The sequence below is a fragment of the Helianthus annuus genome, chromosome 10 (assembly GCF_002127325.2).
Source record: "Helianthus annuus cultivar XRQ/B chromosome 10, HanXRQr2.0-SUNRISE, whole genome shotgun sequence".
Lineage (NCBI taxonomy): Eukaryota > Viridiplantae > Streptophyta > Magnoliopsida > Asterales > Asteraceae > Helianthus > Helianthus annuus.
In genome coordinates, this window is record NC_035442.2 from 10,709,382 (window position 1) to 10,781,470 (window position 72,089).

The window sequence follows — 72,089 nt, forward strand, 5'->3', positions numbered from 1 at the left end:
CAGGCTTACGAAATGAAATCAAACTAAGGAAAGTAGTGAATAGGATAGGTGCTATCTCTTCTTGTTAAAAATACCAAGGCTAAGTGACTGCAGCACTGAACCCTTTAAGGTATAAAAAACATAAAGATGACACAAACCCAACAAAGACAATACCATAAAGATAAAAAAATAATTCAAGAAGCAATGCAACAACATAAGTAAAAAGGTTGCACACAACCCAAATCTCAAAAATACAAACCAAGACATCAAGTCATAAAACTAAAGTAGTAACCGGAAGCCTTGAAGGCTTCAAGCTACAAACATTCAAACAGCCAGAAGCCTCGAAGGCTTGAAGCTAACCAAGCTGCCTTACTAAAACAGGCACCAACACAAGAAATCATGACACAAGGCAAGTAGTAGAAAGTTGGTAACATAAGAAAAGAAGCCTTAAAAGGCTTCCAAGCATCCAAACAAGTTAAAACAAGCCTTAATGGCTGTAAACCTAAGAATTGTTCAAATGGCCACCAAGGCCAAACCACAACCACAAAACAAGAACCTTAAGGGTTCCTGCAAAACCTAAAATTGTTTAAAGTAACATACAAACCATTAAATTGTTTAGTAGTGCTAAGAAAGCTACGAATATTGTTCAAGCATCAACAGGAGGCTTAGAAGCCCCGGAACCATCACCCTTAACCTTCTTGGCCTTCTTTGACTTCTTAGCCTTTGGCCCACCATCACTCCCAACAGCTGAACCTTGGAGGCTTGCTTCCTTAGACACATCGGCATCATCTGAAAAAGTCTCATCACTATCTCCTGAACGAGAACGTTTCTTGGACAGGGAATCAAACACTTCAGCACAAACTTTTTCATTAAGCCCAACCGGCTTCAGTTCCTGTAAGACAGAAACAGGTTTACTAAAGCAATTTGCAACTTGACTTACATATGGGTAAGTCAACCTCTCCATCTGCTGGACAGATGCCTTAAACACTTCGAAAGCATCAGGACGGAAAAAGGGAGATTGCTCCAAGACCAGGCCAGACTCGTGAAGTTTAAAACCTGCAATTAGGCCTTGATGCTTCCCCAAATTCAGCAGCTTTGTATAAACCTCTCTAAGGGCAGAGTTGAACTCATTAGAATGAAGGAGGTAGGTAACAACCTTGTAAAAGCCTTGCTCAATGAGTCACTGGTTATCACCAGTGGCTTGAGCAACTGAAGCCTTCAGACCTTCTTTCTCTTCATCAAAGGCCTTCTGTTGAACAATCAAGGCCTCCCTATCAGCTTTCAACATCAACCGGTCAGCTTCGAAACTTTTCTTGAGATCATTTATCTCAATCTCGTGCCTCCTTGTCAATTCACCTACCTTCTTGACCAAGCTTCCTCCTTCTTTGAAAAACCATCAATTTCCTTCTTCAACGCAGCCATTGAAGACTTTATCTTTTCCTTCTTCTTAGAAAACTCCTCATACTCCTGCATTCCCTTCTGAAAACGGGTAACACCCTCGGCAACCAAAGCAGAAAGGTTACAGGAACTCAACATCAACCTCGATATAAAGTCGTCACTTTCCATTTCAGATATGGCACCACAAACGCCAGGAGGAGCAATGTAACACCCCGTGTTACCAAATGTCAAAGTCAAGATTGGCACCTTTGACCGTAGTTAGTCTATCTTGTGTTTATGTTTACGTTAGTTGTCTTATGTGGAGTAATTAATTACGAACGAATTAATCAAATTTTATTTATCAACGCAAACCGCTTTACGACTGTGAATAATAGGAAGTAACAATGCGATAAAGTCAATTAATCAATAATCGAGCTAATCTAATCATCATCGAACTCGAGACTCGAATTACGTGTGTGTGCGCCTTAAGTGTTACTTGTGCGTGTCTACTTTATGTTGTGTGTGATAATCAATCGAAACTCGACTCGAAATCGAATCATGATAATTGGTGGGGAAGAGATAGCGCGAGAGATAGATGATTGTATGTTAGATATAGTGGTTGGGATTAAAAGTAATTTGAATAGGAAACTCTATCATATCCGCATCGTCCTCAATCGAAATCGAAATATTAAAAATCGCCGTACTGAACACTCGAATCAGGCAGCTGAACGATCAGGCTCTCAGCCGATCGAACAGCCCAGCCGATCGGACTGCTGTCCGATCGAGATGCCTAGCCGATCGGCCAACCCTTTCCTCTTTTGGCAGCCTATAAATCCCCCTGTCATTGTCATACTTTCTACTTTTGGAAACCTCTGACCGACCAGCTCGTGCTCCCTTCTTTTTCTCAGATTTCGTCCGATTTCGGTAAGATTTCATCCTAAGTCTTGTACTTTCTTGATCTACACGCACTCCTACACCTTTCTATCTTTCGAATCTTGATTTCTAACCATGAAATCATCAAGATTCAAGTGTTCTAGGATGATGTCATCATGGTGTTCTTGAAGAACTTCATGTTTTGGCTTCAATCCATCAAGAATAACTTGGATCTAGCCGATTTCCACATAAACAAACAAGGATCTTTCATAGATCTAAACATTTACACGGTGAAAAAGGATTGAAAGATGGTTTTCCAACTTTCTTTCAACTCTTTTACACTCAATGCCTTCAAAACTAATAGAAACGGGACTTGTGCCGACTCACAAATCATTCCGGTGGTTGCATGACTCAAGATCTGGTAACTATCCATGAGGTTCACCGATTTCGGGTTAAACGTTAAACCCTGTTCCGAACAGTTCACCGGCCGGATTTGGGTGATTCCTGTCCGATCAGGAGGAACAAGTAAGAACGAGGGTTCTATGGTTCAACTTGTGGTCAAAACACCTCGATATAACGACAACAATCAGAACAGCCAAGTGTTAGACGAACAGGCTGATCAGGTCAGGATGCTGACCGATCGGACTGCCGTCCGAACGGACAGTCAGTCGATCGACCTGGCTAGCCGATTAGCTAGCACATGGTCCCACACTTGAACAATTCATTGAAGTCTAGTATTGAACGAACTGCTGTTCGATCGGACTACCGTCCGATTGGATTACTCTTCGGATCATGAGATACTATACTTCAACACTTAGTCGATTTTCAACGAGTTCAATGCACTAGAAGTGCCACCCGATCGAACAGTCGTCCGATCAGGTGACACCCTGCTAAGAACTTGGCTGCTGAAGTACCTAACTGATCGGTTAGCCGGCTGATCGAACAACCGTCCGATCGACCGATCTGAAAGGTAAAGATACTTCAATGTTTTCAAATGCTACAACGAAAACTTCAAAAGTCAAACCATCATACACAAACACATCTTACTCAAAGGAAGGAACAATCCACTCGAACAGCCATCCGATCGGCCTACCGACCGACCGGACAGGCTGTCCGAACGGAATGCCAATCCGAACGGTCAAGCCGTTCGATCGAATAAGCGTCAGATCGACCAGTTGTCCGACCCTCCAACACCTGTTTTCCGTTTTACACGTTGCTTATCGTTATGCTATCGAACTATTCAGGCTAACCCTACTCTCAAGTGCTCCCTTCAATCCATCAATCACTGTGAGTATACTCGATCCCTTTTTGCTTTCAGCACTTTTGGGTGTTACATACGTTACTTATTCTAAATCACAATCGAACACACTACTCAATTACTTTAAACGCTAACCGTTACCGCATGTATTACGTGACTAAATGAATGCTTGTTGTTATGTTTACACGTGGAATGTTGTCTGCCTGCCTTAACGACGATAGTACTATAGTTTGGACTCAGCACCCGTTCACACGGGGGTTGCTAAGGACAATTACTTGCATGGATTACGGTGATAATCATGTATTGCGAACTGCCTCGGGCAGTCACCCGCAGTCATTGGTATCGATAGATCCATGTCGATAATTAGCATGCTTCGTTTTCCTCTGTGTACGTGCTGGTTATGCGTAAACTATTTCGAACTCTATTATGCTATTATTAAACTTGTATGCTCACCTTTACATTTTATGTATTGACTTTTATTTTAACGTATGTGACAGGTGTTTAAGATGCTTACCTGCTAGGTAGGCGAAGCTAGAATAAGAGTCTAGAGCATAGTTGTCTGTAGATCTTGCAGCCTGAGTCTCTAGACATAGATAAACAATATTTATATTTAAATCTGAGTTGTCGGAATAGAATATTTGACTAGATGTTATCTGTAATAATTTGTTTGCTATTCGAGGTACGGTATGGGACGTATTATATAAATTGAATGGAAATGATAGTTGTTATGGGAACTTCTGGACAATCTGTTTCGCTCAGTGCCATGCCCCGATGATTCCGCCATCGGTTGGGGTGTGACAAGCAAAGTGAGCTAACACATTAGCACAAACATTCGAATCCTTGAAGCTATCACCAACCTTCACAGTCTAATCAGGAACATAAACTTCATCCTCGCTCAACCCTTCAACGTCTCTGCTTGATGAACCTTGAACAAGAGTAGTCACAACCTTCTTGGCCGAGGCCTTCTTCTTATCATGAACAACGAGCTTTTTCTCCTTTTCAACATCAACATCTTGACCCTCAGAAACCTTAACATCATCACTTAATTCCACCGGATCAGAAGAAGTAGATTGAGGTGCAATCTTTAACAAACGATGAGCAGAACGACGGGTTGAAGCCTTGGGAACAGCAGGCTTAGTAAAACCCTTAACGTTAGAAACACTAACATATCCATCATCTTCAAATCTTTGTTCTACCCCCCGGGCAATAGCATCATCCCCTTCAGCGGCTCGAGCATCCGTAAAGACAACATCAGATGTGTCATCACTTTTAATGAAGTCTAAAGCAGACATAACTGCAAAACATTTTAAAACAAAAACATATAAGCTACCAAATAAGGATATCCCAAAAAGGCAAAACAAGGAAAATGCATACCCTGGCTATCCCTCATAAGAACCGGATCCCGATTAGCCTTATCCCACAATTTGCTAACACCCAACAAAACTAGCAAATAAGAGTCTAGAGCATAGTTGTCTGTAGATCTTGCAGCCTGTGTCTCTAGACATAGATAATCAATATTTATATTTAAATCTGAGTTGTCGGAACAGGATATTTGACTAGATGTTATCTATAATAATTTGTTTGCTATTCGAGGTACGGTATGGGACGTATTATATAAATTGAATGGTAATGATAGTTGTTATGGGAACTTCTGGACAATCTGTTTCGCTCAGTGCCATGCCCTGATGATTCCGCCATCGGTTAGGGTGTGACAGATTGGTATCAGAGCCATAACTATAGGGAATTAGGCTAGACTCGACCTAGTCTGGGTCGAAGTCTTAGAGACCTAGACTATAGTTAGGAACCAACAGACCAAGCTTATGTGCTATATATCCTGCTAATTCTCATCATCACGGCACTCGAATTTTCAATAATGAAAAGGCGATTTAGTCAAGACTAGGTGTGAAAACCGCAAACTCTCGACTAAATTGTTGGATCAATGTTGTTTTTATCAACTTATCAATAATCTCTTCATTATGCTTTTTCAATAACGAATGCTTGTTCAACGGGAGATTATACCAAATCAGGAGTGAAATCCATATTCTGATGAATAATCTCCTCAATTTTACTAGAACAAGGAAGAAGTTGCTAAGCTAGGGGTGAAACCCTAACCTTGACAACTTGTTCCGACTTTTATTTATCTCACCAAGGCCTCGACGGACTCCAACGACCTGAACTCACGAGTATGACCTAGGAAATACGTGCTGAATGCCCAAGAATCGAGGCGAAAACACGATCCCGAAAGTCGAAATGTGACGACAAGTCTATTGAGAATAGTCGAATCGCTTTGGGTAGTCGATGTCTAATAGCCGCAGACAATCTATTTCCCGATTTTTGTGTGTTTCGATTCTAAGCCCACAATTGCTGACTCTGATAATTTGTCGATTTTATGCGTGTTATGTGTATTTATCTGTTTACATGTTTAAAATTTTGGAAAATTATTCGATTTTGCTATCACTTCGATCAACACACACGACTCGCATTGCTCTTCTATCTCAAAACGGTAACAAGTCGCTACAATCTAGACGACATTATGATACGATATACGCTTATACTATACTCGACATGCCATACGATTATACTATACTACTCGATATGCTATACTATTCGATATATTATACGCAATCGACGCGCGAGCTTTGAATGATAGGTTTCTGTATTCTGACTGCATCTGTGATTAAATATGTATGTGCTTCTGTGTTTGTATGTCTCTGTGCTCTACGTGCCTACGTGTTTATGTGCTTCTGTGACTACGTGAATCTGCGGTTATGTGCTTATGTGTTCATGTGATACGTGTTTCGACGTGTTCCTGATCTTTAGTAAGTAGTAGACGTGTGAGGTGAGATTCGATTTTGATGTGTCTGAGACCTACGACGATGTCTGTTGCAGACCATGTCGTCATTCGGACACCGAACCCCACTTACCCGCCAAGAAAAGAGAGACAGACGTCTTGTTGCTATCATCGCCAAACAAGTAGCTTAGGCTGTGAGCGATGTCTATGAAAACGTCAGCAAATCTTTCGAGGAGTCGAGAACTGAAGCTCCCAAAGATGCTACCAAGATTGTTTTCAGCTTTAAACAGTTCAAGGTATGCGGACAAAAGGAATTCACCGGAGAAGATGGCCCAACAGCTATGTTTCAATGGTTTGATTCCATCGAAGTCACTCTGCGCCAAAGCGGCTGTCCAGAAAATCTCCGTACCCTAAACGCAACCGGCGTCTTCCAGTCCCGAGCTCTAGACTGGTGGACGGCCGAGCGAAACAAACGCGGGAATGATGCAGCTTATGAGCAGACATGGAAAGAGCTGAAAGCCATTATGATGGACGAATTCTGCCCTCCCCATGAACGCCAAAAGCTGGAGGACGAGTTTTGCAACATTAAGCAGAAGGATGGAGATAACGCAGCCCTAACTGCTCGCTTTAAACAACTCAACATCATTTGTCCCGATCAAGTCAAGACGTCAGACATGGCCATCAAGAAGTACATTCGAGCTCTACCCGATTGTGTTACCGATTTTGTTCACGCCGCGAAGACATCATCAATTGAAAAGACTTACTTGCTTGCCGCAGAGATCAACGACAAGCGAGTAAAAGCTGGTTTCTAGGATAAGCCCTCCAAGTCTCTGCATCAAGCCACCACTGCATTGACCGCCAAAACCGCCACTGCTCAACCATCAAAGTCATCACGCCGCAGGAAGAAGCACAACAACAACAGCAGCTCCAGAAACAAGAACTGTGCTGTCACTACCACTGCTGCTCCTCTGCAAGCCGTACTGGCCCAGCAGCAGTCTCATTATCGACCAGCACCAGTTACTTAAGCGCCGCCAGCAAAGCGTGCTTACACAGGTCCCCACCCGCTCTGCCCGACATGCTCATATCATCATCCGGTGGGTCTCGCCAGTCGATTCTGCGCTCATTGCAATTTATACGGCCATTTTACTGCCAATTATCGCTATGGTCCTCGTCAAGCCCCAGTTCAAGCCACTGCTCATCAAGCTCTACTCCCAGCCCCGCAAGGCCAACAAGCGGCTCAGGCACCCGCGATCAATGCTCGAGTCTGCTTTGCATGTGGTGACCCTAACCACTTCGCAAACATATGCCCGAACAGGGTGGTGAAGCAAGAGCCCCAGCAGCAGCAGCAGCAGCAGCCTCAGCAGCAGCAACAAGCAGCACGTGCAAGAACCTTCAACATCAATGCCCGCAAAGCCCAGGCTGACAACAACGTGGTTAATGGTACGTTCCTTGTGAACGGTATTTATGCATCGTGTTTGTTTAATACTGGAGCCGATAACTGCTTTGTGTCGTTTGAATTCGAGAAGCTCCTTAGTCGTAAGCGCTCTTATCTCCCCTCGTCATTCGAAGTTGAAGTCGCTACTGGAAGAACTGTCGCCGTTAATTCTGTTCTTCGTGATTGTACTCTCGAGTTCAACAATCACATTTTTCCAATCGACCTCATTCCGATGCAGCTCGGAAGTTTTGACGTCATAGTAGGCATGGACTTTCTTCGCGAAAACCATGCTGAAGTTGTGTGCTTCGACAAGATGATTCGATTCTCGCTCGCGAATGGTGACTTATTGTGCATCTATGGCGAAACTGCTTCGAAAGGTCTCAAGCTCATGTCGTGTGTCCAAGCTAGCAAGTATCTCCGTAAGGAATACCGAGCTTTCTTGGCCAACATTGCAGTAGCGGAGAAGGAAAAGAAAGAAATGGTGGTAGACTAGGTACCTGTTGTTTGTGAATTCCCTCACGTGTTTCCTGATGATCTCCCAGGACTCCCGCCAAGTCGTGATATCGACTTCCGTATCGACCTCATTCCTGGAGCTAACCCCATAGCCAAAGCCCCTTATCGACTCGCGCCATCCGAAATGCGGGAACTCTCAAACCAACTCCTGTAATTACTTGAAAAAGGTTTTATTCGCCCGAGCACCTCTCCTTGGGGTGCACCAGTCCTTTTTGTCAAAAAGAAGGATGGATCGTTCAGGATGTGTATCGACTATCAGGAATTGAATAAGTTAACCATCAAGAACCGTTACCCCCTGCCCCGCATCGACGATTTGTTTGATCAACTGCAAGGTGTTACGTGTTTCTCGAAGATCGATCTACGCTCAGGCTATCACAAGCTACGCATCCAGGAAGAAGATATACCCAAAACCGCTTTTCACACTCGTTACGGCCACTATGAGTTCGTTGTTATGCCTTTTGGTTTAACCAACGCACCCGCGGTTTTCATGGATCTGATGAATCGCGTGTGTAAGCCTTATATCGACCGTTGCGTTATCGTGTTCATCGACGATGTCTTGATCTATTCCAGATCGAAAGCCGAACACGCGCGATATCTACGTTTGGTTCTCGAGTTACTTCAGGGGAACCGACTCTATTCCAAGTTCTCCAAGTGCGAATTCTGGTTAGAAGAAGTTCAGTTTCTAGGTCACATCGTGAATAGTCAAGGTATCCATGTCGATCCTGCGAAGATTGAAGCAGTTAAGAGTTGGATTACGCCAAAGAACCCGTCTGAAGTCTGTTCTTTTCTCGGATTAGCGGGCTATTATCGACGATTTATCGAAGGATTCTCCAAGATTGTTGTACCGCTTACCGCTCTCACTCATAAAGACAGATCTTTTGTTTGGGGAACTGAACAAGAGTCTTCTTTCCAAACCCTCAAGTACAAGCTTTGCAATGCTCCTGTCTCACATTGCCCGATGGGAACGACGGTTTCATTGTCTACTGTGATGCTTCCAACCTTGGTCTTGGTTGTGTTCTCATGCAACGAGACAAGGTTATAGCTTACGCTTCTCGACAACTCAAAATCCACGAGAAGAACTATACAACCCATGATCTCGAGCTAGGCGCGATTGTTTTTGCATTAAAGATTTGGCGACACTACCTGTATGGTACCAAGTGTACGATCTTCACCGATCACAGGAGTTTACAACACATCTTTGATCAGAGAGAACTCAATATGCGTCAACGCCGATGGGTGGAACTCCTCAACGATTACGACTGTGAGATTCGTTATCACCCAGGCAAGGCAAATGTTGTTGCCGACGCACTCAGCAGACAAAGCTATTTGGTCAGTATTCGTAATACCCAAGCCCAACACGATCTCGAAACCCTCGTCCGCGAAGCCCAACATGCTTGCTTTAATGAACGCACCTTGAAGAAGGGAAGAATCTATCACGATGGAGCTCAGCTTGTGAGCAAATCGAATGGGATCTTCTATTTTCTGGACCGGATTTGGATCCCTAAGCGGACCGAATTGCGAAAGATTTTAATGGACAAAGCCCACAAATCTCGGTATTCTATTCATCCCGGTGCCGATAAAATGTACCAGGATCTTCGCTACAAGTACTGGTGGCCGGGTATGAAAAGGGATATCGCTCTCTATGTCGGAAAATGCTTGACTTGTGCAAGGGTCAAGGCTGAACATCAAAGGCCCTCTGGCTTACTCGAACAACCGCCAATCCCTATATGGAAGTGGGAGAGTATAGCTGATGTGTGTAAAATGAAACATATAAATTACATCAAATGAGGCATAAAACTAACCCTTTTTAAGTACTAATGTTGGAAAAAGTGTGCTTTTGTCTTCCTTTTGTATTTTCAGGGTTAAAAGAGCTTAAATGAACAAAAGAAGCAAAATGTAGCCAAATCCAACATAAATACAAAGAAAAGGAAGAAACGTGGCATGCCCGACTCCTCGACAGCATCTCCCAAAGCAAAAACAAGAAGAAAGCTGAGCATGGGGCTGTGCCCAGCTGAGCATGGGGCTGTGCCCAGCTGAACACGGGGCTGTGTCCAGCGGACACGGGGCGTGTCCAGCTCAAAACGGGGCCGTGCTCAGCGAGCACGGGGCCGTGTCCAGGATGGTCAGCCCTGGCAGAAAAGACAAAAGTGATAGAAGCTTCTGTTGCCCACCACGGGGCCGTGCCCAGTGAACACGGGGGCGTAGTCAGAGTGCTGCAGGTGCATTTATTGTAATTGCGAATTACAATTAATGAAGAGAGAGAGTGTCAGACGGGCACGGGGCCGTGTCCAGCGGACACGGGGCCGTGCCCAGGCTTCTGTTCAGCCTGTAAATAGGAGTGCTTGGCTTCATTTCAACTCATCCCTTGGCACACCACCTCTCTCACACTTCATCCACCACCCACCACCACCATAACACCATCATCCACCACCATCATCCATTGTCCATCGTAGAGTGTGTGAGTCGTCTCGGGATCCAAGATTGATCGTAAGAGTTCTTGACAATCAAGGCCATGTTTGCCTAAGTCTCTTACATCACTTGGTGAAGACAAGTGTTTAGTATAATACTTTTTATTTTTAATCTTTTGCACTTTTTATTTGGTTTTGTATTAATGACTTTAATAACTAGTTACTTATGTTGAAGGTGATCTTTCCTTATCGTTTGTCCGTGGTGTCTTGGCATTATTTTACTGTCTATATAAAATAAAAGATTTTCACCATTCATATCTCCACGGTCTATATGGAGGTATGTTGGCTACCTGGTCGGGGGTTAAGGGAACGGTTTGGTAAGGGTCTTGCCCTTGTTCAGCGTTTAGAGGTCCTGCTTGGGACCTGGGTCAATTTTAGTAGGATCTCCTTCAATGCCCATAGGTATTGGATGGCGGGGATCCAAACTCTTTGACCCCCTCATAAGTTAACTACTATTAATACTATAACCCGGCTATTTAGGACTGTATCCCTGCTGACTCAGACTACTTAGCCGAGGGTAACGTCACCGCCAAAAGCGGGGCCTACCACAATTTGCAGTAATAACTTAATTCATTATCTTTCAATAATCCGACCCTTTAGGATTGTATCCTTGCTGACTCAAACTACTGGGTTGAGGGTAACGTCGCCTTCAAAAGAGGGGCCTACTACAATAACTAAGATAATCTCTTAAACAAGTGCAAAAGTGCGAAAATAATCAAAGGTTATACTAATACACGTGTCGGATCCAAGTGATTCATCTTGTCTATCTGTTTTTATTTTATTTTATTTTTCAGCATTTAGTTAGTTTTTATTTTTCTTAGTTTAAAACACTTTTCTCACTTTTTGATTTGATTAGACGTTGAGGATAAACCGGTATTAAAAGCTCTTGTGTCCTTGGACGACCTCGGTATCTTACCAACACTATACTACGTCCACGATGGGTGCACTTGCCCATATGTGTGTTTAGTGTTAGTAAATATCGTGTTTTATAAATTTAAAACTTGGTTAAAAGTGTAAAAAGGGGCTTAAATATACATCAAAAATATATACACACCGACACACATCAAGTTTTTGGCGCCGTTGCCGGGGACACAAGGATTTTAAGAAAGCTTAAAATCGACGGCCTAATCAGTTTTTCAAAACCTTTTTAAAACGCGCGCACATTTTTCTGCATTTTAGTTTAGTTTTGCATTTACAGTAGCCTGAACACGGGGCCGTGCTCGCTGAACACGCCCCCGTGCTGCATATTTTTAGTTAAATACCCAGATACAGAGTCTGACCACGGGGCCGTGCTCGCTGAACACGCCCCCGTGCTCAACGTGACCAGCAAATTTAATTAAAACGCCCAGATACAGTCCCTGAACACGGGGCCGTGTTCACTCAACACGGGGCCGTGTCCAGCTTCTGTTTCCGTATTTATTTTTGTTTTCTGGTCCCGAGACTCAGTTGTGATCAGTTGAGTGATTCTTATGGATCAATACTCAAGAGGTTACAACTACACCTGTGATGAGGATGATTATAGGGGTAATTATTGCACTAATTGTCGTAACGCACGCTCGGTTCAATATAATACTTCATATCAATCATCCAATTCATACAACCATTATGAGGAGCCCAGGTACGAGCCATCAACTTCATACACATCCTATGAAGACCAAAGGTATGAACCTCCTTCCTCATACTCATATTTTGATGAACCAAGGTATGAGCCTTCATACTCATACTTTGAAGATTCAACATATGAGCCACCATCTTCATACTCTTATTATGAGGAACCATGGCGTGAACAACCCACCTCATATGAGTACTATGAAGAACAAAGTTTCGACCCTTATCCATCATATACTTACAATAAAGAACAATGGTGTGAACCATCTACTTCATATGAGTATTATGAGGAACCAAGGATCGAACAACCGGATTCAAGCTTTGAGGATCCAAATTCTTTTTCTCTCACTGAAGTAACTAATAGGATATTGGAACAACTTAAAACTATCGAACGTTATATAAAAGAATCTCGCGCAAGGGAAGAGGAATCCCGCGCAAGAGAAGATCTAAAAAATGATAATAACGTAGAGATAGTTGAAAATGTAAAAATGGAAGAACAAGAAAGTGAAAAACCGACACATGAGTTAAACAACGAAAATGGTGAGTCCGATAATGTTAAAATTCAAGAAGAGTCTAATTTTGAAGAAATTAATCTCTTGTCACCTACTTTCGAAAATCATTGTTTAGTAACCCCTCATGCTAAGTTTTTAAAAGAGTTAAACACTAGTGCTAAAATCAAAGACTTAGTAAGTGTTAAGTTAACTAATGATCAAACCTCGCTAATAAAAGAAGATCCTTTTGAAATTAACATTACACCGGTTCCATGTTTCTTTCAAAATTCCTTTATTAGTAATATCACCATTGATAAAGATCTTTGTGTTAACATAATGCCTAACTACATTTTTGAAAAATTAAGTGTTAGTGATTTTACTCCATTTCAAATTCCCATTTTTCTATCCGATCGAAAAGTAATAGAATCAATCGGTGTAGTTGAAGATGTTTTGGTTCAAACAAATCAATTGGTAATCCCAACCGACTTCGTCATCCTTGATGACGCCCCCTTAGTCTTGGGAAAACCTTTTGTACAAACTCATAAAGCTTTGAAAAACCGGAAATTCAACAATCTACCTCTTCAACTAGGGGCATTCAAAAGGAGCATAGATCTTGAGCGCTCAATGAAATATCCTTTTGGCAATAATGACCCCCTAATTGAAGATGAGCCTGAACCACCCGATAAGGAGGGTCTAGCCAAGGACCCTTATAAACGTGGCGCACCACGGAGGCATTCCGCGGAACTATCCTTAGTTTTAGATTAGTTTAACTTTTATGCTTTCTAGTTTAGTTTTAATTTGCAGGAATAAAACACACTCGGGATGGTGAAGGATACTAAGGGAAGCTTGAACCAACACCCCATGCGCAAAAACAGAGCCTTTCGACAATTTTTCTTCATTACTGCAAGTTCAGCACGGGGCCGTGCTCACCCAACACGCCCCCGTGCCCAAAAATCTGCAGAAATGCCCAGTTCAGGTACCTGGACACGGGGCCGTGCTCACTGAACACGCCCCCGTGCCCAGCCTTCTGTTTACTTTTGGTACTGGCAGTCTGGACATGGGGCCGTGTTCAGCCAACACCACCCCGTGTTCAGCTACCCAGTACCATAAAATCTTGTTTTTAACCCACTTTTACACATTTTAATCAACCGAAAAACTTATTTTTGGGACACATTGAGGACAATGTGTAATTTAAGTGTGGGGGGATGCTAAAACCTTGAATTTTGCAAGTCCTAATAACAAGCCTTACACAAAACTCTATTGGAACCGCTAATCACCCCAAATTTTTTCAAAAACTTTTCATTTTTTTTACTTGTCTTGGTTTAATTTGGGAATAACTAGTTCTAAAAAGGTTATATTTTTATAAATTTACAACCAATAGCGTCGTGATAAAAAGAACCAAATAAGAAGATTATGAAACGGCATGACAATCTTAGTTAAAATTTGATTATATATACGTGATCACATAAAAACCCATTCCCACAAAAGTGAGTTTTGAGCCTTTATTGAGCATACAAATATACATCTTTAAACTAAATGCTCATTTTTCGTTTCTTGTGTGAATAGCCGCTTGGTTCTTACGACTCTAGAACTTGCCACGACGATACATTCCCGGTCCTTACCAACTTAAACCCGAGTAAGTAAATGATGGAGGCATTAGGACTAACCCCTTTTTATTTCTACACCATTAATTTTCCTTTTTTTTACCACCTACCAAAAAATCCCCCTAGTTAACCCCTTTGAGCCTAAACCTTTTCGTTTCTTTCCCCAAAACAAACACCCTTTACCCACCAAAACCTTTTTCATTTTAAACCCTTTATTTTAGTAACAAAGCTCGGTTTTCTTGTGACACAAAAAAAAAAGAAAAAAGAAAAAAAAAGAGATGAAGTTAGCAATAAACAAACAAGCTCATCAAAAGAAACCTTGTTTGAAAAATGCTTCATTAGAATAAAAAAAAGTGAAGAAAAAAAAAGAAGAAAAAAAAAACAAAGTGTTTTACGAAAACCGACGCTTTTTACGCTTTTCGCCCTATTACTAACCACTAACCCAACCACCCACCTTTAGCCCAAGCCTAACCCTTCACCCAAAAAGTCCTCTTGATATTTACAAAGGTATAAAGTTAAAAAGGAGGAGGATTGATTGCTTGGCAAGCTTATGGTAGGAATAAGTTCCATGCCGCTCTCGAGTGATTCACTAAAAATACACCTTCGGCCGAGTGTTGAGTGATCCCCCGTGAGGTATGTGAACTTGTATATAAATGAAATTTTAAAAAGGCATGTTATGCCCAAATAAGTAATTTCTCTTATGAAACGTTCTAAATAAATCACAACGAATAGGATTGTAAATAGTATAAAAATAAAACCTAATAAAGATCTTGGATTCCCGACACTCAAGACAAGCCCAAAACCTTCTCTTCTACCCATTCCATTTGGGAGTGTAAGCCACATATTAAAGAGTTTTGCTTGAGGACAAGCAAAGATTCAAGTGTGGGGGTATTTGATGTGTGTAAAATGCAACATATAAATTACATCAAATGAGGCATAAAACTAACCCTTTTTAAGTACTAATGTTGGAAAAAGTGTGCTTTTGTCTTCCTTTTGTATTTTCAGGGTTAAAAGAGCTTAAATGAACAAAAGAAGCAAAATGTAGCCAAATCCAACATAAATACAAAGAAAAGGAAGAAACGTGGCATGCCCGACTCCTCGACAGCATCTCCCAAAGCAAAAACAAGAAGAAAGCTGAGCATGGGGCTGTGCCCAGCTGAACACGGGGCTGTGTCCAGCGGACACGGGGCGTGTCCAGCTCAAAACGGGGCCGTGCTCAGCGAGCACGGGGCCGTGTCCAGGATGGTCAGCCCTGGCAGAAAAGACAAAAGTGATAGAAGCTTCTGTTGCCCACCACGGGGCCGTGCCCAGTGAACACGGGGGCGTGGTCAGAGTGCTGCAGGTGCATTTATTGTAATTGCGAATTACAATTAATGAAGAGAGAGAGTGTCAGACGGGCACGGGGCCGTGTCCAGCGGACACGGGGCCGTGCCCAGGCTTCTGTTCAGCCTGTAAATAGGAGTGCTTGGCTTCATTTCAACTCATCCCTTGGCACACCACCTCTCTCACACTTCATCCACCACCCACCACCACCATAACACCATCATCCACCACCATCATCCATTGTCCATCGTAGAGTGTGTGAGTCATCTCGGGATCCAAGATTGATCGTAAGAGTTCTTGACAATCAAGGCCATGTTTGCCTAAGTCTCTTACATCACTTGGTGAAGACAAGTGTTTAGTATAATACTTTTTATTTTTAATCTTTTGCACTTTTTATTTGGTTTTGTATTAATGACTTTAATAACTAGTTACTTATGTTGAAGGTGATCTTTCCTTATCGTTTGTCCGTGGTGTCTTGGCATTATTTTACTGTCTATATAAAATAAAAGATTTTCACCATTCATATCTCCACGGTCTATATGGAGGTATGTTGGCTACCTGGTCGGGGGTTAAGGGAACGGTTTGGTAAGGGTCTTGCCCTTGTTCAGCGTTTAGAGGTCCTGCTTGGGACCTGGGTCAATTTTAGTAGGATCTCCTTCAATGCCCATAGGTATTGGATGGCGGGGATCCAAACTCTTTGACCCCCTCATAAGTTAACTACTATTAATACTATAACCCGGCTATTTAGGACTGTATCCCTGCTGACTCAGACTACTTAGCCGAGGGTAACGTCACCGCCAAAAGAGGGGCCTACTACAATAACTAAGATAATCTCTTAAACAAGTGCAAAAGTGCGAAAATAATCAAAGGTTATACTAATACACGTGTCGGATCCAAGTGATTCATCTTGTCTATCTGTTTTTATTTTATTTTATTTTTCAGCATTTAGTTAGTTTTTATTTTTCTTAGTTTAAAACACTTTTCTCACTTTTTGATTTGATTAGACGTTGAGGATAAACCGGTATTAAAAGCTCTTGTGTCCTTGGACGACCTCGGTATCTTACCAACACTAGACTACGTCCACGATGGGTGCACTTGCCCATATGTGTGTTTAGTGTTAGTAAATATCGTGTTTTATAAATTTAAAACTTGGTTAAAAGTGTAAAAAGGGGCTTAAATATACATCAAAAATATATACACACCGACACACATCAATAGCTATGGATTTCATAACAAAGCTTCCGCCCACGTCATCAGGTCATGACAGCATTTGGGTTGTCGTTGATCGTTTGACCAAATCAGCTCACTTTTTGCCAATACGGGAAGACTACAAGGTAGAACGATTAGCCCGAATCTACACCGACGAGATCATTTGTAATCATGATACGCCTCGTGACATTATTTCTAACCGTGATGCACGGTTTACCTCGCGATTGTGGGAAACGTTTCAAGAAGCTCTTGGTACGTCGCTTAACTTAAGTACCGCATTCCATCCTCAAACCGATGGACAGACTGAAAGAACGATCCGTACTCTTGAAGACATGCTCCGTGCGTGTGTCATAGACTTCAGCGGTAATTGGAACACATATCTGCCGCTAGTCGAATTCTCCTATAACAACAGTTATCATACGAGCATCCAGATGGCACCATTCGAGGCTTTATATGGAAGAAGATGTCGATTGCCTATTGTATGGCACGAGATCGGTCACTCGCAATTAACCGGTCCTGAGCTGTTACAAGAGACGACTGACAAAGTCCTCCAAATTCGAGACAATTGTTGAAAGCTCGAAGTAGACAGAAAAGTTACGCCGATAGAAGATGCAAGCCCCTGGAATTTGACGTTGGCGACTACGTACTCCTAAAGGTATCACCTTGGAAGGGTGTGGTCAGATTCGGCAAGAAAGGGAAACTAGCGCCTCGATATGTTGGACCTTTTAAGATTCTGGAGAGGATCGGAAAAGTCTCCTACAGACTCGAACTACCGGAGGAACTTAGTAACGTCCACCCGACTTTCCATGTGTCAAACCTCCGAAAATGCCTGGCTGAGCATGATCTGGTTGTACCTCTCGATGACCTTCAAATAAACGAAACGCTACACTTCGTGGAGAAGCCTGTCAAAATCATGGATCGCCAAACCAAGCAACTCAGACGCTCGCGCATTCCTATTGTGAAAGTCCGATGAGAAGGCAAACGAGGCGCAGAGTTCACTTGGGAACTCGAAAGCGACATGAAGGCGAAGTACCCGCAGTTGTTTAAGTGAAAGTCTAGAGAGAGAAACTAGCAAAAGGTGATTCACGGTGTTGTGCAGCTTTCAGCCTAATTTCAGGACGAAATTCCCTAAACAGGGGAGGCTGTAACACCCCGTGTTACCAAAAGTCAAAGTCGATGTCTAGATTGGCTCCTTTGACCGTAGTTAGTCTATCTTGTGTTTATGTTTACGTTAGTTGTCTTATGTGGAATAATTAATTACGAACGAATTAATCAAAGTTTATTTATCAACGCGAACCGCTTTACGACTGTGAATAATAGGAAGTAACAATGCGATGAAGTCAATTAATCAATAATCGAGCTAATCTAATCATCATCGAACTCGAGACTCGAATTATGCGAATTTTGGTGTTAGTATACGTGTGTGTGTGCCTTAAGTGTTACTTGTGCGTGTCTACTTTATGTTGTGTGTGATAATCAATCGAAACTCGACTCGAAATCGAAACTCAATCGAAATTGAATCATGATAATTGGTGGGGAAGAGATAACACGAGAGATAGATGATTGTATGTTAGATATAGTGGTTGTGATTAAAAGTAATTTGAATAGGAAACTCTATCATATCCGCATCGTCCTCAATCGAAATCGAAATATCAAAAATCGTCGTACCGAACACTCGAATCAGGCAGCTGAACGATCAGGCTCTCAGCTGATCGAACAGCCCAGCCGATCGGACAGGCTGTCCGATCGGGATGCCTGGCCGATCGGCCAACCCTTTTCTCTTTTGGCAGCCTATAAATACTCCTGTCATTGTCATACTTTCTACTTTTGGAAACCTCTGACCGACCAGCTCGTGCTCCCTTCTTTTTCTCAGATTTCGTCTGATTTCGGTAAGATTTCATCCTAAGTCTTGTACTTTCTTGATCTACACGCACTCCTACACCTTTCTATCTTTCGAATCTTGATTTCTAACCGTGAAATCATCAAGATTCAAGTGTTCTAGGATGATGTCATCATGGTGTTCTTGAAGAACTTCATGTTTTGGCTTCAATCCATCAAGAATAACTTGGATCTAGCCGATTTCCACATAAACAAACAAGGATCTTTCATAGATCTAAACATTTACACGGTGAAAAAGGATTGAAAGATGGTTTTCCAACTTTCTTCAACTCTTTTACACTCAATGCCTTCAAAACTGATAGAAACGGGACTTGTGCCGACTCACAAATCATTCCGGTGGTTGCATGACTCAAATCTGGATTCTATCCATGAGGTTCACCGATTTCGGGTTAAACGTTAAACTCTGTTCTGAACAGTTCACCGGCCGAATTTGGGTGATTCCTGTCCGATCAGGAGGAACAAGTAAGAACGAGGGTTCTATGGTTCAACTTGTGGTCAAAACACCTCGATATAACGACAACAATCAGAACAGCCAAGTGTTAGACGAACAGGCTGATCAGGTCAAGATGCTGATCGATCGGACTGCTGTCCGAACAGACAGTCAGCCGATTGGACAGTCAGCCAATCGACCAGGCCAGCCGATTGGCTAGCACATGGTCCCACACTTGAACAATTCATTGAAGTCTAGTATTGAACGAACTGCTGTTCGATCGGGCTACCGTCCGATTGGATTACTCTTCGGATCATGAGATACTATACTTCAACACTTAGTCGATTTTGGGTGTTACATACGTTACTTATTCTTAATCACAATCGAACACACTACTCAATTACTTTAAACGCTAACCGTTACCGCATGTATTACGTGACTAAATGAATGCTTGTTGTTATTTTTACACGTGGAATGCTGTCTGCCTGCCTTAACGACGATAGTACTATAGTTTGGACTCAGCACCCGTTCACACGGGGGTTGTTAAGGACAATTACTTGCATGGATTACGGTGGTAATCATGTATTGCGAACTGCCTCGGGCAGTCAACCCGCAGTCATTGGTATCGATAGATCCATGTCGATAATTAACATGCTTCATTTTCCTCTGTGTACGTGCTAGTTATGCGTAAACTATTTCGAACTCTATTATGCTATTATCAAACTTGTATGCTCACCTTTACATTTTATGTATTGACTTTTATTTTAACATATGTGACAGGTGTTTAAGATGCTTACCTGCTAGGAAGGCAAAGCTAGAATAAGAGTCTAGAGCATAGTTGTCTGTAGATCTTGCTGAGTCTCTAGACATAGATAAACAATATTTATATTTAAATCTGAGTTGTCGGAACAGAATATTTGACTAGATGTTATCTGTAATAATTTGTTTGCTATTCGAGGTACGGTATGGGACGTATTATATAAATTGAATGGAAATGATAGTTGTTATGGGAACTTCTGGACAATCTGTTTCGCTCAGTGCCATGCCCCGATGATTCCGCCATCGGTTGGGGTGTGACAAGCAAAGTGAGCTAACACATTAGCACAAACATTCGAATCCTTGAAGCTATCACCAACCTTCACAGTCCAATCAGGAACATAAACTTCATCCTCGCTCAACCCTTCAACGTCTCTGCTTGATGAACCTTGAACAAGAGTAGTCACAACCTTCTTGGCCGAGGCCTTCTTCTTATCATGAACAACGTGCTTTTTCTCCTTTTCAACATCAACATCTTGACCCCAGAAACCTTAATATCATCACTTAATTCCACCGGATCAGAAGAAGTAGATTGAGGTGCACTCTTTAACAAACGACAAGCAGAACGACGGGTTGAAGTGATGTGCGTTAGGTGTAATATATTTTTAGATGTTTATTTAAGTCCTTTTTACACTTTTAGCCAAGTTTTAAATTTATAAAACACGATATTCACTAACACTAAACACACATATGGGCAAGTGCACCCATCGTGGACGTAGTATAGTGTTGGTAAGATACCGAGGTCGTCCAAGGACACAAGAGCTTTTAATACCGGTTTATCCTCAACGTCTAATCAAATCAAAAAGTTAGAAAATTGTTTTAAACTAAGAAAAATAAAAACTAACTAAATGCTGAAAAAGAAAATAAAATAAAAACAGATAGACAAGATGAATCACTTGGATCCGACACGTGTACTAGTATAACCTTTGATTATTTTCGCACTTTTGCACTTGTTTAAGAGATTATCTTAGTTATTGTAGTAGGCCCCTCTTTTGAAGGCGACGTTACCCTCAACCCAGTAGTTTGAGTCAGCAAGGATACAATCCTAAAGGGTCGGATTATTGAAAGATAATGAATTAAGTTATTAATGCAAATTATGGTAGGCCCCGCTTTTGGCGGTGACGTTACCCTCGGCTAAGTAGTCTGAGTCAGCAGGGATACAGTCCTAAATAGCCGGGTTATAGTATTAATAGTAGTTAGCTTATGAGGGGGTCAAAGAGTTTGGATCCCCGCCATCCAATACCTATGGGCATTGAAGGAGATCCTACTAAATTTGACCCAGGTCCCAAGCAGGACCTCTAAACGCTGAACAAGGGCAAGACCCTTACCAAACCGTTCCCTTAACCCCCGACCAGGTAGCCAACATACCTCCATATAGACCGTGGAGATATGAATGGTGAAAATCTTTTATTTTATATAGACAGTAAAATAACGCCAAGACACCACGGACAAACGATAAGGAAAGATCACCTTCAACATAAGTAACTAGTTATTAAAGTCATTAATACAAAACCAAATAAAAAGTGCAAAAGATTAAAAATAAAAAGTATTATACTAAACACTTGTCTTCACCAAGTGATGTAAGAGACTTAGGCAAACATGGCCTTGATTGTCAAGAACTCTTACGATCAATCTTGGATCCCGAGACGACTCACACACTCTACGATGGACAATGGATGATGGTGGTGGATGATGGTGTTATGGTGGTGATGGGTGGTGGATGAAGTGTGAGAGAGGTGGTGTGCCAAGGGATGAGTTGAAATGAAGCCAAACACTCCTATTTATAGGCTGAACAGAAGCCTGGGCACGGCCCCGTGTCCGCTGGACACGCCCCCGTGCCCGTCTGACACTCTCTCTCTTCATTAATTGTAATTCGCAATTACAATAAATGCACCTGCAGCACTCTGACCACGCCCCCGTGTCCACTGGGCACGGCCCCGTGGTGGGCAATAGAAGCTTCTACCACTTTGTCTTTTGTGCCAGGGCTGACCATCCTGGACACTGCCCCGTGCTCGCTGAGCACGGCCCCGTGTTGAGCTGGACACGCCCCGTGTCCGCTGGACACAGCCCCGTGTTCAGCTGGGCACAACCCCATGCTCAGCTGGGCACAGCCCCATGCTCAGCTTTCTTCTAGTTTTTGCTTTGGGAGATGCTGTCGAGGAGTCAGGCATGCCACGTTTCTTCCTTTTCTTTGTATTTATGTTGGATTTGGCTGCATTTTTGCTTCTTTTGTTCATTTAAGCTCTTTTAACCCTGAAAATACAAAAGGAAGACAAAAGCACACTTTTTCCAACATTAGTACTTAAAAAGGGTTAGTTTTATGCCTCATTTGATGTAATTTATATGTTGCATTTTACTCACATCAAATACCCCCACACTTGAATCTTTGCTTGTCCTCAAGCAAAACTCTTTAATACGTGGCTTACACTCCCAAATGGAATGGGTAGAAGAGAAGGTTTTGGGCTTGTCTTGAGTGTCGGGAATCCAAGATCTTTATTGGGTTTTATTTTTATACTATTTATAATCCTATTCGTTGTGATTTATTTAGAACGTTTCATAAGAGAAATTACTTATTTGGGCATAACATGCCTTTTTAAAATTTCATTTATATACAAGTTCACATACCTCACGGGGGATCACTAAACACTCGGCCGAAGGTGTATTTTTAGTGAATCACTCGAGAGCGGCATGGAACTTATTCCTACCATAAGCTTGCCAAGCAATCAATCCTCCTCCTTTTTAACTTTATACCTTTGTAAATATCAAGAGGACTTTTTGGGTGAAGGGTTAGGCTTGGGCTAAAGGTGGGTGGTTGGGTTAGTGGTTAGTAAAAGGGCGAAAAGCGTAAAAAGCGTCGGTTTTCGTAAAACACTTTGTTTTTTTTTTTTTCTCTTTTTTCTTCTTTTTTTTTTCTTCACTTTTTTTTATTCTAATGAAGCATTTTTCAAACAAGGTTTCTTTTGATGAGCTTGTTTGTTTATTGCTAACTTCATCTCTTTTTTTTTTTTTTTTTTTTTGTGTGTGTCATAAGAAAACCGAGCTTTGTTACTAAAATAAAGGGTTTAAAATGAAAAAGGTTTTGGTGGGTAAAGGGTGTTTGTTTTGGGGAAAGAAACGAAAAGGTTTAGGCTCAAAGGGGTTAACTAGAGGGATTTTTGGGTAGGTGGTAAAAAAAAAAGGAAAATTAATGGTGTAGAAATAAAAAGGGGTTAGTCCTAATGCCTCCATCATTTACTTACTCGGGTTTAAGTTGGTAAGGACCGGGAATGTATCGTCGTGGCAAGTTCTAGAGTCGTAAGAACCAAGCGGCTATTCACACAAGAAACGAAAAATGAGCATTTAGTTTAAAGATGTATATTTGTATGCTCAATAAAGGCTCAAAACTCACTTTTGTGGGAATGGGTTTTTTATGTGATCAAGTATATATAATCAAATTTTAACTAAGATTGTCATGCCGTTTCATAATCTTCTTATTTGGTTCTTTTTATCACGACGCTATCGGTTGTAAATTTAGAAAAATATAACCTTTTTAGAACTTGTTATTCCCAAATTAAACCAAGACAAGTAAAAAAAAATGAAAAGTTTTTGAAAAAAATTTGGGGTGATTAGCGGTTCCAATAGAGTTTTGTGTAAGGCTTGTTATTAGGACTTGCAAAATTCAAGGTTTTAGCACCCCCACACTTAAATTACACATTGTCCTCAATGTGTCCCAAAAATAAGTTTTTCGGTTGATTAAAATGTGTAAAAGTGGTTTAAAAACAAGATTTTATGGTACTGGGTAGCTGAACACGGGGTGGTGTTGGCTGAACACGGCCCCATGTCCAGACTGCCAGTACCAAAAGTAAAAAGAAGGCTGGGCACGGGGGCGTGTTCAGTGAGCACGGCCCCGTGCCCAGGTACCTGAACTGGGCATTTCTGCAGATTTTTGGGCACGGGGGCGTGTTGGGCGAGCACGGCCCCGTGCTGAACTTGCAGTAATGAAGAAAAATTGTCGAGAGGCTCTGTTTTTGCGCATGGGGTGTTGGTTCAAGCTTCCCTTAGCATCCTTCACCATCCCGAATGTGTTTTATTCCTGCAAATTAAAACTAAACTAGAAAGCATAAAAGTTAAACTAATCTAAAACTAAGGATAGTTCCGCGGAATGCCTCCGTGGTGCGCCACGTTTATAAGGGTCTTTGGCTAGACCCTCCTTATCGGGTGGTTCAGGCTCATCTTCAATTAGGGGGTCATTATTGCCAAAAGGATATTTCATTGAGCGCTCAAGATCTATGCTCCTTTTGAATGCCCCTAACTGAAGAGGTAGATTGTTGAATTTCCGGTTTTTCAAAGCTTTATGAGTTTGTACAAAAGGTTTTCCCAAGACTAAGGGGGCGTCATCAAGGATGACGAAGTCGGTTGGGATTACCATTTGATTTGTTTGAACCAAAACATCTTCAACTACACCGATTGATTTCATTACTTTTCGATTGGATAGAAAAATGGGTATTTGAAGTGGAGTAAAATCACTAACACTTAATTTTTCAAAAATGTAGTTAGGCATTATGTTAACACAAAGATCTTTATTAATGGTGATATTGCTAATAAATGAATTTTGAAAGAAACATGGAACCGGTGTAATGTTAATTTCAAAAGGGTCTTCTTTTATTAGCGAGGTTTGATCATTAGTTAACTTAACACTTACTAATTCTTTGATTTTTGCACTAGTGTTTAACTCTTTTAAAAACTTGGCATGAGGGGTTATTAAACAATGATTTTCGAAAGTAGGTGACAAGAGGTTAATTTCTTCAAAATTAGACTCTTCTTGAATTTTATCGGACTCACCATTTTCGTTGTTTAACTCATGTGTTGGTTTTTCACTTTCTTGTTCTTTCATTTTTACACTTTCAACTATCTCTACGTTATTATCATTTTTTAGCTCTTCTCTTGCACGGGATTCCTCTTCCCTTGCGCGAGATTCTTTTATGCAACGTTCGATAGTTTTAATGTGCTCTAATATCCTATTGGTCACTTTGGTGAGATTGAAAGAATTTGGATCCTCAAAGCTTGAATCCGGTTGTTCGATCCTTGGTTCCTCATAGTACTCATATGAAGTAGATGGTTCACACCATTGTTCTTCATTGTAAGTATATGATGGATAAGGGTCGAAACTTTGTTCTTCATAGTACTCATATGAGGTGGGTTGTTCACGCCATTGTTCCTCATAATAAGTGTATGAAGGTGGTGGCTCATATGTTGAATCTTCAAAGTATGAGTATGAAGGCTCATACCTTGGTTCATCAAAATATGAGTATGAGGGAGGAGGTTCATACCTTTGGTCTTCATAGGATGTGTATGAAGTTGATGGCTCGTACCTGGGCTCCTCATAATGGTTGTATGAATTGGATGGTTGATATGAGTTATTATATTGAACCGAGCGTGCGTTACGACAACTAGTACAATAATTACCCCTATTATCATCCTCATCATAGGTGTAGTTGTAACCTCTTGAGTATTGATCCATAAGAATCACTCAACAGACCACAACTGAGTCTCGGGACCAGAAAACAAAAATAAGACGGAAACAGAAGCTGGACACGGCCCCGTGTTGAATGAACACGGCCCCGTGTTCAGGGTCTGTATCTGGGCGTTTTAATTAAATTTACTGGTCACGTTGAGCACGGGGGCGTGTTCAGCGAGCACGGCCCCGTGTTCAGACTCTGTATCTGGGTATCTACTCTAAAATATGCAGCACGGGGGCGTGTTCAGTGAGCACGGCCCCGTGTTCAGGCTACTGTAAATGCAAACTAAACTAAAATGCAGAAAAATGTGCGCGCGTTTTGAAAAAGTTTTGAAAAACTGATTAGGCCATCGATTTTAAACTTTCTTAAAATCCTTGTGTCCCCGGCAACGGCGCCAAAAACTTGATGTGTGTCGGTGTGTATTATATTTTTAGATGTTTATTTAAGTCCTTTTTACACTTTTAGCCAAGTTTTAAATTTATAAAACACGATATTCACTAACACTAAACACACATATGGGCAAGTGCACCCATCGTGGACGTAGTATAGTGTTGGTAAGATACCGAGGTCGTCCAAGGACACAAGAGCTTTTAATACCGGTTTATCCTCAACGTCTAATCAAATCAAAAAGTTAGAAAATTGTTTTAAACTAAGAAAAATAAAAACTAACTAAATGCTGAAAAAGAAAATAAAATAAAAACAGATAGACAAGATGAATCACTTGGATCCGACACGTGTATTAGTATAACCTTTGATTATTTTCGCACTTTTGCACTTGTTTAAGAGATTATCTTAGTTATTGTAGTAGGCCCCTCTTTTGAAGGCGACGTTACCCTCAACCCAGTAGTTTGAGTCAGCAAGGATACAATCCTAAAGGGTCGGATTATTGAAAGATAATGAATTAAGTTATTAATGCAAATTATGGTAGGCCCCGCTTTTGGCGGTGACGTTACCCTCGGCTAAGTAGTCTGAGTCAGCAGGGATACAGTCCTAAATAGCCGGGTTATAGTATTAATAGTAGTTAGCTTATGAGGGGGTCAAAGAGTTTGGATCCCCGCCATCCAATACCTATGGGCATTGAAGGAGATCCTACTAAATTTGACCCAGGTCCCAAGCAGGACCTCTAAACGCTGAACAAGGGCAAGACCCTTACCAAACCGTTCCCTTAACCCCCGACCAGGTAGCCAACATACCTCCATATAGACCGTGGAGATATGAATGGTGAAAATCTTTTATTTTATATAGACAGTAAAATAACGCCAAGACACCACGGACAAACGATAAGGAAAGATCACCTTCAACATAAGTAACTAGTTATTAAAGTCATTAATACAAAACCAAATAAAAAGTGCAAAAGATTAAAAATAAAAAGTATTATACTAAACACTTGTCTTCACCAAGTGATGTAAGAGACTTAGGCAAACATGGCCTTGATTGTCAAGAACTCTTACGATCAATCTTGGATCCCGAGACGACTCACACACTCTACGATGGACAATGGATGATGGTGGTGGATGATGGTGTTATGGTGGTGATGGGTGGTGGATGAAGTGTGAGAGAGGTGGTGTGCCAAGGGATGAGTTGAAATGAAGCCAAACACTCCTATTTATAGGCTGAACAGAAGCCTGGGCACGGCCCCGTGTCCGCTGGACACGCCCCCGTGCCCGTCTGACACCCTCTCTCTTCATTAATTGTAATTCGCAATTACAATAAATGCACCTGCAGCACTCTGACCACGCCCCCGTGTCCACTGGGCACGGCCCCGTGGTGGGCAATAGAAGCTTCTACCACTTTGTCTTTTGTGCCAGGGCTGACCATCCTGGACACTGCCCCGTGCTCGCTGAGCACGGCCCCGTGTTGAGCTGGACACGCCCCGTGTCCGCTGGACACAGCCCCGTGTTCAGCTGGGCACAACCCCATGCTCAGCTGGGCACAGCCCCATGCTCAGCTTTCTTCTAGTTTTTGCTTTGGGAGATGCTGTCGAGGAGTCAGGCATGCCACGTTTCTTCCTTTTCTTTGTATTTATGTTGGATTTGGCTGCATTTTTGCTTCTTTTGTTCATTTAAGCTCTTTTAACCCTGAAAATACAAAAGGAAGACAAAAGCACACTTTTTCCAACATTAGTACTTAAAAAGGGTTAGTTTTATGCCTCATTTGATGTAATTTATATGTTGCATTTTACTCACATCATGAAGCCTTGGGAACACCAGGCTTAGTAAACCCTTAACGTTAGAAACAATAACATATCCAGCATCTTCAAATCTTTGTTCTACCCCCCGGGCAACAGCATCATCCCCTTCAGCGGCTCGAGCATCCGTAAAGACAACATCAGATGTGTCATCACTTTTAATGAAGTCTAAAGCAGACATAACTGCAAAACATTTTAAAACAAAAACATATAAGCTACCAAATAAGGATATCCCAAAAAGGCAAAACAAGGAGAATGCATACCCTGGCCATCCCTCATAAGAACCGGAACCCGATTAGCCTTATCCCACAATTTGCTAACACCCAACAAAACTAGCAAATGTTCGGGAAAAGGTCGAACCCTTGAAGGGCATTCCCGGATGGTTTTGAGAAAACCTTCATCCAAATCAGACTCGGAAGGTTCCGATTCATTGAGAATGGCATCTGGGTGTCTCCACACTATTTTAAAAGGAACAATAGAATCAGAAACCCAGAAAAAACCGATCTTTCCAGGTACCGAGTGTGGTAACCATGGAAGAAATTAGACAAATTTCAGCCTTGGATGTTTCAAAGGTAAACCAGTCGCCATTCTTCGCTAGGCGAAAGAATCGACGAAATAACAACAATGAAGGGTCATACCCATAAGCCTGACATAAAACCTCGAAGTGTAAAACCCTAGCCATACCCTTCGGATGAATTTGACCAAAGGAAACTCGATAGTACTCCAAAACGTTCAATACAAAGAGAGAAAAAGGATGACGAAGGTTGGAAAATTCAAAGTGACGACAGTACAAAGCAACTAAACCAGGAGGACATTGATCCACGGATTTATCATAACCTGGTGCAACCGGATTAAACTTAAGACCAATGCCCCATTCAACACAAAAATCCTCCACTTCCTCTTGTGTAAGGCGTGAAAAACTAACGGAAAGATCTTTCCGTGCACCCATGATCAAAGTAAAGAACAAATAAAAAACACGAAGAAATCGGAACTAACCTGGGTAAGGAAAAGGAGAATATGGAAGGAAACTTGAGAGAAAATGGAGAAAGATTGTTGGTTGCTGACGGGTGGTCCGTAGGACAACCCTTAAGGCCTTTAAATAGATTGAAAACCCATACTTTGTCCGGTTATTTGCTTGAATTTGGTAATCACTAGATGACTTGATGTGCAGGTGTTATAATGCTCAAAATGCGGGTTTTAGGAGGCATGAATGGATGCTAGAAGTCGGGGAGTCAAAGATTTGAAGAAAGCAAGTTTCAATGGAGAAACAAGGAAAAGAACCCACTCAGCACTGTAACCTACGGTACCTTGCCGTAGGTTACGGCCTCCATGTGTGCACAAACTCCTTGCCGTAGATCAGTACATAAGTGCCGTAAAGAAGAGTTGCTTGCTGTAAGCTACGGCAAGCGCCGTTGCTTACGTCGCTTATGTTGACTGTTGACCTGCTGCTTGCCGTAAGCTACGGCAGGCGCCGTAGCTTACGGCGCCGACCATGCCCATTTTGTAACTCCTACATTTAATGGTCATTTTGATGGGATTTATGGGGTTTAATCATGATTATTCGGTTACCACTTGCTTATGAACGAAATTTGGAGCATCTTGGAGACTTTGAGCTTGAAGAACACTTGGGGAATCATTAGTTTGTGATCTTTTGATCTTTATGAACAATAACACTTTGCTATGATGTTATTTTAAGCCATGAGTGGCTAAGTACTCTATGATCATCTTTGGTGGAAAGTTTTGAAAGACCTTATGCTTGAATTTCGTATTTCTAGAATAACAATTCCTTTCTTTATTGAATTGCTTGTTATGGTGTGTGATTGGTTGCTAGTAAATTGTTGATTCTTGTACTAAATTAATTAGAAACCATACGTTCTTGGTGCCGTTGGCAATCGAGATATCATGGGTATAGTTAGGCTTGGGTAAGGGTTGATTGATCATCGGGTAACAACCTCACGTTCTAGGAATCTAAGTACTTAGTTCCCTTTCATCACTATAACTAATCATACATGAACTATGTCTATGTAGTTCTTTCTAGTGGAACGATAGCATAAATGTCAAAGCAAAATCGGAAACTGAAGATGATCATTTGTCTCTAATTTGTTTACAACCAAAACTTTTCTCTTGCATTTTAATTAGTTAATTTTAGTTTTAAAACCAATCCAATCAATCCAACCCTTGAAATTTACTTTTATTGCATTTAGTTTAATTTTAGTTAACTTAGATAAATCTTCAAATAACACATATTCCACAAACTCCCTGTGTTCGATACCCACTTGCCACTATTTATTTAGTAGTAATTGGATTAAATTTGATTGTGACCACGACATCACGTCAAATTTTGGCGGATGAATTTGACCAAAGGGAATTCGATAGTACTCCAAAACGTTCAATACAAAGAGAGAAAAAGGATGACGAAGGTTGGAAAATTCAAAGTGACGACAGTACAAAGCAACTGAACCAGGAGGACATTGATCCACGGATTTATCACAACTCGGTGCAACCGGATTAAACTTAAGACCAATGCCCCATTCAACACAAAAATCCTCCACTTTCTCTTGTGTAAGGCGTGAAAAACTAACGGAAAGATCTTTCCGTGCACCCATGATCAAAGTAAAGAACAAATAAAAAAACACGAAGAAATCGGAACTAACCTGGGTAAGGAAAAGGAGAATATGGAAGGAAACTTGAGAGAAAATGGAGAAAGATTATTGGTTGCCTTGAATAATAAATGAAAAATAAAAACCAATAGAGGTTATGAGTATACGGCAGTTAATTAACCTGCCCTCTGCAGAAACCGCCGTCAATCAAATCAACTGTCTTGTCAAAATTCAAATTTCAAAAAACTCAACTGTAACAAAGCCTTCAAGCCTTGAATCGTTTAAGCAATACAAACAAATATGCAAAAGTCAGAAGTCTTTGAGCTTATTTCCCAAAAACCCCTGACTTGGGGGGCTGATGACGGGGGTAGCCCAAGACCAAATAAAATGACTTAGACATAAGAACGCTTAAAAGGTTAAAGGGTTAAAAGGTTCAAATCTCGCGAACTCAGGTGAGCAGCAAAAAGGATGTGAACAGTAAAACATCACTTCACTGATTGCTTGCTCAGTCTCTCACAGCCGTAAAAGAAGACATGTGCATAGAGTGTAGTCTTTTACCCGCAGGTCCAAACGCTTCAACCCCAAAAAGGGTAAGTCCCTCACTGCAAGCTTGCTTCACTAGTCAATGGTTTCTTCTTTGGGCGATGTCCTTCCCTATAAATTGACACTTCATTTAGTGACTGAGGACATTCGGATCAGCCCTGATTCCATTGGGATCTTTGGTCTTTGCTCTTGAGTGCTTGTTCCATGCAAGTCACTCTTCCTTACATTCAACACACACATTTCCATTGCTCCTACATCCGAAGCTGAACACACTTCAGTGGGGGATCTTGAGCAAACAACAAAATCTAACTAGTGAACCTCTCTCCACGTCTTGCAAACGTGGGGGGACCCCACGACCTGCGTTAGGCAAGTTTGAACCCTCCAACCCTTTTGCCTAACCAAATCAGCTACTACCATTGGTCTAGTATTTGTTGCATCAACAATTACCATCCATAAAGACACCAACATGTGGTAAAAATGTGAGTTACCTAGACTGTGACAAAAAGGGCCTCTTCGTTCCAAGTTGGTATATTCTATTGTGCACTATACATTATTGCAATAGGGACAGGTGGAACCAAGCCCAATATCTCCACAATGGGTGCACATCAGTTTGGCGATTTTGAGCCCAATGAAAGGACCCATAAGCTCACTTTCTTCAATTGGTGGGTGTTTAGTATTTTCTTTGGCACCCTTTTCTCAGATACGTTCCTAGTGTACATTGAAGATACCGTGGATTGGCTTTTAGGGTACGGTATCCTTACACTCACTCTACTTATGACCATAATAGCATTTTTGTTTGGAAGACTGATTTATATACACAAACCAAGAGCCGAACGCCCGCTTACTCGAATGGTGAAGGTACTAGTCACGACTACAAGAAAGTGGAACACAAGTGTACCCGTTGACCCAAATGAGCTTTATGAGTTGTCTTTAGGCCATTATGCTAGTCCTCGAAAGTATAGAATTGACCACTCATCTTTTGTTAAGGTAAGGCCATATCGATCATTTAGTATTTATACGTATCTTGATTAATATGAATGTGTAATCTCTTTATAATATAGGTTTCTCGACAAAGCCACGGTGAGGGTTGAAGAACCAGGTTCTGAATGGAAGCTATGTCCAGTAACACAAGTCGAGCAGACAAAGCAAATGATCAAAATGATCCCGATCTTGTGCCCAACATTCATTCGTAGCACACTACTAGCCCAAACCAACACGCTTTCATCAAACAAGGCACCATTTTGGTTTGGTCCATGGGCCCGAATTTTGAAATCCCACCAACTTCTTTATCTGTTTTTCGTACAATCTCCATGCTTATTAGCCTTGCTATTTATGACCGCCTCTTTGTTCCCTTTGTTCGAAAATACACAAAGAACCCGAGAGGTATCACTATGTTACAACAAATGATAGTTGGGTTAATAATCCATATCATCACCATGATTGTCGTTTGTCTTGCAGAAAGATATCGACTAAGCGTCGCTAAAGATCATGGTATATATAAACCCGGGAAAATTGTGCCTCTAAGAATATACATTCTCCTCCCCCAATTCGTGTTGATGGGTGTTGGTGATTGTTTTGTGGAAGTAGCAAAATTCGAGTTTTTCTACAATCAAGCGCGCAAAGGAATGAAAAGTCTTAAGACGGCTTACATCATGACCAGTTTTTGGCATAGGATATTTTCTTAGCAGATTCATCTTATCTACCGTAGCTAATATTACAAAGAGGAATGGACCCCAAGGTTGGATCCTAAACAACCTTAACATGTCCCACCTTGATTATTATTGCGCATTATTTGCGGTTTTGAGCTTTGTGAACTTCTTTTTCTTCCTTGATTATTATTACGCATTTTTTGCGGTTTTGACATGTTCCCTAGCACAGGGTGATGTGTTTACTAGCATATTTGACGTGATCACTACTCATTAACACATTTTGATATATCCATTATTTATTCTAAGTCTTACTCGCTTACAAGAAGACCAAAATATTCACTTTAGAGTTCAAACACACACAAAGCAACTGAACATGTAATTGTACTTTAAAAAGTATAATTGCATGTATTTCAGACTACAAGGTATGGTGATGGACCATCCTTGGAGGATGATCCGCCACATAGGTGCCACGTCATATTCCTCCCAAAGATGATCCATCCTCCAAAACTAGAGGGCATGGTAGGATGGTCCTAGTCATAGTCCTCCACCACTTTTTATGTTTTTTTTATTTTTTTTAGTACTCTATTTTTTTTAACATTTAACAAATATACTAACAAAATATTTTCATTAATATTAAACCCACATTACATAAACATAAAAAAAAAACATAAACTTGAAAAAAAAACCAAAGACTTAATAAAAATAAACATAGAGTTAAATAATTTGATGTTTTTTCATGATGTCGTGTTGTAATTTTTTCAACATCGAACGTTTCGGCTCGGGTTCGTCCTCGACATTCATCGTCATTATTTCCCATTCCTTGAGCCGAATTTTTTCATCGGAAATTCGGATTTTCTCATTCGCCAAACGGACCTTCTCGCGTAACTTTTCTTCCGATGCACGACTTTTTTCTTCGACGCCCCGCTCCTTCGCCTTCGTCTTTTGGGCCGTGACGTCGTTGTACATTTTTAGGTGTTCCATAAACTCAACCATGTTCGGGTCCACCTTTTCCTTTTCTTTTCCCTTGGCCCGCTCCTTCTTTGTTTTGTCTCGGCCCGTTGGACGCTCCGGTTCACGTACGTTGTACTCGTCTTCGTCAAAGTCGGCGTCGTCATTTAAGTTTATGTGACACCTCGCATCCGATCCACCGGCGCTAAAACTATCCGTTTCCGATGTTTTTTGGCGTTTCGCTATCGCCACCTCGTTGGGAATAGGCCTATATTTTGATTCGTCTTTTACAACGATCCACGCGCGAACGTGAGGAAAGTTGGTATTACCATTCTTGTCCTTATACTTTTCCAACGCCATTTTGAACACATCCTCGTCGTTCCACCCGCTACGACGGTCACTTGTATATAATTTATTATATTCCTCGCAAAACCTATTGATGGACGAGTTCATTTTCCGCCACTTTGAGGAAACCGAGTCGAGATCTCGATACGGGCCTTGGCCCATCAAGGCGAGAAACTTGGCCAATACCTTAGACCAAAACCCCTCACCCAATTGGTTATTACCTATAAAAAACAAACAAAATATATAAAGTGTTAACATAATAATAAACAAAAAAAAAACTTTAACAAAAAAAAAATTAAAACTTTAACAAAAAACCTACTGTTAACAAAAAAAATAAACTTTAAAACTAATAAACATAAAAACCCACTGTTAACAAAAAAAAAATAAACTTTAAAACTAATAAACCTAAAAATCAACTGTTAACAAAAAAAAAAATAAACTTTTAAAAAATAACAAACTGTCGGCTAAGAAAAAAATTAAAACTTTTAAAAATTTAAACTTTAAAAAATGTAAACTTTAAAAAATGTAAACTTTAAAAAATGTAAACTTAAAAAAAAAATACGAACCTTTTATCGGGTTGTCAGAAGTGCCAATGAAAGCCTTGGCTAAGGCTTCTTCTTCGATTGGTGTCCACTTAGTCGCCTTCGGTTTCGACGGTTGATCACCCACCACTTGCTTGCCTTTGTTTCGTTTTCCTTTCCCTTTAGGCGGTTGGGTTTCAGGAACAATCTCCACATCGTCTTCGGGTTCGGATTGGGTCGGGATCGGTTGAGGTTGAACGGGTGGTGTGGGGATCGGTTGAGGTTGAACGGGTGGGAAGTTCCAAGCACCCCGCATCATCATTTGTTGAAGGGCTTGATTTTGGGAGATTTGAGCGAATTGGTTTGGCGAGTGTTGGAATGAAGCAAACGCGTTCGATGAATATTGCGAGAATTGGTTCGGTTCTAGCGTCGGATAATATCCCGGAACCGAGAAAACATTAGGTTGGGTCGGATTGTTGGGAGTATTCGGGTTGTTCGGAGTGTTCGGGTTGTCCGGGTTGTTGAACGGATCCATGAAATAGTGTAAAAAGGTTTATAGTGGAAGAAGGTTTATAAAATAGTGGAAGAAGGTTTATAAAAATTATGTGAGAAAGAGATGAAATTTTGGGGTTAATTTGGTGATTGAAAGTGAAAATGGAAGGTAAATATATATATTTAAAAAATTTGACCGTTTGGATTTATTCAAAATATGGAAATTCTTTTTTTTTTTTTTATTTTTTTAACGGTCGAATAATTAATGTGGCCCCATTTTTTTGGTCCGTCTCCAACGGCGAAGAACAGACGGTCAAGCCACGACGTGCCGGAGGCGGCACGGTGTTTAGTGCGGCGCCGGAGTGCGACGGTGTGGGAACGTCCCCATACCGTGTATCCTCAGTCTAAAAGAACCGGAAAAAAAATCTATGGATTTCACTTTAATATCTTCAGTTGTAGAAATAAATGTCTACTATTAATTCTAAGAGAACTTGAATAGGTGCAACATTTCATTGTATAGAAATACAAGTCCCGTCCATGTGGGTTGTGAGGTGGGTGATTGCACATTGCACATTTTGAAGAGGGGCCCCAGTTGTTTAATCTTTGTTTATGTATCGTAAGTCGATTTCTTCGGCAAATCTTAAAAACTATCCCTAACAATTAACCAAAATTATTAATCCAATATTATCATGTCTATGTGGTGTTTTGAATCAGTAAACAGGTGTTTGTGTTAAAAACGGGTAATTGGAATTCCAGTTGGAGGTTACTTTTTCTCTTATTGATAACACTTTTCTCAACAATTTTCGTGTTCTTTCAAACAATCATCAAAACCACCAAATTTAGAATAGATTAGATCGTAGTTAAAACTGAACATTAACCACAGATTCACCGTGGATACGATATCATACTTACACTATCTACACAGTTTATTTAGGTTTTTGATTGACCCTAACGACAACCATCAAAGCTCAGCCATTCAGTCGTCTAGAAAAAGTTGTAGCCTAAATTATAGTGGTCTCAGCCGTCATGTTTAAAGTATAGGCAAAATCCTAGCCGTCCCAGCCTACGTAACTAACATGGCATCTATTGATTAGTGAAAATGAGATTAATTACTTTGAAATATGTTGGAAACATTTTGAACACCAATGACTTTTTTTTTTTTTTGTAATTATGCCTTTATTATATATGAAAATTTCAATCAAGCGTAAACAAAAATTGAAGAGTCGTGGCGATGATTTATGTGGATGACTAGATTCTAGGCCTTGTCAAGTATCTTTTAATTTTTTATTTTTTATTTTTTATTTTGTTACGGTTATAGGTCGTAATCAAAGTATAATTTAATGGAGAAAAGATAATATATTCACGCAAAAGTTGATGACGGGTCAGTAAGCAACATGATAAAAGTGAACTTTTCATACGTCACACGATATTTGTAAAGAAATTATGAAAGTAAAGTAATATTTTTGGGAAAATCACGAAAATAGCCAAATTAACGTCGTTTTTTCCATTTTGGTCAATGGACACCCCTCACCGAGCATGTTGAAACGACATAAGATTTTCTTTTAGCGGCCAGCCAACCGTTGAGTGCCACGTGTCCAACAAAGCCTGTAACGGCTTGAGGATGCTGCAGTCCACGCCACGTGTCCGACCAATGTTGAAAGATCTTAGCCAAGCCGTTACAATCGGCTCCTGTTGAAAGATCTTAGCCGAGTTCCTTCAATGAGCCAAGCCGTGTGCTTAGGTTGTAGCCGAGCCGTTACCGTACACACGTGGACCCCACTGCTGCCAGCCAAGCCGTTTCAGCTGGCTCCGAGCCGTTTCGCCCCATTGTTTGTGCCGTCTCAACTGCTCCGAGCCGTTTAAGCTGGCTCCGAGCCGGTACAGCTGTCTAATGTCGTTTCAATATATGGTTCGAGCCGTTTCCGCTGGCTCCGAGCCGTTTCAATGCTTTAGTTTATAGATTTATATTTGTCTGTTTTTTCTGTGTGTTTGTGCAACATATTCATCTAAAGTTATCAAAACATTTAGCTTTTGTAGAAGGAACTTATCAACTTAAAATTATGAAAATTCGTTTGGTTGTATACAGCAGCGGAAAGTGGGAAATCGTTAACGGAAAGTTGGAGTATGTTGCTGATGCTGATTCAAGTAGACATGGTTTAGAAATTGAACCCAACCTTTCATACCCTGCTCTTCTAAGTAAAGTGTCAAACATGTGTAGTTCTACAAACATTACGAAGTTATCGTATCGGTTGTCTTCCTTTAGTGATCCAATCGATATAATAAACGATGAAGATCTTGCAATGTTTTATAATTTTGCTATGAAAATATTTTTGAAATTTATAAATTATATGTCGTTGAAGGGTTTTGTGTTGGGTCATGTAGTTTTTCACCTCCAAAAAAATTTAAAGTTCCTGATTTGAATTTCTGTACTGATGAAGAAAATTATGATGTTTTAAACGACTACCAGCCAAATCCTGATAATTCATTTGAAAATTGTTTGCCATCTTCATCAATTACTTTTGAACCAGGGCACGTATTTAATAACAAAGAAGACATGAAACTTGAGTTGGGAAAAAAATGTTCGTTAGAACACTTTGAGTTTAAAGTAGATAGATCTTCTAAAACTCGGTACGAAGTGTCATGTTTGGTGCACGGTTGCGTTTGGCGTTTTCATGCATACAGTTTTGGGGATAGTGGGGTGTTTTTTGTTAAGAGTTTTAACGATAAACACACGTGCTCGAAGACGCTAACGTACCCACATCTTAGTCAGGCAAACCCAAAGGTTGTTGCTCACTATTTAAAAGAACCTTTAAAAGACAGTGGTAGAATATATCGTTGTAATGAAATAGTGAAAGATTTTAGACAAAGATTCCAAGTTGAGATAACCACTAGTCAAGCTTGGCGTGGAAAAAGTCTGGCACTAGAGCTTTTACAAGGAACAAGCAGAGATTCGTTTGCAGAACTACCATTTTACTGTTACAATCTAGAGCGGGCAAATCCTGGTTCTGTCACTCATATCAAGACTGATGACGAGCGTCGGTTTGAAATGGTCTTTGTCGCGATTGGTGCTGCGGTAAGTTACAGCAGTCTCTGTTTTTTTTCGTCAAACTACATCTTGTTGACGTTTTTTAAATAATTTTGTTTTAGATTCGTACCTTTATCTGTAATCTAAGACCGGTGGTGATCATTGATGCTACACACCTAAAGGGTGAATTTAAAGGGACGTTATTTTTAGCAGTCGGGATGGATGGAAACAACCAAATTTTACCAATTTCCTATGGAATAGGAAAATCAGAGGATGGTGAATCTTGGACATGGTTTCTGTCAAAGCTTAAAGAATGTATCGGTGAAATACCTGACATGGCGATAATATCGGATAGAGCGAATTCTATACACCTAGCTGTTAGAAACGTCTTTCCACATGCTTATCATGGGTTATGCTGTCGTCATTTAGTGATGAACCTACGTTTACCCTCTGATAAAAAAAAAAGAAAATGAGAAGCTGTGGTGGAAGACATGTAAATCGTACCGATTGTCTAATTTTAACGAGTCATTCAATGTTCTTTGTCTTGCCGTTCCTAGAGTACGTCACACTCTAACAAGTATTGGGTTCGGTAGATGGGCAAGGGCGCATTGTCCAGGCAATTGATATCATTATATGTAACGCCCTGCGTTTTCAAACATCCTACATTTAGAAACCTTACGTGAAATTCTATCTTTGGAAATCTTGTGTTCTTATAACCATTCTTTCATCGTAATCGTTGTAAAATACGGAACTTGCTTCGTAAATAAAACTTGTACATTACACTTTTTACCTAGTTAAATCATGTTTTATTTCATATTTCACCTTGTTACAAGTTAGGGGAAACATTGTTGCATATTATTACACAACTTAATTAACAAAATTACTCATTATAATGTTTTAAAAAATAAAAAAAAATAAAGAAATATGGCAGCCCAATTCAGCAAAATTCAGCCCCATATAGTTGGGTTTTGTGGGCTAGTTTCAAGGTGTAACCCCTTCTAAACACTTCCAAAGCCCAACCCATTGAAACCCTAATCCTTCCCCCTATAAATACCACTTATAACCAGCCTCCCTACCACTTTTGCAACCCTAAAAACTCACAAAACATCCACCAAACCGTAGCTGAAAGCAAGGGTTCGAGTAGATTGACACCCCTTCACGAAAATGAGCATAACTCACTCAATTCTTATCGCATTCACTCGATTCTTTTTCCTACTTCCTTGTATAATCATGGGGTTCGATTCCTAGACTTCTCCTTGGAGAAATCAGACCTGGAAATGCCCCGAAATAGTCCATAAACTTTCTGTTTGTTTTTATGTTCATCAAAAACTTGTTTAAACCTATGCAACTTGTGTCTAACACATCTCATACCTATGTCCTAATGCTTACAACTTATCCCATGGTTGGTTAAGCTTAAAAACAAGGTTGAGACATTTAAAATCAGAGGATTAAACCTCATAAACTTGGTGTTTTGTTTAGGGTTTTTAACCCACAAGTCATGTCAAACTTTGTCTTTGATACATGAGTGATTATGGAACAACTTGGGTTGTCCAAACATACAATCCTCACATGATTTGATGATTTCTCTTAGTTAGTGTGTATATTTCTTATTCTTTATTGTATGTTCATGACCCTCCTTGGTTGTTTTTTTTTTTACATCAAGTGTAGTGGTGAACACATAGAGGTGCCTAAATGGAAGACTTGATCTTCCTACCTCCTACATGACTTCTATGACATTTAGAGGTACCAAAATGAAGATTTTAATCTTCTACCTCATGCTTGAACTATTGGACATATATTATATAACCTAAATATATTATTCGAATAATCGAATCTTTGATGATGAACTAGTGTTCATATGTCGGGGTACTAGATTACATCATCCTAGACTATGATAACTTGTCACGATTCTAATGGAACCTTGTTCCATGAAAACATCTAAACTCCTTCGAGTTTCCTAGTGTCAAAAACAAGCATCATATGTACTAAATGATTATTTTCCATGTTATTCTCATATCTTATTTTTATGTTGTTTTAAACACCGAATCTCGACTCTAAACATACTTGAACCTTAACCCTTATACATTCGGACTCTAAATCTCTACTCGTCAACAATTGGATAATCGGAAAACATATGCAAACTTTGTGAGTATACTCGTATTTTTTCCCCTTTTTACTTTTACCACTTTTGGGGTGTAACATGTTTACCTATTGAAACCTACACATGAACTTTTGTCTAAACACATGAACATTCCGATAACATGCTTGTATATGTGATGGCTTGATACTTTAAATTTGGGTGATTCTTATGTGTTGAACTTATCATTAACTTCGTACGAGCCAAACCTTGACATATGTAGCGCTATAGGATTAACGACCCGCCTCTACTGAAACTTTGGTTATGTCATGAGCAAGTTGCGTTTTCTTGGTTTGATATGTTAGACACATGCCATGTTTAAATGTTTATCTTGAATCACATGCTTGCTATGAGGAATTGTTCAAACTTATCTTTTGCTATGTACGTATCAAACTTGTATACTCGCCTTTGCTTTTGCATTGAACTTTATTTTAAACATGTTACAGGTTGATGAGGACGATGCTAAGAAAAGAAGTAGCGTTGATGCCTAGATACACATATAGACGTTAGGGTTTAATATGTTGTATCAAATTTTGTTATGTTATCATGTTGTTATGTTAAACTTGTTGTATTTGAATTTCTTGTAATGTTGACTATTTGAAGTTATGAAATGAAATGAAATTTGGAATTTCTAAATATTGTCACAAATAGCGTTATGATGTCTCTAGCAATCTTCACACTTCGTCTCATCCCGATGTTTCCGCCATTGGTTGGGGTGTGACAGATTGGTATCAGAGCCATAACTATAGGGAATTAGGAAAGTAGGAATGCTTTAGCCTAGTCTATAGTTTTAGAACCTTATTCGTATGCTTTGCTTGGACTACTACATGATACTTTATTTGTTACTTATTTATGCTCTTTTAAACATGTATGTTACTCATGTGTAATATTCGACATGTTATTCTTACGCATTAATGCTTGTTTTATTATGTGTTAACACTTGTTTCGTTGTTCGATTCTTTATGTGTTATTCTTGACATATTTCTCTATGTGTTAATACTTGTTTTATTTCATTATTTAAGTATCATCCTTGATATGCTTTCTTATGTGTTTATACTTGTTTGTGTATCTCCTTCGACATACACTTCCCTCATGCATTTTACTCGATTATTCTAAATCCGACAACACTCATATTGTACAAATGAGACGAATTCACCAAAATAGGCGTGAAACCCACAATTTGGTGAACGACTCTCAATCTACCTATTCTTTTTTTTTTACACGAGATATCGCGATTAAGCTAGGAGTGAAATCCACATCTTAATGGTAAATCTCAAATTTCAAGTTCTAGTGGACCCTCGTCAACACGTCGAAATTAAATTTTGACCCGACGAGTACCAACCACACTTAGGATACGAAATCGTCAAGTTAGGGGTGAAACCCTGTAACACCTCGAAATTTTGTGTCCAATGATGTGTTAACACGTGTCATTTGTTTACACGTGGCATCTATAATAAATAAAGGACTAATTTTGACAAACCTTGAAAGTATATAAATTCGAGGGTTATAAAAGTCAACAAGGGTAAATATACTGTATAGTATCCCTAAATAATGCTTAAACCTTCAAACGAATAATTTATAGATCGTACAAAAATAAAACGCGGAAGAAAGTGAGAGATTACAAACTACAGGGGTTAACTGTGTCAACATGTTTAATAATACCTCTGAGTGACCCTTTAACGTCCCAAAGACTTTGTAACGGTATTATACCCTCACTAAAATAATATATATGAATTTCGCGAAGTTTCGATATGAAACGAGAAAGATACGATCGAATTCGTAGAAGAAGGGTTAAAAGCGTCAACAGTGAAAGCTAAGGCTTTCCAATATAAATAATAAATAAACCGGGGACTTAATAATGCGGGTAATTAACACGAGGCCCCTATCGGTAAATAACCGAGGGCCAAACCGCAAAGTTACCCCTTCAAATCCGAAAGGTCAGGCAAATCATTACGAAAGATTTCGTTATTAATGGCCCGATTCTGATAATCATGACAAAAGATTTAAAAATCCTGAAATATTAACCTTAGGCGACCCGCGTAAGGTTTCAACATAAGTTGAGGCGGGCCGCGAGCCCCCTCTATTTCGCGTCTGATGTTTGATCTTTAGGCGACCCGCATTAAAACACATGGGAACTCCCATGCGGGCCGCGTAAAGTGCCCAGATGCAGAAATATGGTAACTACTTGGCTTTTGGAACTTGTGAACGATCATGCACATAATTATGGGGCATGGGCACCCTATGCTCAACCCATATCACTTAGGGGACACCTACCATTACCTCTGGTCAGATGGTAGTGCTTGCAATGATCAACAAAGCTTGGCATTGGCTATAAATAGCATGCCTTAAGCATAACAATTCACACAACTCAAAAACACTTATATCTGATCATTCAAGAGCTCTCTAGCTTTCCCTTCTGTTCTCTCATCAAGAGTTAACTTCTGTAAGTCGTTCATAACCATTTTGGTTTCACATTTCCATAGTTATAGCCTATAAACGCAACCGTCGTAACTAACGGTTGTCATTGCAATATCTTGCAAATGGTTCAGTCTTATGACGAATCAAAAATGGTTATGAGATGGTATTTATGTGGGTATTAAACCTCTGAAATGGTTCCCCCTGATCACCACTCTAACTATGTCAAATATCGAGTCAAACGTGCGATTAAAAAGTCAACAGAAAGCTATTTTGGCGATTTATGCATAATCTGTAATATATATGTTATGGAACCTGTTTTGATAATCATAAAACATGATAATAAGTATATGAACATGTTTGCGCTCGTTTGAATCGATCATTTACTGTATAGAATCGGTTCGGAGCCGAAAGTCGCAAAAGTTTGACTTTTGCTTTGACTTCAGTTCTGACCCGTTTTAGTGAGGTATAAATATACCTTAGGACTCTCTTAGGACCAGGTCACATGTTGGTATAAGCCTCTGTGGTCGGTTCATGAATTATCCGAGTCTTTAGCGCATTTCCGTCATTCGCCTAAAAGTTGACCGTAACGACCTTTTAAAATTTAAACGAGTATTTCGGACACGTGAACGGACCAAAACCTTGCTTGTTAAATTATAAGCATGTCCTTAAAGTTTCACGTCAATCCGAGGTCTAGAATGAGAGTTATGCTAAAAGGCGCATTTTTAAGAAACTTTTGTAATTAACGGCGCAATTAGCATAACGCCTATCTAAGCCAAGATTTCGTCACCAAATCTTTCACTCACTATTATAAATTAATATTTTGGGAATTTTAAAGATTTTTAATAATTTTTACCTTGCTCATAACCTGCGGTTATGGCTACGGTTCGGTTAATACCGAATATGCCCTTTTTGGCCAAAACGGGAGTTCTACAAGGTCTTTTGACCCGATTCCAGTTGCTACTGATTTTAAATAATAAATAAAGTATTTTAAACTTTATAAACTGTTCGGGAAACTCAGATTTCCTGTAGAACCCGAAAAGCTCTTCTAAAGTCTTTAAAATGACCGAAAAGCCCCTACGGGGCATAATATTAACTTAAACTCGTTACGGGCATTACGGAAGGTATCCTACTGATACCAGAATACTTTTAAGGCATATTGACTTAGGAAATAAGCGTACGACTCTTATGGTTAACCGTTTCGCCTATTTGCGCACACGGTACGGCTCATGAAACTAGTTTTCGTGCAATAGCCGATACGAGTCAAACTATATTATTTGAACCCCTAAAATCCAGAGTATGAACTATAAACCCATACAAAACAAGTCACTGAACTTGTTGGGTCCAAATCATACTCCATTCTCGGTTTTCGCCTTTTCGTGCGAATTAACCATATCTATATATCGGAATCAACCGGTTTAAGCTACGGCTAATACAAGGACCGTTAGGATTCTAAGAGGTTAATTAAAACCTTCGTTCCAGATTAGGAGCCCCAGTAAAAGCTATCGGTGACTTGATCTAAATTAAGGATTAATACTTGCAAAGGTAAATACTTTTGACTTATTTCCCCTATATGGGCTTGGGTTACGGTATATTAATACCGCTTGATTGAGCACTATATTCGTCCACCGCTTAGGTGGATAACTAAATAATATGATTGGCTCATTTAAACAGTTTTGTTGCTTATAAGCCTTTGGGGGGTTTAATGACCGTTGTCCCGGATATCCTCGGCATCATTTTACGAAATGGCCACGACCATCGACATCCCGGTGTAGGCGTACACCCGGTATAAAGTGTCGACATTAAAACTAAAAAGACGTAGCCGTTGGTTTCTGTACTACGGTTTTACGCAAACGTGGTGTGTCTATAAATCTTTAACCCGGCACGACCCGGGCTACTGAACGCATAAAAGAACATGTAAAACGTTCACAAGATCATTATGAATTTTCCCAAGTTATAAAAGAGTTTGTGCCTTGTGCATTCAAATCAATTTTAATAAACATTTTCAAATGTGTCAGTTGAATGTATTTACCAGTGTAAACTGACGTATTTTCCCCAAAAAGATTAAGTGCAGGTACCTAAACGTAATTGGCTGGTATTAGCTCCCTAGCGTCGGGATAAGCCTCGCAAGCTTGAATGCAGTATCTAATGGAACAATACCTTACTTTTATTTTCGATCCACTGTGGATATTCAATTTCTGTAATACATTGATATTATGGTCAGAGGTTGAAATTTATATATTTATCTTATGCTTCCGCTGTGCATTATATAATTGTGTGGTTTGACTATATTGTTGCCAACATCGTCACGGTAATCCCCCACCGGGCCCACCGGTGAGACACGTGGAAATCGGGGTGTGACAGGTTGGTATCAGAGCCAACATTGAGTGAATTAAACACTATCCTAATGTGTTTAATCTCAGTGACACAATTGCACATACTTGAGTCTAGACAAGAACTTAGGACAAATTCGGATTTATACTCCTTTTTGTCTTTATTTTTCGATTTGATTTTTAATAAATTTTGGAGCAGGAAAATGCCACCTGTTATATTTCGAGGAAGAGGAAGGGGACGAAGAGGCCGAGGAGAAATCGTGACACATCACGATCAAGAAGCTGGACCATCTGGTACAAGACATCCTTCGATGACACGGAGCGAAGAGCCACAACGACGAAGAGATCTTTACGAACCTGCGAGGCATTCCACTTCGCACAGCTCGACGCCATCCTACCGGCACTCCTTTGGGCCAGATTCAGAAAATAATCCCAACAACCCACAACCTTCCTTCATACCTCTACAACGTTCGGTTTCGCACCGGAATTATGACGACCCTAGTCCATACTACGTAGCTCAGTTTAATCCGGCTGACTACATACAGGAACCTTCAGGTTTTGTTCCACTAGGGCCACAAGACCACTTTTCTGAAGATCCCATGGAGGAAGATGAGGATCCAACTGAACCAGCTCGTGGTACGCCCACGCATCCGATAGAAGTATCTGATGGATCTTCATATCATGGTCCGCAGTATCAAGGCCCAGACAGCTTTATGGCCTTGTTTGACCGACATGAGTGGCACAACACACCATCTCATCAGACATCGCAACCGAGACATCCACAGGATCCATCTGAGGATTCACGCTTTGAGGCGGTTACGCCACCACCTCCGCCACCGGCACAACCAGTAATACCTGATCCGCCGAGGCGTAGGAGGACCAATGCTCGTATGTCTACACGAGGAGGAGGGGGTAACCACTTCAGCACTCCTCGACATTCAAGTAGCAGCCACTATCCGCCGCTACAAGAAGAAGGACCTTCAAGTCCTATACAAGAAGCGAACTCCGCACCTACTGCACGAAATTCGCCACCATTTGGGTATGACCAACCCATACCAGCTTACACAGGTCCAACGGCTTACAACCCGTTTGAACCGTCACAAGCACAATACAACTACGGCTATGAGCGCGACCCATATGTGGTGTCGGCTAGATATAATGCGCGCTACCCTGACGGAGCACATGGAAACATGGGACCACCGGACTACTCAGCTCATGGGTATCCAATACCTCCCAGACCTCCAGTTCCGCATCAAGCGCCACAACCACGATTTTCTCCTCCTGAACAGGAAGAAATACTCCATCGACTAGATCGTGTGGAGAGAGAGTTCGAGGAAGAAAAGAAAAGCCACCGAGGATTTCTCAAGGGCTTGGCGAACCTACTAAAGGGCAAAAAGAAGAAGCGTGACCACTAGCCCTTAATAGTAGTACGAATGTAATTTCTACTTTGAAATAAGTCCCTGCGTGGACTTGTCACTTATTTTAAAGCCTCTATGGAGGTATGTATTGTTTGAAAGACCCGTTTAGGGCAATATGTAATTGTATTTAAGATTTGGAATGTATGTTATGAGTTTTGTTTTAATATATATATACATAAATCAAAACCATTCCTTTTATATTGATCTGCCTAGTAAAGAATCTTAAGGGGGTGAAACCTAGCTTGGGGTCTTTTAAGATCAGTCAAGATGGTACGACCTAGCTGAAAAGATTCTGATTCCCTGTTAACCTCTGTACGCATGTTAACATTCATGGCAGATGTGATTCGTTATAATCACGCACGTCATTCTTATACAATAATCCTTTGAGGATTTCAAAACCCAACTAAATGATATATAGATCGTGGGTTAAATCACCAATGAAGGTGATCAATATTATAAAGACATCCATTTAGTGATGCAATGCCTACGGGCCAGTATTATAAAGACATCCATTTAGTGATGCAATGCCTACGGGCCAGTATTATAAAGACATCCATTAGTGATGCAGTGCCTACGGGCCAATATTATAAAAACATCCATTAGTGATGCAGTGCCTACGGGCCAGTATTATTAAAACATCCATTAGTGATGCAGTGCCTACGGGCCAGAATTATTAAAACATCCATTAGTGATGTAGTGCCTACGGGCCAGTATTATCAAAACATCCATTAGAGGTGTAGTGCCTATGGGCCATAATAATTGTCTTATAAGACAAAAGGCAGTAGTAGTCTATGACTCTCTGTCAGAAAGAGATAAAAGAACTACGGTTCAACTCTCTATGCCTTTGATTCTCTGAAATCTCGGCTAACATTATAAAACATCATCATGATTAGGCTTTATGCCGCCAATGCTATTTATATAGTTGAAATAGGAGATATTCAGATCCTAATATATAATGAAATAATAAGTTAACCAGATATGGTCTCTGTACCATGGTTGACAAATTGTCATAAAAGACAATCATATAATAATCTCCTAAATTAAAATTTTGTTATCTTCTGTAACAGATTCAAGTTACAATGGCGGATCCCAATGGAGAGAACAGCCACACAAACGAAGATGACTATGACAATGCGTCAGTACATTTGACAGGCGCGCAACTAAAGGCTCTGATCAACAATGCTGTCCAGGCAGCGATTGATCGTCAAAATACTGAGTCTCAAGGCAGATCTGTGTCAAAGCCACTCTCTAAACCAAAGACACACTCCAAACCACCCTCTGAACCCAAGAAAGATGACGACAAGCATTCGTCTACTGAGCACAGCGTTCACCGCGATAGAGAATATACTGATGCGTCTAGTGCTAAGGGTTGCACCTACAAATACTTTGTATCATGTAAGCCCCGTGAATTTACAGGGGAGAAAGGTGCGGTTGACTGTATCACCTGGCTGGACGAGATGGACACGATTGTGGACATCAGCGGGTGCGCTGAGAGGGACGTGGTTAAGTTTGTGTCCCAGTCTTTCAAGGGCGAGGCCCTGGCGTGGTGGAGAGCTCTGGTGCAGGCTTCAGGTAAGTCTGCCTTGTACAAGATGTCATGGGGGGAGTTTATTACCCTCATAAAAGAAAACTACTGCCCTCAGCACGAGGTTGAGAAGATTGAGGCTGATTTTGTCTCACTAGTGATGACAAACCTGGATTGTCAAGCTTATCTGACAAGCTTTAACACTATGTCACGCCTGGTGCCATATCTTGTGACACCAGAACCACGAAGGATTGCCCGATTCATTGGGGGCTTAGAGCCGGCGATCAAGGCCAGCGTAAAAGCCTCTAGGCCAACGACCTTCAGGTCAGTTACTGACCTCTCCTTGTCTCTTACACTTGATGCTGTCCGTCTGAGGGCACAAAGGAGCAAGGAGGCTGAGAAGCGAAAGCGTGAGGATGATACCTCACGAAAGTCCGGTAAAAAGCACCGTGGAAATGGTGAGGGCAAGAAAGGGTCGGAGGCAAGGAAGGAGGGGCAAGCTGATGGAAGACCTTACTGCAAGGTCTGCAAGAAACCTCACTCCGGAAAGTGTAGGTTTGCGTCTGGTTCACAGTCGCAACAAAGGACTCCACCCTGTGGGCTATGCAAGTCCAAGGAGCATAAGACAGTGGAGTGAAAAAAGATAAAGGACGCAACCTGCTATAATTGTAATGAAAAGGGGCACATAAAGAGTAATTGCCCGAAGTATGCCAAGAAGGCGGAAGAAACGAAGAAATCAAATGCGAGAATTTTTCGCCTGGATGCAAAGGAAGCGGTTAAGGACGACACTGTGCTTACAGGTACTTTTCTCGTAAATAATATATTTGCAAGAGTACTGTTCGATTCTGGCGCTGATAAGTCCTTTGTAGACCAGAAATTTTGCCAACTACTAAATATGCCAATCAAAACCCTAGACGTAAAATACGAAGTAGAGTTGGCAGACGGCACGATAGAAACCGTCTCTACCGTTCTAGAAGGATGTGAGATATCCATTAGGAACCATTCTTTTCCTTTATCTCTACTTCCTTTCAAACTTGCGGGTTTTGACATCGTGCTAGGCATGGACTGGTTATCCCGTAATCAGGCCCAAATCATCTGCGGCAAGAGGCAGATAGTTTTAAAGACACCGAGTGGTGAATCTCTTACCATTCGAGGGGATACGCATTACGGATTGCCCGAAGACGTATCTATGCTGAAAGCTTCAAGGTGTTTGAACAGAGGCTGTGTAATTTACATGGCTCAGGTGATAATTGAAGAACCAAAGCCGAAGATCGAGGATCTTCCTGTCATTTCTGAATACCCCGAGGTTTTTCCTGAAGAACTACCTGGTTTGCCACCAGATAGACAAGTGGAGTTCAGAATTGACATCATTCTGGGAGCAGCTCCGATAGCCAGAGCACCTTACAGATTAGCGCCAACGGAAATGAAAGAACTGAGGGCCCAGTTGGATGAACTGCTGGCGAAAGGTTTTATCAGACCTAGTTCATCTCCCTGGGGAGCTCCTGTCCTATTTGTAAAGAAGAAGGACGGATCGATGCGGTTGTGCATCGACTATAGAGAGCTGAATAAAGTTACCATAAAGAACAGATATCCTTTACCAAGGATCGATGATCTGTTCGACCAGCTGCAAGGAGCAAGCTACTTCTCCAAGATCGACTTAAGGTCGGGCTATCATCAACTAAGGGTCAGAGATGAAGATGTACACAAGACTGCATTCAGGACTCGCTATGGTCATTACGAGTTCCTAGTGATGCCTTTTGGGCTCACAAATGCACCGGCTGCGTTCATGGATCTCATGAATCGCGTTTGCAAGCCATACTTGGACAAATTCGTCATAGTCTTCATCGACGATATCCTTATCTATTCCAAGAATCAAGCTGACCACGAGAAGCATCTCCGTTGCATTCTCGAATTACTACAGCGTGAGAAACTCTACGCCAAATTCTCGAAATGTGAATTCTGGCTAAGAGAAGTTCAGTTTTTAGGTCACGTTGTGAGTAAGCGTGGTATCCAAGTGGATCCCGCTAAGGTAGAGGCGGTCATGAACTGGCAAGAGCCAAAGACGCCTACCGAAATTCGTAGTTTCCTGGGATTAGCAGGATATTACCGGAGATTTATTGAGAATTTTTCAAGGATTGCTGCGCCCTTGACTTCCTTGACCAAGAAGAAAGAAAAGTACATTTGGGGCCCGAAGCAGCAAGAGTCCTTTGAAATACTGAAGCAAAAGCTAAGCAACGCACCTGTGTTGACATTACCGGAAGGTACAGATGAATTCGTAGTTTACTGCGATGCATCACATACAGGCATGGGGTGTGTGCTTATGCAGAAGGGCAAGGTGATTGCCTATGCTTCAAGGCAATTAAAGGTGCATGAAAAGAATTACACCACCCATGATTTGGAGTTGGGTGCCGTTGTATTTGCACTGAAGTTGTGGAGGCATTACCTTTATGGCATTAAATTTGTGATTTATTCTGATCACAAAAGCCTCCAGCACCTGTTCAACCAGAAAGAGTTGAACATGAGACAACGCCGTTGGATGGAAACCCTGAATGATTATGACTGTGAAATCAGGTACCATCCCGGCAAGGCGAATGTAGTCGCCGATGCATTGAGCAGAAAGGAAAGGGTAAAACCCATTCGAATCAATGCCAAGAGCATTGAAGTTAAAAATAATTTAATGGAAAGGATATTAGCTGCGTAGCGTGAGGCTGTATTGGGAGCTAATTATCCAAATGAAAAGCTGGGAGTAACTGAAGAGCAGTTGACTCTTAGCAAGGATGGAATTCTTAGGCTGAATGGACGTATATGGGTTCCGATATATGGAGGACTACGAGATGTTGTTCTCCAGGAAGCCCATAGTTCCAAATACTCAGTCCATCCTGGTGCTGATAAAATGTACCAAGACTTAAAGGCAAATTATTGGTGGATAGGCTTGAAAAAGTCTGTAGCCGCCCATGTAGCAAAGTGCTTGACTTGTGCTCAAGTCAAAGCCGAGCACCAAAAGCCGTCTGGCTTGCTACAACAGCCTGAGCTTCCCGAGTGGAAGTGGGAATGCGTAACTATGGACTTCATAACCAAGTTACCCAAAACCAGGAAAGGAAACGATACAATATGGGTCATAGTCGATAGGCTGACTAAATCAGCTCATTTTCTACCCATCAAGGAGACGTATAGCTCCGATATGTTAGCCCAACTATATGTTGATAAGATTGTAGCCTTACACGGCATACCTGTGTCTATTATCTCCGACAGAGATACTAGATACACATCTCACTTCTGGAAGAGATTCCAGCAATCTTTGGGCACGCGTTTAAACTTTAGTACGGCTTACCATCCACAGACGGACGGTCAAAGTGAGCGTGCTATCCAAACGCTAGAAGACATGCTTCGTGCATGTGCGATCGATTTAGGTGGTAACTGGGATAAAAACCTACCCCTGATCGAATTCTCCTACAATAATAGCTACCACACCAGCATAAAGGCTGCGCCTTTTGAGGCATTATATGGTAGGAAATGCAGATCGCCTGTTTGTTGGGCGGAAGTAGGAGAGGTCCAATTATCGGGACCAGAGATTGTTTTCCAGACGACGGACAAGATTGTCCAGATCCGGGAACGTCTCAAGGCTGCCCGCGATAGGCAGAAGAGCTACGCTGATCCAAAGCGTAAGGATTTTCACTTTGAAGTGGGTGAAAAAGTATTACTTAAGGTGTCACCCTGGAAGGGGGTGATGCGTTTCGGCAAGAAGGGCAAGCTGAGTCCGAGATACATAGGGCCTTTTGAGGTCACTGAACGAGTCGGATCAGTTGCCTATAGACTAAACTTGCCTGAAGAGCTCAATGGAATTCACAATGTGTTCCACATCTGCAATCTCAAGAAGTGCTTCGCCGACGAATCGTTGGTGATTCCACACACAGATGTGCATATAGATGAGAGCTTAAAGTTTATAGAAAAACCTTTGTCGATTGAAGATCGACAGGTAAAGAAGCTTCGCAGAAAGCACGTACCGATTGTTAAAGTCAAATGGGATGCTCGAAGGGGTCCTGAATATACGTGGGAAGTCGAAGCTACAATGAAAGAAAAATACCCCTATTTATTTGAGTAAATCTCGGGTCGAGATTTATTTTAAGGGGGTGAGGATGTAACACCTCGAAATTTTGTGTCCAATGATGTGTTAACACGTGTCATTTGTTTACACGTGGCATCTATAATAAATAAAGGACTAATTTTGACAAACCTTGAAAGTATATAAATTCGAGGGTTATAAAAGTCAACAAGGGTAAATATACTGTATAGTATCCCTAAATAATGCTTAAACCTTCAAACGAATAATTTATAGATCGTACAAAAATAAAACGCGGAAGAAAGTGAGAGATTACAAACTACAGGGGTTAACTGTGTCAACATGTTTAATAATACCTCTGAGTGACCCTTTAACGTCCCAAAGACTTTGTAACGGTATTATACCCTCACTAAAATAATATATATGAATTTCGCGAAGTTTCGATATGAAACGAGAAAGATACGATCGAATTCGTAGAAGAAGGGTTAAAAGCGTCAACAGTGAAAGCTAAGGCTTTCCAATATAAATAATAAATAAACCGGGGACTTAATAATGCGGGTAATTAACACGAGGCCCCTATCGGTAAATAACCGAGGGCCAAACCGCAAAGTTACCCCTTCAAATCCGAAAGGTCAGGCAAATCATTACGAAAGATTTCGTTATTAATGGCCCGATTCTGATAATCATGACAAAAGATTTAAAAATCCTGAAATATTAACCTTAGGCGACCCGCGTAAGGTTTCAACATAAGTTGAGGCGGGCCGCGAGCCCCCTCTATTTCGCGTCTGATGTTTGATCTTTAGGCGACCCGCATTAAAACACATGGGAACTCCCATGCGGGCCGCGTAAAGTGCCCAGATGCAGAAATATGGTAACTACTTGGCTTTTGGAACTTGTGAACGATCATGCACATAATTATGGGGCATGGGCACCCTATGCTCAACCCATATCACTTAGGGGACACCTACCATTACCTCTGGTCAGATGGTAGTGCTTGCAATGATCAACAAAGCTTGGCATTGGCTATAAATAGCATGCCTTAAGCATAACAATTCACACAACTCAAAAACACTTATATCTGATCATTCAAGAGCTCTCTAGCTTTCCCTTCTGTTCTCTCATCAAGAGTTAACTTCTGTAAGTCGTTCATAACCATTTTGGTTTCACATTTCCATAGTTATAGCCTATAAACGCAACCGTCGTAACTAACGGTTGTCATTGCAATATCTTGCAAATGGTTCAGTCTTATGACGAATCAAAAATGGTTATGAGATGGTATTTATGTGGGTATTAAACCTCTGAAATGGTTCCCCCTGATCACCACTCTAACTATGTCAAATATCGAGTCAAACGTGCGATTAAAAAGTCAACAGAAAGCTATTTTGGCGATTTATGCATAATCTGTAATATATATGTTATGGAACCTGTTTTGATAATCATAAAACATGATAATAAGTATATGAACATGTTTGCGCTCGTTTGAATCGATCATTTACTGTATAGAACCGGTTCGGAGCCGAAAGTCGCAAAAGTTTGACTTTTGCTTTGACTTCAGTTCTGACCCGTTTTAGTGAGGTATAAATATACCTTAGGACTCTCTTAGGACCAGGTCACATGTTGGTATAAGCCTCTGTGGTCGGTTCATGAGTTATCCGAGTCTTTAGCGCATTTCCGTCATTCGCCTAAAAGTTGACCGTAACGACCTTTTAAAATTTAAACGAGTATTTCGGACACGTGAACGGACCAAAACCTTGCTTGTTAAATTATAAGCATGTCCTTAAAGTTTCACGTCAATCCGAGGTCTAGAATGAGAGTTATGCTAAAAGGCGCATTTTTAAGAAACTTTTGTAATTAACGGCGCAATTAGCATAACGCCTATCTAAGCCAAGATTTCGTCACCAAATCTTTCACTCACTATTATAAATTAATATTTTGGGAATTTTAAAGATTTTTAATAATTTTTACCTTGCTCATAACCTGCGGTTATGGCTACGGTTCGGTTAATACTGAATATGCCCTTTTTGGCCAAAACGGGAGTTCTACAAGGTCTTTTGACCCGATTCTAGTTGCTACTGATTTTAAATAATAAATAAAGTATTTTAAACTTTATAAACTGTTCGGGAAACTCAGATTTCCTGTAGAACCCGAAAAGCTCTTCTAAAGTCTTTAAAATGACCGAAAAGCCCCTACGGGGCATAATATTAACTTAAACTCGTTACGGGCATTACGGAAGGTATCCTACTGATACCAGAATACTTTTAAGGCATATTGACTTAGGAAATAAGCGTACGACTCTTATGGTTAACCGTTTCGCCTATTTGCGCACACGGTACGGCTCATGAAACTAGTTTTCGTGCAATAGCCGATACGAGTCAAACTATATTATTTGAACCCCTAAAATCCAGAGTATGAACTATAAACCCATACAAAACAAGTCACTGAACTTGTTGGGTCCAAATCATACTCCATTCTCGGTTTTCGCCTTTTCGTGCGAATTAACCATATCTATATATCGGAATCAACCGGTTTAAGCTACGGCTAATACAAGGACCGTTAGGATTCTAAGAGGTTAATTAAAACCTTCGTTCCAGATTAGGAGCCCCAGTAAAAGCTATCGGTGACTTGATCTAAATTAAGGATTAATACTTGCAAAGGTAAATACTTTTGACTTATTTCCCCTATATGGGCTTGGGTTACGGTATATTAATACCGCTTGATTGAGCACTATATTCGTCCACCGCTTAGGTGGATAACTAAATAATATGATTGGCTCATTTAAACAGTTTTGTTGCTTATAAGCCTTTGGGGGGTTTAATGACCGTTGTCCCGGATATCCTCGGCATCATTTTACGAAATGGCCACGACCATCGACATCCCGGTGTAGGCGTACACCCGGTATAAAGTGTCGACATTAAAACTAAAAAGACGTAGCCGTTGGTTTCTGTACTACGGTTTTACGCAAACGTGGTGTGTCTATAAATCTTTAACCCGGCACGACCCGGGCTACTGAACGCATAAAAGAACATGTAAAACGTTCACAAGATCATTATGAATTTTCCCAAGTTATAAAAGAGTTTGTGCCTTGTGCATTCAAATCAATTTTAATAAACATTTTCAAATGTGTCAGTTGAATGTATTTACCAGTGTAAACTGACGTATTTTCCCCAAAAAGATTAAGTGCAGGTACCTAAACGTAATTGGCTGGTATTAGCTCCCTAGCGTCGGGATAAGCCTCGCAAGCTTGAATGCAGTATCTAATGGAACAATACCTTACTTTTATTTTCGATCCACTGTGGATATTCAACTTCTGTAATACATTGATATTATGGTCAGAGGTTGAAATTTATATATTTATCTTATGCTTCCGCTGTGCATTATATAATTGTGTGGTTTGACTATATTGTTGCCAACATCGTCACGGTAATCCCCCACCGGGCCCACCGGTGAGACACGTGGAAATCGGGGTGTGACAAACCCGCACCTTGTCGACTAGTTCCACTCCTTGGCATTTTTTCATAAATCCCGCCAAGTCTCGAAATTTCGATTGATTTGGGACATGTAGTAACCGGAAGGGTAAATACCGTTAACCGACTTGTCGGCGAGAGTATTTGACCTATTAGGCCAAAACATGCTCCTCAAATTCAAAAGACTTTTCGACCACTTTGGTTAGTCAAAGTTCCGTTTTGGAACACTCCAAACTTTGGTCAAACATGTGTTTCTATTGTTCATTTTATACGATGCAATCTTTCAACCTCGAGTTTACCTTTGATTTCTCTTTTCACACGCACAACATATCGAACCTTTTCGATACACTTATATACGCATGATTTTCATATAATTTAAATTCATATTCCTTGTAACAACTAGTGGAGATGTATCATCGAGATTGGAGTGACTTCCTTACCTTGACGATTGACTCCACCCCTCTTCCCTTAAAACGACTTCACCAACGAGTTAGGGGTGATTCCCTTACTTAGGTGACCGTTACCCAAAACTTATCTTTCAAAATATTTTATTATGCAAACCCGATCATGTTTTATACCTAAATCATTTATCATTATTCAAAATACCTACTTATACCGATTTCAAAATACATTGTTTATCAAACGTACTTCTTATTCTACCATCCATTTTCACTCAAATCATATACACGAGATTCTTAATCATGTCTTTACCGTTTTACTACACGAATTTCCAAACCTTACGAAATGCTACCTATCAATTTAATCGGTCTAACGAATCTCTTGCCCATGAACTTCACATCTGATTTATTAACTGAAACACGTTCACATTATATCATCATACTAGAGACTTCCACTCTTAATCGAAATCAAACTAACCTTTCTCAATTACTTATAAGACCTCATAGATGTTATATGACCGTTTACCAAATACTCTTTCCAACATCAATAAATCCTTTGTTAAAATTATTTTTAAACAATCACTAAGTTCTTTTACTAAATTTCTTTTCTTTTCTAAGGGTCGACGTTTTCACAAGAACTTTCAAAGTCCAAAATTTTCATGTTTTGATGCAAATGAAACAAACCCGTTATTTAAAAAAAAAAAAAAAAAAAAAAACCTTCTCTACAACGCTTAACTCGTCATCCAAATTTCAAAACACGTGGGCTAGAAGACTTCATGGGGACCGACAATTTTCAACATACGTGAACTCCTTTTTTTTAAACAAAAGTAGCATTTCAATCATTACAAAATACGTTAAGCATGACCAATGAGTACTTTATGTTCCTTTGCATATACAAACTATATTCTACCTTTCAAACCAAGCTCAATCTAATTTTGATTCGACAAACTCAACGTTTTGTTTAAACAACTATACATGCACATCATCATACACATTTTAGTCGATATCTCGCGATAACATCATTTATATCGTTCGTATCTACATACTTAACCTTTTTTTTTCTCTACAATGTCTCAACGTACACCATATACGCAATATTTATTTTTCATACCTACACCTATGTTCATACGTTTTATGCTTGTACTCATACACATACTACTTATACGTTTTACGCTTCTGCTTATACACATACTACTTACACGTTTTATGTTTATGCTCATACATACATGCGTATTCATACTTAAACTTATGCTCATACTTTCATCCTTACTCATGATTCGTACATTCGTACCTATACGCGAGCGTAATCCGAGGGATTCGCTTACGTGGGTCCCATACATGCTTAAACATAAACATGCTTACATACGACATTCTACGTACACATTCTTATTTTCAAATTCATGTATACCTTGATTCATACATAACTAGTACAAGCTATGTGGATCATGCGACAATCAGTATAATCGCGGGTGCACACGGGATTATAGTGATAGGCGTATGAGAACCATAGAGTGTACTACTGTGTATGGTAAGACACGGAACGTAACATGACCCCAAGTAACGAAACGGACGTAATGTGGTTAAAACATGGTGGATACGCCGCTGGTACTTCCTATATATAAGTGTTTTCACCATGTTACCAAACTTTCGTAAAACGTGCCATGAGAAATTCAGTGTGTTGCAGACCTTTTGGACCTAATACAACTTCACGCAACTCACAAACGCATTATATCCGATTATTCATGACGAGACTTCATCCTTAACACACTACGTTCATCTATCCAACACTTATGCTATTCACATACTTGTACTCTTTAAGAGTCATTCGTTCATTCTATACTCGTATTATTTTATACAAAACTCGTTCGCAATCCAGCTTGTTTAAACATTTGAGTCCTAACTTACCTCGTTACCTATAAAATAGCCTCCCTATTCTTGATTCTTGTGAAACTATACTTAGTATACCTCTATTGCTTTATTTAAATTAACAAACCTTTTCGTTCCTCTCAATAAACAGGTTTTACGAAAGTATGATTTTTTTATACTATCCTTAAGAACTTCCCCTTGCAAATCTACCTTGACGTTCTCCAAAATTTGGTACTTTTCAAAACTTTCAAACTTCCCAAGTTTCAATTCTTAATGATCACCTTTATGCCAAAAATTCTTTCAAGCCTTCCTCTTGAATAAATTTCGGGACGAAATTTCCTAAAGGAGGGGAGACTGTAACGCCCTGCGTTTTCAAACATCCTACATTTAGAAACCTTACGTGAAATTCTATCTTTGGAAATCTTGTGTTCTTATAACCATTCTTTCATCGTAATCGTTGTAAAATACGGAACTTGCTTCGTAAATAAAACTTGTACATTACACTTTTTACCTAGTTAAATCATGTTTTATTTCATATTTCACCTTGTTACAAGTTAGGGGAAACATTGTTGCATATTATTACACAACTTAATTAACAAAATTACTCATTATAATGTTTTAAAAAATAAAAAAAAATAAAGAAATATGGCAGCCCAATTCAGCAAAATTCAGCCCCATATAGTTGGGTTTTGTGGGCTAGTTTCAAGGTGTAACCCCTTCTAAACACTTCCAAAGCCCAACCCATTGAAACCCTAATCCTTCCCCCTATAAATACCACTTATAACCAGCCTCCCTACCACTTTTGCAACCCTAAAAACTCACAAAACATCCACCAAACCGTAGCTGAAAGCAAGGGTTCGAGTAGATTGACACCCCTTCACGAAAATGAGCATAACTCACTCAATTCTTATCGCATTCACTCGATTCTTTTTCCTACTTCCTTGTATAATCATGGGGTTCGATTCCTAGACTTCTCCTTGGAGAAATCAGACCTGGAAATGCCCCGAAATAGTCCATAAACTTTCTGTTTGTTTTTATGTTCATCAAAAACTTGTTTAAACCTATGCAACTTGTGTCTAACACATCTCATACCTATGTCCTAATGCTTACAACTTATCCCATGGTTGGTTAAGCTTAAAAACAAGGTTGAGACATTTAAAATCAGAGGATTAAACCTCATAAACTTGGTGTTTTGTTTAGGGTTTTTAACCCACAAGTCATGTCAAACTTTGTCTTTGATACATGAGTGATTATGGAACAACTTGGGTTGTCCAAACATACAATCCTCACATGATTTGATGATTTCTCTTAGTTAGTGTGTATATTTCTTATTCTTTATTGTATGTTCATGACCCTCCTTGGTTGTTTTTTTTTTACATCAAGTGTAGTGGTGAACACATAGAGGTGCCTAAATGGAAGACTTGATCTTCCTACCTCCTACATGACTTCTATGACATTTAGAGGTACCAAAATGAAGATTTTAATCTTCTACCTCATGCTTGAACTATTGGACATATATTATATAACCTAAATATATTATTCGAATAATCGAATCTTTGATGATGAACTAGTGTTCATATGTCGGGGTACTAGATTACATCATCCTAGACTATGATAACTTGTCACGATTCTAATGGAATCTTGTTCCATGAAAACATCTAAACTCCTTCGAGTTTCCTAGTGTCAAAAACAAGCATCATATGTACTAAATGATTATTTTCCATGTTATTCTCATATCTTATTTTTATGTTGTTTTAAACACCGAATCTCGACTCTAAACATACTTGAACCTTAACCCTTATACATTCGGACTCTAAATCTCTACTCGTCAACAATTGGATAACCGGAAAACATATGCAAACTTTGTGAGTATACTCGTATTTTTTCCCCTTTTTACTTTTACCACTTTTGGGGTGTAACATGTTTACCTATTGAAACCTACACATGAACTTTTGTCTAAACACATGAACATTCCGATAACATGCTTGTATATGTGATGGCTTGATACTTTAAATTTGGGTGATTCTTATGTGTTGAACTTATCATTAACTTCGTACGAGCCAAACCTTGACATATGTAGCGCTATAGGATTAACGACCCGCCTCTACTGAAACTTTGGTTATGTCATGAGCAAGTTGCGTTTTCTTGGTTTGATATGTTAGACACATGCCATGTTTAAATGTTTATCTTGAATCACATGCTTGCTATGAGGAATTGTTCAAACTTATCTTTTGCTATGTACGTATCAAACTTGTATACTCGCCTTTGCTTTTGCATTGAACTTTATTTTAAACATGTTACAGGTTGATGAGGACGATGCTAAGAAAAGAAGTAGCGTTGATGCCTAGATACACATATAGACGTTAGGGTTTAATATGTTGTATCAAATTTTGTTATGTTATCATGTTGTTATGTTAAACTTGTTGTATTTGAATTTCTTGTAATGTTGACTATTTGAAGTTATGAAATGAAATGAAATTTGGAATTTCTAAATATTGTCACAAATAGCGTTATGATGTCTCTAGCAATCTTCACACTTCGTCTCATCCCGATGTTTCCGCCATTGGTTGGGGTGTGACATTATATGACATCTAACAGCGCGAAGTCTACTAAAGCTTTATCTAGACACTCGTGTAAAATGCCGGTAACGCAACTCTTAGAGTTCTTCCGGCAATCTGTACAGAAATGGTTTTACGATCACCGTTTGCAAGGTATTCATGAAAAACATTTACTTACACAATGGACACAGAAGAAATTTTTTAAAAAATTGAAGGGTCTAGAACCTGGACGGTTGCTGGGATTGGGTTAAACAGTTATTCTGTCGCAGACAGTGGAAAGGGGGGTTTAGTTGACTTTGTTAATGGAAGCTGTAGTTGCCGAGTTTGGCAGGTTTCTGGTTTACCGTGAGGGCATGTTATTGTCGTGTCAAAATTTTTAGGTGAAACCGATTGCAGTAAGTATTGCTTCACGTGTTACTCAAACGAAGTCTATAAAAAAAACTTATGAAGAAGCGATTAATCCTCTTCCTCATAGATCTGAATGGGAGACTCCAGAAGACCTTATTAATCTTCAACCGCCGCATATGACAAAACGCCAGGCCGGTCGTCCTCGAGAAAACCACCGGATCTTATCCCGCGGGGAAGAACCTACTCCCCTGTATTGTTCCCGGTGTAACTCATACGGTCATCATCGGGATGTCTGTCGGCAGCCCATGCCGTCAGAAATTCGTACTCGCAAAGGCCCAGACAAAGGGAAAGGGAAAGAAACCGATGATCCTGATCATTTTACACAATCTCCGTCTAATTAGATGTATCCGTCTTTTAACTTGGGAGACTTTTAGTACTATAATTTATTTTGTGTATGTTAATTTCTCAAATAACGTAGTAAGTCTATTTAGTTGCAAATAATTAATATTGAAAATCATTTCATTACAATATGTTATTATTTTTTTTATATTACATGCATACATAGAACCATTAAACATTAACAGGTGTGAAGCGCCCGGCGTAGAGTTCATCTGCCATGTACCGTCTGTATCTGAAACAAGCATCCTGAAGGTTTCCTTCGTTCCATGTTAAAGAACGATCCCGAATAAGTTTTTCCATTAGCATACATATGATGACTCCTGAATTTCTGCCAATACGATCTGTTTGATCAGGCCACACGAAATCCCCTACTATTTGCATGGCACGCGTCTCATATATTTCTGAGTGTTGCCAGTACGATATACGTCCGAGAAACCACAAAAATAGAGACTCAAATTCTAGCACAATTTGATGTACTCTTCTGTGTACGCAAAATGAATCTCCACAATTAATCGTGTCACAAGTATTGGCAAAAAAAATCTTAATTCTAGTGACTTTAGATTTATTTTAAAAAGTAACCAATTTTGTTCCTTGTCCGGTATAGGAATGTATACCTGCAAAAAGTGAATAATCTTAGGTTCTAAATCAATGTTGTAAATAAAAAACAAAAATTCTTAGCAAAAAAAATATTACATCAAACACGTTTAAGTTCTTATTCCAAAAAAACCTTGACATTTAACTAATAACCGGAATGGTCTTCCGCTTCAGAATCATACTCTACTCCTTCTTCCATTTCCGCACGATAAGCTTCAAAACGCACTTCATCGTACAGTCTTTCGAAATCCAATTTCTCGTCTGAGTCTTCGTCAGCAGTAACCGTCAAATATTCTTGTGGAATAATCTGGGCCATAATCTGGTCCAAAGGACGTTGTCGTTCATCGGTGTTAGGTAACGACACAAGCGCCTGACACTGACCTGAACCGCTAAATAGTGCTTCACGTGTTGGCTGTTGCACCGGGTTTGGGGGGTTACGAGTTTGGGAATTGTTTGGTTCGGGGTTATCTGAGGGTGGGTTTGGGTGGTTAACCGGTTGGGAAATGTTGACGTTGATATGAATGTGTAGATGAATGTTGTGTTCTTGATTCACCATGAGGTAGAAAAAAGGGGGATGCCAGTTGAGTAGTGGACCAACATGTGTTTAAATAGGTGTGGAGTAAGAATGAGAGTCGTGCTTCGGTATATATGGTATAAGTATTTACAAGGTAAAACAACAGTAAATATAAAATCTTAATAAAAAACGAATATAATAAAATAAAAAAATTGATTAAGCCTACCGTATCAATTTCCCAGAATGGAGGATATGTTGCTGTAGAACCATCTGCGTATCTGGTTGCATCAATATCTTGTTCATTTAACATGTCGAAGAAATTTGGCGGTAGAATTGTCTAACGATAATCGTTTGACGACAGCGTCCTTGCATTTATTTCAATCTCTCGTTCATACATGAGTTTGTTACACCATGCTTTTACGCGCTAAAAAATAACGGTAATTTATTTATTACAAAAATAATGAAACTGGTTTTTATTACGAAAATATTTATTATTAAGGTACCGGTTTTTGAATAAAACCCGCTCTAGTAAATCCAAGCAGTCCCCCCCCCCCCACCAAGCTTTTCCTAGTGGTGTTATCACCGTGTATGAAGAATAGCAAGTAGGATTATCCGCGTCGTAGTAAAATTCAAGAACATTTGGAGACCACTGGCGATCCCGATCCTGTTGATTGATCCAAACTGTGTTTTGTACGGAAGGAGAAATGCTTGTCATTGGTAATGTTTTAACACATATGTCTTTGTATAAAGGTGGAACACCCATATATATACACATACAGAGCAGTACAAATGTATTTAGTTTTTTTAAACCAAAACAATACAATTATCCTACAATTACGGGATCATCATCATCAAAGACGTTGTCACTTGTACTATCGGGTAACACGGAATCATAAAATAGTAAAGCTAGTTGACGTCTCATTCGTTCCGCTTTTTTCTGAGTATCTTCACCATCGTTCAACGGTTTTTTATTTATCAACCTGTCAAGAAATATGCAAACCCAAACTCCACAGTCTCCCAAAGGTCCGGACTGCTGAGGAGCATCGGTTGCATAAATAACTTCGATGGGGTAATATAACGGTAATGGTATGTGGGCATTATAACCATGAATTCGTAGCCAATGGTCAAACACAAAATTTATATGACACACCACATCCGTTCTTTCCTTTTCCATAGCATTTAAAAGGCTAAAACAACAACAAATTAACACAGTTAGCAACATGTATTTTGGAGTACTAATCAGTTAAATCAGGCTAATACCTGTCGTATATCGTCAGCGTGTAATCGACAAGGTTGAAAACGCCTAAAAACCAGTGAAGGCCTTGTATATACAACAGTATGTAAACCTATATAATTATTACGCAAAATATTAAATTAATTCAATACGAAATACATTTATCCAGTAATTAATACGTTCGTTCCACATTACCTCGTCAAGAGTATGTATTGATGGAAAAGGTTCAACCTGCCCTGTGAAGTAACCTTTGAAGTTCTGATCGACAGCCCGCGATCGAAAATAATTATGAAAATATGGGGGTAGAATACTCCAGCGATCACTTTCATTTCTTGAATGATACAAGTGGATCATCCACCCAAATATATGATGTTAACATTCTAAAGTTAGTTTGAAAACAATATACAAAAAAATATAAATTTATTTATTTTATGGTTGTTACATACAGACGCCATTACTTACATCATTGCTTAACCAGCCGCGACCGTCCTCGCCCAGCAATGACTCCCAAAAATTTGGACCGACAAAATTCCCCACTATTAGGGAAAGATGTTTACTGCCGCTATCCTCATTCCTTAACTTTTTGGCTTGTTTATTTTTCAATCTTTTGTAAGCCACATACGGGGATAGCAAAGCTGATGCGGGCTTTACAAGCCTTTTGGATCGTCTCAATTTGATTATTTCAGGATCCTCATTCTACAAATATTGTATATATGTATTAATTTCACTTTCTAAAATATATTTTCATTAACTTTCTTTTACACAATTAAATCATACTGAATTTTTATATATTTATAGTGGTAATAAAAAAATATGACCAGTAATTAAAATATATAAAATGGAAAAACTTACAAAATCTACATTCACCATCGGGCTCATAGAGACGTGGTAGGCATTATCGGCATTATCGTAGTTAATAAATGAATCAGCAACAGCCTACAAGAAAGCATGACGGTTAAATTAACGGTTATTAGTAGATATTGTTATTATAAAAAAAATTATTCACAAAGCACATTACATTATCACTCTGAGTGTGTGCCTGTTCTTTTGGCGTTCGTACGGTTGCCGGAGTCCTGACAGTTTTTTGTTTTGGGGAACAGCGATATGTTTGCGATAACTCTGACATGAACATATCGGTCAGTCTCCGGTTGTTCTCGTGCAGCTTCTCGTCCAAGAGTGATTTAAATTGTGAAATCAGCTTATTCTCGTAATTTGATCAAAACGAGGTGGGAGGGGGAACAAAATTCTGTTGTGGAATCTCCTGTCGATCCAGTGCCCGATTATAACCTTCATTCGCCACATCGTCACCAAACAAAGTGTTCATTACAGACGCTATATGTTCTTGTGTGACGACACCGGGGGCAGCCTGCATTTCTGGTTGAATTGGACCCGTGAACCCTGTGGGCATTTGAATGGGTATTTCCGTGGCCATTTGATACGGATTCTCGCCCGGCATTGCACTGGCATACATCCGACATTCAGCGTCTAAATAATCTGAACTAGACAAATACCACGCACTTTGCAACTCATTTTCAGTGGGCAATATAACCAAAGACGGCCTAAATTCACGTTTCTGCAATGTTAAAACAAAAAAAAACATTAATAAAATATTAATATCTCTCTCTGCCATTTTGGTCCCTGTGGTTTGGTCAATTTTGCAACTTTAGTCCAAAACTCAATTTTTTTGCAAAATGGCAGTTTACTCTTATTAATATAAACAATAAAAATGTTTATGTTTATTTTTTAAACTTTATAACTTTGGATATAAAAAGCTACTAAAAATAATAAAAAAAATTAAAAATTAAAAACAGTAAAATTTTAAATTTTATAAGTTTAACACCATAAATAGTTCAATTTTATTTTTTTTGGTTTCCTGTTAACGGAATATGAACACCCTAAACAACCCACCCATTATACTTTAAAATATAATATACGGAATTATCTATATTTAAAGATAAAGATTTTTACCTTTGCAGCTAGTTGAAGCAATCCGTCCACAGTGCCCCTCATAAACTTCTTGCCTTCTTTCCATCCCAAAAATCTTGGAATCGTCTCACCTTGAAACCATTCCCTTGAATTCTTAAATTGAGGAAAAATCTCCAACACCCACATCTACACAAGAGAATTTATTGAAATTTTATATGGTTTTCGAAATAACTATATTAATTGACATTCACGGGTACCTTGAAGGGCCAGACAAATCCAGCCAAAGAAAAACCTTTAGCGTCTTCTTTTTATCGATTGTGCAAATTGTATATGGCACTATAAGTACTTTCCCAAAAATAATTACCCCATGGATATTATCTGAATTCTTCTAAATTATCCACAAGGTCTTGATGTGCATAAGTGTGTATATAATTTAGGTATATATTTTAAGCCCTTTTTATACTTTTTAGCTAAGTTTTAAATTTATAAAACACGATATTTACTAACACTAACACACATATGGGCAAGTGCACCCATAGTGGACGTAGTATAGTGTTGGTAAGATACCGAGGTCGTCCAAGGACACAAGAGCTTTTAGTACCGGTTTATCCTCAACGTCTAATCAATCAAAATGTTAGAAAAAGGTTTTTAAACTAAGAAAATAAAACTATCTAAAATGCTGAAAAATAAAATAAAAATAAAACAGATAGACAAGATGAATCACTTGGATCCGACTCATGTGTAGTGTAACCTTTCATTATTTTCGCACTTTTGCACTTGTTTAAGAGATTATCTTAGTTATTGTAGTAGTCCTCTCTTTTGAATGTGACGTTACCCTCAACCCAGTAGTTTGAGTCAGCAAGGATACAATCCTAAAGGATCGGATTATTGAAAGATAATTAATTAAGTTATTAATGCATAATGTGGTAGGCCCCTCTTTTGAAGGCGACGTTACCCTCGGCTAAGTAGTCTGAGTCAGCAGGGATACAGTCCTAAGTAGCCGGGTTAAAGTTTTAATAGTAGTTTAACTTATGAGGGGATCAAAGAGTTTGGACCCCTGTCATCCAATACCTTTGGGTATTGAAGGAGGTCCTACTAAATTTGACACATGTCCTTTGCAGGATCTATGCACTGAACAATGGCAAGACTCTTACCAAACCGTTCCCTTAACCCCCGACCAGGTAGCCAACATACCTCCATATAGACCGTGGAGATATGAATGGTGAAAATCTTTTATTTTATATAGACAGTAAAATAATGCCAAGACACCACGGACAAACGATAAGGAAGAATCACCTTCAACATAAAAAATTAGTAATTAAAGTCATTAATACAAAACTAATTAAAAAGTGCAAAAGATTAAAAATAAAAAGTATTACACTAGACACTTATCTTCACCAAGTGATGTAAGAGACTTAGGCAAACATGGCCTTTGATTGTCAAGAACTCTTACGATCAATCTTGGATCCCGAGACGACTCACACACTCTATGATGGACAATGGATAATGGTGGTGGATGATGGTGTTGTGATGGTGGTGGGTGGTGGGTGAAGTGTGAGAGAGGTGGTGTGCCAAGGGATGAGTTGCAAGAGCTCCAAACACCCCTATTTATAGGCTGAATAGAAGCTCGGGCACGACCCCGTGTCCGCTGGGCACGGCCCCGTGTCCATCTGACTCTCTTTCTTCATTAATTGCAATTCGCAATTTCAATAAATGCGTCTGCAGAAAGTTGACCACGCCCCCGTGTCTGCTGGGCACGGCCCCGTGGTGGGCAATAGACGCTTCTATGACTTTGTCTTTTCTGCTGACCCTTGGGCACGGCCCCGTGCTCACTGAGCACGGGGCGTGTTCAGTCTTCTGTCTTCTTTGTTTTGCTTGGGAAGATGCTGTCGGGAGGTCGGGCATGCCACTTTTGTTCCTTTTCTTGTATTTATGTTAGATTTAGCTGTCTTTTTGCTTCTTTTGTTCATTTGAGCTCATTTAATCCTGAAAATACAAAAGGAAGACAAAAGCATATTTTTCCAACATTAGTACTAAAAAAGGGTTAGTTTTATGCCACAATTGATGTAATTTATATGTTGCATTTTGTGTACATCAAATACCCCCACACTTGAATCTTTGCTTGTCCTCAAGCAAAACTCTTTATTATGTGGCTTACACACCCAAATGGAATGGGTAGAAGAGAAGGTTTTTGGGCTTGTCATAGAGTGTCGGGATTTCCAAGATTCTTTATTTAAGTTTTATTTTTGTTTATTTACAATCCTATTCGTCATGATTTATTAAAAACGTTTCCTAAGATAAATTATTTATTAGGGCATAACATGCCTTTTTAAAATTCCATTTATATACAAGTTCACATACCTCACGGGGGATCAGTCAACACTCGGCCGAAGGTATATTTTTTTAGTGAATCACTCGAGAGCGGCATGGAACATACTCCTACCATAAGCTTGCCAAGCAATCAATCCTCCTCCTTTTTAACTATATACCTTTGTAAATATCAAGAGGACTTTTTTTTTGGGTGAAGGGTTAGGCTTGGGCTAAAGGTGGGTGGTTGGGTTAGTGGTTAGTAAAAGGGCGAAAAGCGTAACGAACGTCGGTTTTTTTGAAAGACTTTTTTATTTTTCACAATTTTATTTCATTTTGATGAACCATTTGTTTCAAACAAAATTATTTTTGATGGACTTGTTTGTTTATTTGGTTTCATCAAAATACATATTTTTTTTTCAAGTCATAAGAAAACCGAACGTTATTACTAAAAGAAAGGGTTAAAATAAAAAGGTTTAGGTGGGTAAAAGGGTGATTTGTTTTGGGTTAAGAAATGAAAAGGTTTAGGCTCAAAGGGGTTAACTAGGGGGATTTTGGATAGGTGGTAAAAAAATGAAAAATAATGGTGTAGAAAGAAAAAGGGTTAGTCCTAATGCCTCCATCATTTACTTACTTGGGTTTAAGTTAGTAAGGACCGGGAATGTATTGTTGTGGCAAGTTCTAGAGTCGTACGAACCAAGCGGCTATTCACACAAGAAACGAAAAATGAGCGTTTAGTGTAAAGATATGTATTTGTATGTTCAATAAAGGCTCAAAACTCACTTTTGTGGGAAAGGGTTTTTATGTGATCAAGTATATATAATCAAATTTTAACTAAGTTTGTCATGCCGTTTCATAATCTTCTTATGTTGGTTCTTTTTATCACGACGCTATCGGTTGTAAACTTGTAAAAATATAACCTTGTTAGAACTTGAATTCCCAACTTAAACTTGGACAAGTAAAAAGAAAATGAAAATTTTTGAAAAATTTTGGGTGATTAGCGGTTCCAATAGAGTTTTGTGTAAGGCTTGTTAATAGGACTTGCAAGATTCAAGGTTTTATCATCTCCCCACCCCCACACTAAAATTACACATTGTCCTCAATGTGTCCCAAAAATAAGTTTTTAGGTTGATTGAATGTGTAAAAAGGGTGTTAAAAGCAAAATTTTATGTTACTGGCATCCTGGACACGGCCCCGTGTCGGATGGACACGACCCCGTGTTCAACTGCCAGTAACGAAAACTTACAGAAGGTGGACACGGGAATGTGTTGGCTGGGCACGACCCCGTGTCTGACAAAAATCTGCAGAAATTAGACAAACAGAAGTTCTGGGAGGTGGGGACAATCTGCAAAAGTTGAAAAACAGGTTTCTTTCTCCGGTTTTTCTGCCTTGGTGATGGAGAGTGTGAAACCCTTGCCTTAAAGTGTATTTTATTATGTGTTTTAATGCGTTTTATGTGATTATTCGCCTCGAATGTGTTAACCACGAAGATTCGTGATTTTACAGGTCAATCGCGTAATTCGGTGAATTTAAAGTGGTTAGTGATGAAACAGAAAAAAGCACGGATGATTATTAAAGAGATATCACGTAAACGGGAACTCGTTTGGATCAAAAGATAGCTCAAAAGAACAAGGAATGAGAAGGAATGCAGTCCAGGGGTTGATTGGTAATTAAATGGAAGTTGAAAGTAGGTCAAAATGGTTCCAGCAGTCAACCGTAGCTTACGGTCAGAAAAACATAACCTACAGTATGAATAATCAAAGAAACAGAATATTAAAACCGTAACCTACGGTAATAACCGTAGGCTACGGTTGCATACAAAAGGTAGCCAACACAAAAGAAAGCACATGGGCTTGAAGACTTGAGGGGTAGCCGCCATTTAGAGATCACCTAACGTGTCAATCACAAAAAGTCAAGCACATTTTTGACAGGGGAAATCACGAAAATAGCCAAGTCAGCGCCGTTTTTTCAATTTTGGCCAACTGACACGGCTCCCCAAGCCGTTACACGTATTCCAACCCGGCTCAAGTTAAAAGTTGAGAACTTTTCTCAATTGCCACTCACCTTTTGACACCTCTCATGGTGCAGTGCCACTCATTCCTGTTGCAGCCTTTACCCTTTCTCTCTCCACTTTTTTTTTCATTAAATGCAAGAACAGCTATCATCTCTTTCCTCTTTCTCTCTCTCCTATTTGAACAGCCTATCACCCCTCCCATGCTCTTTCTGCCCTTCTACCACCTGCATATTTTTCCTTGAATAAATTTCATATATGTTGATCATATTTCCTTAAATTTAATGACAAGGCAAACAAAGTAAACTTGGAAACAATAACCGATTATGGAAACAAACATCCTTTTCAACTCATCATTTCGATAACATCAACAATGGGCAAAACGAACCCCTTCTCGTTTCGCCGGAGCAGCAGCAGCATAACCAGGCGGAAGAAGACGACCAAGAAAGCCGCCGAATCGTCGTTTCTTTTGTCGGAGCAATCACCGTCTCCCAACTACAAGGTGGTTTCGATGGCGAAACCGGTTGCTGCGATGGCCAAAGTTAAGAAGAAGGCAGGTGGTGGTGGTGCTCGGTCAGGGTGGTGGTGCTCGGTGAGGGTGGTGGTTGGTTGCAGGGTGGTGGTGCTCGTTGTGGGTGACGGTTGGATTGTATTGTATGTATAATACAATTAGGGTGGTGGTGGTGCTCGGTCAGGGTGGTGGTGCTCGGTGAGGGTGGTGGTTGGTTGCAGGGTGGTGGTGCTCGTTGAGGGTGGTGGTGCTCGTTGAGGGTGGTGGTGATGCTTGGTGAAGAAGAACTCTACTGAATTGGGTCAAACAAAGTGGATGACAGACTTTCTTTGAAGTTTACAATAAACAGGGAGATGACAGAGAGAGAGAGGGGACTGAATGGACAGAGGTGCAGAAAAAATGCAGCTGCACACGTGGCAGAAGGTCATTGGGCGTGAGGAAAGATCTTTTAAGCCGGGTTGGAATTCGTGTAAAGGCTTGGGGAGCCGTGTCAGTTGGCCAAAATTGAAAAAAACAGCGCTGACTTGGCTATTTTCGTGATTTCCCCTTTTTGACATCATCAAACATCAACACATCACGTGATCTTTTGGCAGACTAGACAACATCATCATCATCTCATGACATCACTTAAATTCTAAAAAGAATAAATCATCATCAATAGTGGGCCGCATATTGACTTCATTAATTACAAACGCAAAAGAGGAAGGGGACTGTTGATTGGGCTGCCTTGGAATAATTGGCACATGGGCCAAACTCTATGGATAGTGGCAGCCATAGTTGGACTTTTGAGAGGGTCCACGAAAGAAGAGGTAGGAACGTGGACTTCATGAGGAGGTTTTGGGTTTTCGAAAAGGGGATTCCATCATCAATATCGATACACACATCGACGGCAACACTGAAGTTGGATATATTAATTTCGTCATCACTATTTATATACAATAAGATGATGTTTTTAATTATTATTCAAGCCTTTGAAGATCGGACGAGTATCATGAGCAGCTAATTCTCTCGTGGACACTTCGGGTGAATGATTCTTGTTAGACACTTTTAATTCTAGTTTCTGTTTTGTATTGAGATTTGGATTTGTAGTCGGGTGACAGCCAACTATCTACATGATTATATTATTTGTGTGACAGATAAATCCTGAGTGACAGTCAGAGTTATAATTATGTGTTGAATCCAATTATGCTTTTGTTGATTGAATGATTCCTATGTATGTTTGTTTTAATATTTATCTGATCAATTAATATTAAGATTTTGAACTGCATAGGTAATTGGTAGATGTGACAGGTTTACTATTCAATCAATAGCATCCAATAAAATCAGAACTAGGTTATTAGTAATTACAGAATCTGAATCCCGGAGTGCTCACCTTTTCTCATCATTGTTTATTACGACTCAATCTTTTTCTTAATTGGAACTTGTTTCATGTGTTTTTAATTCCATATCAGTTTTATAATCATCAGTTAGTTTAGTAAAATTTACAAACAAATAATAATTAGCATTAACCACAGACTCCTCTGGATTCGATACCCTGCTTACCCTAGCTACCTAGGTTAATTAGGTTTTTGCATGTCACTAACGACAGACATCAAAATGGCGCCGCTGCCGGGGAGTCGTGCGCTTAGTGTTAGTTTAGTTTAGTTTTGTTTGTTTGCTTTCGTTTTACTTAAAAAAAAAACTAAAAAAATCTAAAAAGTATTTGCCTTTTCTAGTTAGTTTGTTTTTTTTTTCTTTCACTTTTGTCTTTGTTTTCTTTTTGTTCGGTACTGCTTTTCGTTTGCTACTTGTGCAGGAAATATGAGCTGTGAATATAAAAAATATGTTACATGCACAAGGTGTGGGTGCCAAGGACATTGGGCATTCATATGCCCAATGTTCGAGAGTAAGACTGAACTTGATGAGTGGGTATGGTCCCAACGCATGCAAAAACAAAAAGATAAGGGTTACCAGGGTTATTCTTATCAACATAGATATCAAGAAGAGATCGATGATATGGACTACCATCATGATCCAAATTGGGAGTCCAGTGGTTATGAGATGGATGATGGTCACCGGTGCAAGCCAGATTGGGGTTGTAATGGAAAATCAGAATATTTTGAGGACTCTGGTTATGGAGGCAATGGTCATTTTAATGAATATGACTCATCAAGTTACGCCCAAGAAATCCCTGATATATATCAGATTT

At 39.9% G+C, this 72,089-nt stretch overlaps 1 protein-coding gene and 1 pseudogene across 1 annotated transcript; one reads left to right on the top strand and one right to left on the bottom strand.

Moving 5' to 3' along the window:
• The first annotated feature begins 30,893 nt into the window (after positions 1-30,893).
• LOC110881024 lies at positions 30,894-32,826 on the top strand (annotated as a pseudogene).
• Positions 32,827-32,893: 67 nt separating this feature from the next.
• LOC110881023 lies at positions 32,894-34,901 on the bottom strand. The gene is made up of 3 exons (XM_022129412.1): positions 34,412-34,901; positions 33,323-34,066; positions 32,894-32,919 (listed from the first exon to the last, which is right to left on the bottom strand). Exons 1-3 carry the CDS (start codon positions 34,899-34,901, stop codon positions 32,894-32,896), a joined length of 1,260 nt encoding a protein of 419 aa, XP_021985104.1.
• Between the last annotated feature and the right edge of the window lie 37,188 nt (positions 34,902-72,089).

What these genes read in the sequence shown, in the direction of transcription:
- LOC110881023 (XM_022129412.1), bottom strand. Translation starts at nt 34,901, where the DNA reads ATGGATCCGTTCAACAACCCGGACAACCCGAACACTCCGAACAACCCG. An exon ending in TTCTGACAACCCGATAAAAG is followed by an intron (nt 34,067 to 34,411) that starts GTTCGTATTTTT and finishes TGTTTTTTATAG; the next exon opens with GTAATAACCAATTGGGTGAG. An exon ending in GGACGAACCCGAGCCGAAAC is followed by an intron (nt 32,920 to 33,322) that starts GTTCGATGTTGA and finishes TTACATGTTCAG; the next exon opens with TTGCTTTGTGTGTGTTTGAA.